We start from the raw sequence: 60,948 nt of genomic DNA on the forward strand, positions 1-60,948 counted from the left end.
CTAGACAGGTAGCCTTGGGACTTCTACTACTTTCTCTAGGAGTCCTGTTCCGGATTCTCTCTGGAACCCACATCTGCCACTCCTGGGTGGGCTGGGGTGGGGGAGCTGACACAGAGATCAAGCACCTGCTTCTAGGGCATCTGGGGAGTTGGGCAGCAAGTGCGTACCTGCCCCTGATGGAGCCTCCCAACCCCCAGAAGCAGCCGCCTGTGCCCTGGTGAAACTTCATGGCCACAGCCCCAGGCCCTGCTGGCATTGCCATGGGCAGCGTGGGCAGCCTGTTGGAACGGCAGGACTTTTCCCCTGAAGAGCTACGGGCAGCACTCGCAGGATCTCGGGGCTCCCGCCAGCCTGATGGGCTCCTCCGGAAAGGCTTGGGCCAGCGCGAACTCCTCAGCTACCTGCACCTTCCCAAGAAGGATGGCAAGACCACCAAGCGGGCCCCTCGGAATGAGCCTGCCGACTATGCCACCCTCTACTACCAGGAACACCCTCGGGCTGGTGACTTCAGCAAGACCTCGCTGCCTGAACGGGGGCGTTTTGACAAGGTGTGCCTCGGCTCCTCCCCTCCCTACTGTGGCAGGGCGGGGAGGGGGGCCCTCCTTGAAGACCCCGAGGCTGGGATAGGACATGGAAGTCTTGCTGTGGGCTGGCCTGGTGACATGTACCCTTGTTCTCAAAGGGGATTCCCAGGGGCTTCGGGAGGGAGCACCAGAGAGCAGTCAGCCCAGAGCCTCATCCCTGGCCTCTCTTTCTGGCAGTGTCGCATTCGCCCATCAGTATTCAAGCCGGCCTCGGGCACCGGGAAAGGCTTCCTGTCCATGCAGAGCCTGGCGGCCCACAAGGGCCAGAAGCTGTGGCGCAGCAATGGCAGCCTGCACACGCTGGCCTGCCACCCGCCCCTGAGCCCCGGGCCCCGGGCCAGCCAGGCCCAGGCCCGTGCCCAGCTGCTGCACGCCCTCAGTCTGGATGAGGGCGGCCCTGAGCCCGAGCCCAGTCTGTCTGATTCCTCCAGCGGGGGCAGCTTTGGCCGCAGTCCCAGCACTGGTCCCGGCCCCTTCAGCTCCTCCCTGGGCCACATTAACCATCTTGGGGGCTCCCTGGACCGGGCCTCACGGGGTTCCAAGGAGGTTGGGCCACTGGCTCTGCTGAACTGCCTGCCTGAACCACCGCCCCCCTACGAATTCTCCTGCCCCGCCGCCGAGGACATGGGGACTGTGGTGCCGGACACCTGTGAGGAGCTCAAGAGGGGCCTGGGTGAGGAGGATGGCGCCAATCCCTTCACACAGGTGAGAGCAGCTGTTGCCTGGGCCACCTGTTCTGTCCCCTGGCATTAGCGTACAGGGCAGACAGAGGGTCGCCCGCCATCTCTCCTGCAGGGCTCCGGGTATACGAGGGTAAGGAAGAGAGAGATGAGTTTGCTTCTTTCCCCAAGCCCCACATGACATGGGGATGTCATGTCATTGGTGGCCCTTGCAGGAAGTTGTGAGGGAGGGAGACTCCCTGGGAGGGCCGCGTGCTGGGGACACTTCACCACCAGAGGGTACATCCTGGGTTGGGGCACATGTGTGCCCAAAGCATTGCACCCTGGACCCTGTGGTGTTGAGACAGAGGATATCAGAAGCAGCTGGAGGGTTGGAGTAGCGGGCCAGCCATGGGAGTGCAGGCAGTTGGTATCCAGGGGGGCAGGGCGGTGTGTGGATCTTGGGCCATGGCAAGTGCTCTTTCCCCTGGGCAGGTGCTGGAAGAGCGCCAGCGGCTGTGGCTGGCTGAGCTGAAGCGCCTCTACCTGGAGCGACTGCACGAGGTGACCCAGAAGGCCGAGCGTAGTGAGCGCAACCTCCAGCTGCAGCTGTTCATGGCCCAGCAGGAGCAGCGGCGCCTACGCAAGGAGCTGCGAGCACAGCAGGGCCTGGGCCCGGAGCCCCGGCCACCAGGCAGCCTCCCAGAGACCGATCCTAGCGCGCGAGCAGAGGAGGAAGCCCGCTGGGAGGTGAGAGACCATACATTCAGAGACTCCTGCCCCCACTGCTGTCGTGCCATCCTCTGCCTGCCCTCCGACTGGTCCCCCCCTTACCCTGCTTTCCTTGGCTCTTGCCCGTCCCTGTCCCCCTTCAGGTGTGCCAGAAAACAGCAGAGATCAGCCTCCTGAAGCAGCAGCTGCGGGAAGCCCAGGCGGAACTGGCTCAGAAGCTAGCTGAGATCTTCAGCCTGAAGACACAACTTCGGGGCAGCCGGGCACAAGCCCAGGCCCAGGATGCAGAGCTGGCCCGGCTGCGAGAGGCCGTGCGGAGCCTGCAGGAGCAGGCCCCTCGGGAGGAGGCCCCAGGCAGCTGTGAGACCGATGACTGCAAGAGCAGGGGGCTGCTAGGGGAGGCGGGAGGCGGTGAGGCCAGAGATGGGGCTGAGCAGCTGCGGGCCGAGCTCCTGCAGGAGCGGCTCCGAGGCCAGGAGCAGGCGCTGCGCTTTGAGCAGGAGCGGCGGACGTGGCAGGAGGAAAAGGAGCGGGTGCTGCGCTACCAGCGGGAGATCCAGGGCGGCTACATGGACATGTATCGCCGCAACCAGGTGTTGGAACAGGAGCTGCGGGCGCTGCAGGAGCCCCCCACGCCCTGGAGCCCTCGGCTTGAGTCCTCCAAGATCTGAGGCCCTCGGAGCAAGCTGACAGCAGAAGCACTGTCAGAAGATGGCTTGGACAAGCCCACCCTGAGATGGCCAGCCCTTTCCGTACATTGGTCTGGGGTGGAAGCTGCTGAGACCAGCCAGGGATGGAGAGGCTGGCCGAGAGGAGGGACCCAGTGGGGCTGTGGGCTGGATGGGGTACCAGTAGCAGGAGGAGCCAGGGCAAGGTCCCCCCTGGCTGAGGAGTCTCCAGGCAGAGCCCAGCCCTGGAGTAGGTGTGACCCAGGAAAGGAGGTTTGGAAGTGAAGAGCCCTGTGAAGCAAAAAGGGCCAGTGTGAGGAGGGGAGGCTGGGATGGGAACTTTGGCCTCCGCAGAATAAAATCACATTTTCTATGAGGAATTACCAGGTGATAATGTCAGGCCTGTCCCTGGCCTGAGTGCAGAGGACTGTGGAGGGTCCGGGTTGGGGGTATTGGCCTGGACTGTAGCTCCACCATGTCCATGATCGGCAGGCAGGGTGTACCCTGCACCTCTGTGTGCAGCTGCTGGACAGGCACGTTGGGGAGTGGAGGAATCCTTGCTCTGGCACCACAAAGTTTCTTAGCTGCCATGTGAGCTGAAATTCCTTTCTTTAGCATCAGTGAGATTTTAATAGGGAACAATGCCAGGGAACCCAAGAAAACAAAGGGGCAAGACAATCAAGGCATTGCTAGAATATGAAATGTCCTCTTGGTAAAAAGTCTGGGATCCTGGGTCCCAGGCCAGGCTGGATGTGGGGCCAGCCTAAAACAGCTTCTGCTGGAGAGCCTTAAGCATCCAGTAGTCTGCCCCTCCCAGAACTTGCCTCCCACCTTTCTCTCTGGCTTGTGTACCCCTCCCTCCATTGGGATGAGGGCCTGGAAAGATGCAGGAAATGAAGCAGAGAAAGCTCGATGAAGGGCTAGAACTGCAGCAGAGAATGTGGACATTTCCCTGTAGGCATGGGGGGCTATGGGGTATTCTTGGGCAGGAGTGTGATCTGATTTGTATTCTGGAAAGTTCTGTCCTGGGAGGAAGCACCCCTGTGCCTGGCCCTGCATTGCCTGATCCTTGCTCTTAGCCAAGGCTTGCTGGTCCTTGGCCCCTAAAACCCACTCCCATCCTCTCTGGACCCTTGCTCCCTCCTGGTGGGTTACCTAGAGCACAGAACCAGTCGGGCTGTGCAAGTGGCATCTCCCTAGCCCTTGCTGTGAAGCTGGGAGTCCTTACGGATGCGTTCATGTATCTGCTGCCACACATGGAGCACTTCCTGTCTGCCTGGTGCTGCATTAGGCTGTCAGGGTCTGGGGGCTCAGGGTTGGATGAGATGTGCTTCCTGCTGCAGGGAAATCAATACACAGACGTCTCCCTCCCAGGCTGCCTGGTGGGGCAGGGGCCACCTCAGATCTCCGCAGACACCCCCAGTTTGCTCCCTTTGGCTGTGCTCTTCTCCTTCCCTGGCCACACCTGGCAGCCCCCTCAGGTGGGCCCTGATGGTGGAGTGGTGTGCAGGGGATGGACGCAGCTGTGGAGTGTAAGCCAGTGGGCCCCGCCCTTTTAGGGAGGAGGGTGGGGTGTGTATGTTGTCTGCTGTGGGGATAATGTGTTTATGTCTGTGTGAGTGGCAGGTGTGAACAGTAGAGATGTGCTGTGGGTGGTGGGTGTGTCTAAGGGGGTGTGTTTGGGCCTCCTGGGTTGGAGGCTGGGTTGGGGCTCCTCTCTCTGTTCCATTCTTTCCCACCCTTCTCAGCCCCTTTTAGTCCTGGCCAGGCTTGACTAGAGCTTGTGGCCAGATCAGATCCCTGGGCCTTGCTGAGAGCTATCTGGGCTCAGCCCTGAGCCAGGTCCTCTGCCTGGGAAGGGAAAGTAGGGACACCTGGGTTAGGCAGGTCTATTCTTCACAGGCCTTGATACTCATTTCACACACCCCACCCAATCAAGCTTTCTGGGTCAATGGTTCCTCCAAGGGCCTCCAGAGCTCAGTGCTAGCCTGAAGCCTGGCTCACCCCATGGGCTGGAGCTGGTCAGGCTGGATACCCACGTGGTCCACAGTGGCTGGGGTCTACTTTTTGGTGTCCCAGCTCTGCAGAAGAGCTCCCCACCCAGCAATTAGGGAGCTGGGCGGGCCAGTACAGCCAGCAGGGAGTGGGTGGGCGGTACCAAAACTTGGCAGCTGTGCCAGAAACCAAGGCCAGGCCCAAATGTAGGGGGAGGGCGCAAGAGAGCTGAAGCTGGGGCGTCTCACAGGGAACCAGATCCTGTTAGCTCATCGATGCCAGGAAAACCAGTTCCCTGTCCCCAAGCCGGCTGGGCAGCTCTGGGGCCAGCTGATCACAGGTGCCACTGTAGTGGTTACACCTTGGGGCAGCCCCTCCATCCTGCCCCCAGGGGATCTCTCAGTGCCCCAGCTGTCCTCTGACCCCCTCCCCCAGCAGACTAGGCCCAAGAGCTGATTCTTTCCAGAACTGAGACTAGCTCCCTGCACTTGTCTCCCTGCCTTTGGTCCCTCTTGTTCTCAACTCGATAATGTGTGTCCTCCAGTGGCTCCTTGGGTCCCTTAGCCTATCACTTGAGGCTTCTGACAGTCTTGCCTCCAGGGTCACTGATGGTGGTACCCCTCCTAATCCCAACAGCCCTCTGGGCCCTTGTTCTCCAGGCAGACTTCCCCCGACCATGATGCTCAGATTTTCCCTCCTTAGGGAAGCCTTCCCGGAACTCACACCCTGTCCAGGCAATTCCTTGCTCCCTGTGCCCGCAGCCCGTTTCCCTCCACCAGCTCTGTCTGTTCCTTTGGAATGGTCAGTTCGCCTCTGTTTTCCACTGGGCTGTGGACGTGGCTGGAGCAGGGCCACATCTTCGGTTTTCATCCCCAGAGCCTGCTGTGGTTCCAGCCCAGAAAGCAATGGGGGGGCTTTGGAGTCAAGAGAGACCAGACCCCTTCCCTGACTGGCATGGGTTCAAGCTAGAGGTGGTAGGGGGAGGTGGCAAAGGCTCAAATGCCAAGCGTTCATTCACCTTTCGTGCCACCTGGTCCAACCAGGTCTGTGCCAAGCACCACCATTCACTGCACAGTGAAGCACTGAGTGCCTCCTTCGGGGAGAAAGCTGAGGTGGTCAAGGCCTTTGCCCCTGTGGTCCTTTCCAGAGAGTGAGGGAAGGAGACAACACATACGGGTCCATAGTAGTGATTGGGCCAGAAGAGTGCCAACATTTCAGAGGTGGGGACAGCAAAGGCACCTGCAAAGTGGTGAGCAAGCCAGTAGAGCACGCAGAAGGCAGAGGGAGTCCATCTGGGGGATTGAGAGTAGATTTCTTTGAGACTGGTTGGCTGTGGGTGTTAGGGAGACATTTCCCAAAGAGGGTATAGGCCCCACAGTGACTATTCAGATTGCAATAATCCACCATTCTAGTAGGTGGGGGCTTAGCCATCTATATTGGATTCAGAAAAAAATAACGTGCTATTTCTTGTAGAAAAAAAATATGAAATAATGCAGCAAAAACAAAAAGTGAAATATGTTATGAGAGGTGAAGTTTGAATGCCATGGGAGTTCAGAGGAGAACTGGCTCACTTACCACTCCAGGTGGTGGGGTGGGGCGAGGGGACAAAGGTTGACCAGACTTTGGGCAGGCACTTCCAGGCTTTCTGACTGCACCTTCTGACTGGGTGCTTCCTTGTGCAGCCAGTTCTAGCAAGAATCCTGCTAAGTTAGGTTAGCCAGAGTCTCCCATCTTCTATGTCTGAACACCCTCCGTATTCTAATCCGGTTCCTCCACCTGCAGCATCTCCCACATTATGTCTGGTCACTCTGGCCTGCCTTCATTGAGAATTCTCTGCAGTCATTTAGCCAGTTCCCCCTGCCCCCTGAGGTTTCCTCTTAGTAATTTTTCATCTACTTACCTCCACCCTGCACCTTGGCCATGAAATATACTTTTCCTTGTATTTGGAATTGAGGCCACTCTCTGACGCTTACATAAAATCCCATTCCAGTAGCCTCCACTGAATAAAGTCTTCCTTACCCCTCTAACACACGTCATGGCAATTTTTTTTTCTTTTTGCTTTAACAGAGGCAAGCTTCCCTGAGGAGAAGTTGCTGCGGGTGGGGTAGGATATTTCCTGTGGAGTAGGGTGGGATGAGGGCATTCCAGGGTGGGCCTGGATTTCGGCATGGGGAAGTGTGGGGCAGGTCTGCAGAGGGTCTTGTCTGGAAAGGGATGAGAGGAGGCAAGACAGATACTGGGCAGCCCGGCAAGCTGGCACAGAACTTCACATCCTGTGACTGTGGGTGGATCCCTCAGGCAGCCAAGGGACAGGGCCAGAATTGGGACCAACTTTGTGTGTGTAGGACCCGTGCAGTCACCAAGGCCTCACACTCAGAAGGGCCCGAGGCTTGGCACAGTGCTCTACTGTTACAACCTGGAACTTAATGATGTTTGAACAAGGGGCGTCACATTTTCATTTTGTTCTGGGGCCTGCAAATGACACAGCTGCTTCTGGCCTGAACCAAAGCTTGGCAAGGAAGGGCAGGGACAGGGAGAAACAGGAGACTGGTTGGGAGCCACCTGAAGGGTGGAAGGAAGAACAGGGCCTGAGCAGGCAACTTGAGCTCCATAGGCTGAGCCCTGATGCTCCCAGGTTCTGCAGAGAGCAGGCAGTGGCGATCCCACCTGCTGCTGCCCCCTATCCCATCAGCTATCAGGGGAGGGTTCACCTTTTTCTAGCCTGGCCTTCCTGGACACACTCTGGGAGGCATGGAAGACTGTGTTTTCAGGACAGAATTCCAAGGCTTGTTCTGTCAAGGACCAACCTTTCTTTCTTCCTAAAGATTTATCTGGTGTGCTTTTTGTGTAGTGGTCTCCCTGCTCCCTGCCATTTTAAAAGTATAATTTATATAGAGAAAAATTCAATGTTTTGACAATACAGAGAATTGTACAACCAGCCCTAAGCCAAGATACAATATGGTTTCATCATCCTCCCAAATTCCACCGCCCCCTTCCCCATCCCTCTATCCTTCTGCTCCACCCTCAGGCAACCAGTGATCCGCTTTCTCAATAACATTGTGTTTTTGTGTGTGTGTATGAGCAGTGGTGATCCGCTTTCTCAATAACATTGTGTTTTTGTGTGTGTGTATGAGCAGTGTTTAATCCTGATTTCAAAGTAGTGAGTAAAACAATATGCAAGGGTGAGTGCATGCTGAGTCTCTTCAAATTCTTTATGACCCCGCCAGGCTCCTCTGTCCATGGGATTCTCCAGGCAAGAATACTGGAGTGGGTTGCCATGTCCTCGTCCAGGGGATCTTCCTGACCAGGGATCAAACCCGCATTTCCTGTGTCTCTTGCATTATAGGTGGATTCTTTACCCACTGAGCCACCTGGGAAGCCCAAAACAATATGACATTGGTGTAAAAATAAAACTATACCTCAGTGGAAAGAATGAAGAACTAGAAATTGACTTCATTTTGAAGAAAAATCTTGGTATTATGGTAATGGGCTTCCAAAATGAGAAGGGAAGGCAGGATTATTTTATAAGCAGTTCTGGGATAACTAGACAGAACTGTGGGGAAAAATAAGTCATACTTTGCACCATCCCCTGCAAAATAAAATAGAATTACATTTAAAAAATAAAATCCTAGGAAACTAGCAAAAGGTGAAACAGACTGTTAATTGAGTTAGTGGAGAACAAAGTTTTTCTGCTTTGAAGCAGCCACACTCCAATAAAACGAAATGAAATAAAATCACACAGTCCCAATGAGGAAAGGCTGACAAAATTAGCTAGGTAAGAAAACATGTTGCGCCCTGAAAAGTGACAAAACCATCATGACAGACAGGTGAAGGAGCCTGACAGTGAGCTGGGCATTCTAAGTTTTGCTCACACCCCAGTGTGGCTGAGAAGCAGGCTCCTCCAAAGTGGGGAAGCCTGGGGCATGTGTTTGCGAAAGCATGTGAGGTCCTGCTGGAGTGAACTCAGCTTCAGATCAGTGGCCCCAGGCAAGGTTCACTCAACCCTCCGACCCCCACAACTCCCACCTGGGCCAGGACCACCCAGGCTCCCAGTGCAGACAAGCTTCTCTGGGATGCTCGGACAACTCTGTAGGTTCCTGGAGGGGCTGTTGACCGCCCTCTTCCCTGCAAGTTTCATCAGGTTTGAAGCCGAGGTTTCCTCATTCATAAACAGAGGATATTGGCTACTTGAGACTATTTCTGAGCACCTCCAGTGTTCCAAGCACAGGGTGTTGGGGATACAACAGCGATGAGTACCAAGTGCAGGCCCCAATGGAGCTTTTATTCTGAAAGGAAGGGTGGGGCGAGTTAGGGGCAGGAAACCAGAATAAACAAATAAACGCTCAAGACAATTTAAAAGTCAAAGATTATAAAGAAAACAGGACTGGATTGTGCAAGTGCTATACAGAAAACAAACCAAGATTGTGCAAGGTGTTCTGTTGGGATGGGGAAGAGGTACGGAAGGTTGGAAGGCAAGAGGCCTTCCAATGAATGAGACTTAGAATGAGACTGGCCCTAAAAGGAAGCAGGAAGTCAGGGAAAAAGAGACCTTTTCGGGATGTTTCTATTCCAAGTCCCCGAAGCCTTTGGAGGGGGTGGGGCGGGAGGGGCTTCTCTACCCCTTCCCTACAAAGCAAGTGTGCCTGGGAGGGTTGTGAATTCAGTCCTTAGGGTCACCGCCTACTCTCTCCTCCTTCGTCTTACCCTTCCGCCTCAGGGCGGTTGTGCAACCCCTGTCTCTTTTCCATTCTGCAAAGAGGGCGACCAATGGAGGGCAGCAGAGCAGGGCTGAGTACTTCACAGCTGAATATAATTGCCCAGTGTCAGGCGCCGTCGCGGGAAAGCCTAACTGTTGGACCTTACGTGCACTGTATTGTGTGCTACTGTATTTACTTTGAATGAGAGTGGAGGGCGAGGAGCTGGGGCGGCACAGTCGTTTCTGGTCTAGAGCTTCTTACTGCTGAGCCGCCCCGCGTACCCTTGCTGGCCAGCGAGTGGGTTGCTCCGACTCCTTCCCGCACACGTGGAAAGTCGGGGCCCAGCCGGCGGCGTCGGCGGCTGGGGCCCCTTCCCATCGGGCTGCCCAGGGGAGCCCCGTCACAGCCGCAGCAAACATCTAAGGGGCAATTTCTAGCCGCCGCCCGGATCCTGTGGCCGACTTCACTCTTAGTGCGCGGAAGGGGGAGGCTCGGCCACCCCTCCGTGAAGCCGTGAGTGGGCGAGTCCGGAGCGGCTGAGCAACTGCCGTGGCTTCCGGTTCCGTTGACAGCTGCACCGAAAACCAGAGACCCGGCTGCAGGAGCAGGTGAGAGCCCGCTGGCCTCCCGGCTGGGAGGTGCTGCTCAAGGGCGTGGCGCGGTGGGCGGTTTCTCCGGCAGGCTCCCAGTCCCCGGCTCTCCTTCCAAGCTTCGGGACTAAGCGCCCTTCTCCAGTCCTCCCTCGGGTTTGTTTTCTCCGCAGATCTCGGCCCGGGCAGGGAGTTGGACCCTTGCATTCTCAGAGAAATTTGAGAAGCCGCCCTACTGGGGAAGTCGCTCGAACCGACACGTCCCATCCAATCGCGACCCGGCCGAGTTGGAGGTAACGTCATAGGGAGATGATCTGGGAGAAGTGTTCTAGGCAGTGGGAAAAACCCGGAGGTGGAAATAAGCTGATGTTCGAGAAACAGAAAACTAGTGTGATTGGAATATGGCCATTGAGAGGGACAGTGGTAGGAGATGAGGTTGGAGAGGTGGTTTGGAGTCACAGAGAACCTTGTAGACCATAAAAACAAGGGTGGTTTTTAAGTACGTGTAAATCTATTTTTTTTTTTTTTTAATTCTTTATCTTTTTGTTGTGCTGGGCTTTTGTTGCTGTTCATGGGCTTCCTCTAGTTGGAGCAAGCAGGGGCTACTTTTCATTGTGGTGCACAGGTTTCTCATTGCAAAGGCTTCTCTTGTAGAGCCTGAGCTCTAGGCATGCAGGCTTCATTAGTTGGGGCACATAGGCTCAGTTGTGGCACATGGGCTTTAGTTGCTCCACAGCATGTGGAATCTTCCCAGACCAGGGAACCCTGCATTGGCAGGCGGATTCTTATCCACTGTACCCCCAGGAAAGCACACTCTATTGGGTTTTAAGCAGAGGAGTGATGTATAAGGTGAAGAATGGATAGAGGTGGGGGGTGTAAAAGGTTAAGTGTTGGGCCAGCAGAGGCTGTTCAGTTCTGTGTCAAGCAAAGGGGACTTTCTGTCATTTGCACAAACTTCTCTCCTTACTTGCTCACCCCAGAAGGTGCCCCTCTTGTGTTAGGATACTGAAGACTGAGGACAAGAGCCCTGTGCACACGCCTTGGTGGGGATTTCATTATTTCACTCATGTCTCTTCCTGCCCAACCAGGACAAGTTTGAGTTCCGGTCCCCTGATTAGGAAGTGCATGTACCCACTGTGGACCAGGCCATAAGCCTGGGGAGAGAAGATGAGATTGGACTCCATCCCTGAGCAGCTCACAGTCTAGTGTGGGGAGACAGACATGTGAATGGGCAGTTACTGTGCTGAAGTGCTGAGAACTCAGATGTTTGTGGTATGGGGCACCCTTGATAGAGGTTTGGTTTGTGAAGCAGGGGAGGAGGCAGGGAGATTTCATTGAGGGCTTCATGGGGGAGCTGATGATTAAATGTCATCTTGTGTTCTTGCAGAGAACACTCTAGACATAGGAAGAGTGGCACTCTAGACGTAGGAACAGCTCATGCAGAAGAAGTGAGTGAATGTACAATTGCAAAGGGCTTCTGTGTCAAACCATGGCAGTGAGGAGTAAAGGGTGACAGGATCTGATGTGTTGTTTTGGGGTGATCACCCTGGTAGATAATTTCTGTCCATGTGAGACCTTGGGGAGGAGGGCTTAGGACAATGGAAGTGACATTCCCTGGATTAATCCTGAAGACAGACTCCCACTCATCCATCCTTGTGCCTGGTGAAGATGATCAACTGTGACTAAGACAAAGTGGCTCACCCTGGACATGCTGAACTGGCCTCTTGGGCTTTTCAGATGGAATACCTGCAGGCAGTTCTATTTTCCCATCTCGTTCATTAAAAAAAATTTTCTTGAGGTGATCACACTTGTCAGTTCATGGTACGTTTAACTGGTCCACACAAGCCATTTTTCTCCTTGGCATTTGTTTACATATTTCCCTTTTATCCCTATTCCTCCCACCATTCCCTTCACCTCCGCCCTGACTGCAGAAAGCCACTCTCTTATGTGTTTGGTATATATACCCTTTTATTTGCGTGTGTCCTTGGTTGTATACCTATATTTTAAAAGTGCATAAATGGTATTCTGCCTGGACTTAATTTTGTTTCTTTTTTTCCTTCAGTACCATGTTTTGGGATCTTACTGATGTTGCTGTCGTTTCTCAGTGCTACCCCAGGTTCCGCAGATGCATCTCCCAGATTTTACTTCCTTGACTTACAACTTCCACTAGGCTCCTGAGTTGTCTCAAGCTCCCTACCACAACACGCAGCACTGGGATAAAAATTCCATCTCCTTCCTCAGCTTTTTAATTCACTTTCAAGTTGCTGACTTGGGCTTTCCTTTAATAATCCTGGAGAAGGAAATGGCAACCCACTCCAGTATTCTTGCCTGGAGAATCCCATGGAGGGAGGAGCCTGGTAGGCTACAATCCACGGGTCGCAAAGAGTCGGGCACGACTGAGCTACTTAACTAACTTTAATAATCCTGGTATTAGTTGATGTCTGACAGGCTCATACTCTTTGACGTTGGTGAGGTCCTAACCTTTCTTGAGCTATGTTTGTTTTTGGTAAATTGTGATTCTGGTTCCCAGACACTTTTGGCAAATACTCTTTTGTACTGCCATCTTTCCTAGTTGATCATCTTATAGGCTGTGAGGTTACTTTCCTGTTTCTTGTCATCATGAATCGTTGCTGTATACTCATTCCAACCACAAATATTGGCTGTGTTCCTTTCCTGGTGAGATGGTGGCCTGTTAAGCTGGTCCAGAGAGGACTGTGATGCAGAGTGCTTCAGAGAGGGGCTCTGGAGCCAGACTGCCCAGCTTTAGTTCGAGACCCTCTACTTTGCAGCACTGTGACCTTGAGCAGTTTATTTAATCTGAATTTCATTTTGTGTTCTGTAAAGTGAGTCTCATAATTGTACCTGCCTCATAGTGCAATTGTAAGAATTAAGTAAATTAGTTAATTCATGCCAAGTCATTAGAGTAGTTCCTATCACATAATAAGCCCCTATGAAATATTAACTATTAATAGTAATAATTATAGTATATTATTTCCAACAGGTATCCCTGTTATATTTTGCTTGTAATGGTTCATATCCAGTTATAGGGTATTTTCTTCAGGGAGCATGAAAAGGGGGGCATGTTTTCTAGACACGGTGATGAACAAATTCTAGTGTGATAGTGTCAGCCATAAGGAGGGAGGACATGAATACCTCTCAAGGCCCTGCGTACCACTTCTCCATCACTCATCACCTGTTTGATAAGGAGACACTGGCTGCAGGTTCGGCTGAGGTGATGGGGCCAGAACTAACAGTGCTGGTGGGAATGGGAAGAGGGTCTGGTAAAACTGGAAGAATCCCAATGGTCACTTTGGACACAGAACTCTCTTTGTGGTGTTACTCTGTACCCTTCTTTGAGAGAGAGAACAACTGGCTAGATCTGATCATTTGAGAGGTGCATTTGATAGAACCCTCTCACTGCCTTGGTGGCCCAGACAGTAAAGAATCTGCCTGCAATGTGGGAGACCTGGGTTCAATCCCTGGGTTGGGAAGATCCCCTGGAAAAGGGAACGGCTACCCACTCCAGTATTCTGGCCTGGAGAATTCCATGGACAGAGGGGCCTGGCAGGCTGCAGTCCATGGGGTCGCAAAGAGTTGAACACAACTGAATGACTTTCACTTTAAATCCTGTAGATGGAGGGATGAGGAGTGAAATCAACTCTGTCACTAACATTTTAAGGATTGTCTGTGTGTTCAGTGTCACAGGCTGCTCTGAAAGGGAAGGGAGCGGTGGCCCAGTGTTGAAGGGATTTAGCAGTGGGACCTCAGTGGTAGGAAAGGTAGAACAAGAAAAGTCAACTCTCTTTCAGTGGTATAATGAGAAGGAAAGTTGTGTTACAACAAGAGATTTTCTAGTCTAGTGGGGGAGGCAGGCCCTCAAACAGATCATTACCCAGTGATCAAAACTGAAATAGAAGGATGCCAAGTGGGAGTGGAGAGAGCCAGGTGGGAGCAGGGTAGGGATAGCTGCAGAAGATGACCTCTGATGGCCCATTTTCTCCAGTAGTTGAGGAGGTGAAGGGTGATAGAGAGCATACCAAGGCGTGGCGCTGTGATGGAGTATAGATAGTATTGCCTACTGAGGGCTCTGCAGGGCCTGCTCTCCATTTTAATTAAAAAAAGAGATGAAGGGAATCCCCTGGTGGTACAATGGTTAAGACTTCATGATTCCACTACAGGGGTCACGGGTTTGATCCCTGGTCGGGGAACTAAGATCCCTTCATGCTGGGATCAGCCAAAAAAAAACGAAGAGAGATGGATGAAGATTCTGATGAAGAGTTGAACACAATGAACACAGGAGTAATTTTCTTAACATGATTCAGAAAACCCCTTTCCTGTCTCCTTTCACCCTCCAGTGGCACCCTGGCTGAGAGTTATGGAAGCTGTGTACATATATGTTAGGCTGGGAATTTCTAAGCATTGAAATATGATATGGAAATAAGGTGGGATCTGGAAGCCCTCTTCACTGCCCCTCTGACCCAGGTGGGGGCCTGACACAGTGGCTGCTATGGAGCAGTGTGCAAGTGTGGAGAGAGAGGTGGACAAGGTCCTGCAGAAGTTCCTGACCTATGGGCAGCACTGTGAACAGAGCCTGGAGGAGCTGCTGCACTACGTGGCCCAGCTGCGGGCTGAGCTGGCCAGCACAGGTGGGTGTCCCCTCATGAGTCCCACATCTGCCTTCCTAGGGGCCTAGGAGACCCCAAGGCTGCTTGATGACAGAGTTCTGGAAGGATGGTGGTTAGGGCATTGATAACATGGGTCCTTAGGACTCTTCAATAGGGGACAATGGAAGTCTCTGAACTATTTCAGAAAATCCAACAGAAATTGTTAATTTACCTGAGATCATTTACGTTTTCAATTTATTTTTCTATTTTGAATGTTTAAGACATTTTAAGATGTTTTCAAATTTACAGAAAAGTTCTAAGAACAGTATAAAGAGTTCATATATACCCCTTTACCTAGATTCACCAACTGCTAATATGTTGCCATATTTGTTTTATCAGTTTTCTCACATATTCTTATTACTTTTAAAACCACTACAAAGTAAGCTGCAGATATTATACAGCTAAGTATGACCTAAGGTCAAGGGCATTCTCTTACATAAGTTCAGTGTAATTATTAAAATCAAGAAGTTAAACAAGCCACTGACTAGTTTCTGGGAGGCAGGAGTAGAAGTTCTGCCAGTTGATGGTAATGGCAGGTGAGGAAATGAATGAGGACTATCCAGTAGAAATTCATGAATATTTATCAACCTTTGAGAATTCCATTGGTGTTGTGGATGAGATGCTGAAGACCAAGATGTCTGTTTCTAGAAATGAGATGTTGCAGAAGTTGGACCCACTTGAACAGGTAAAAGTGGATTTAGTTTCTGGCTTACACGTTAAATTCAGTGTTTGGGGTTTATTTGGCAACTCATGGAGTCAGTCCTAAGGAACATCCAGTAAAGCAGGAATTGGAGAGAATCAGAGTGTACATGAACAGAGTCAAAGAAATAACAGGCAGGAAAAAGGCTAGCAAGTTGGATAGCGGTGCAGCTTCAAGATTTGTAAAAAAATACCCTCTGGGATCCAAAACCTAATAATGCATCCAAAGTTGCCAATGAAGGAAAAAGTAAAAATTAACCTTTCGGTTTTGACGTACACATATTAAAAAGTACATAATTTTTATTGTTTTCCACAAAATAGATGATGATTATGTGGTATTGTAAGGTTTAAATGTATCCTTTATTGAATTCATGTATAAAACTTTGCATTTTAAATTTGTAATGCTGAATACTTTTTTCCTCAGTAAGATTGTTACCTTTATTGATTTTCTTATAGAACACTATGAGGTTTTTAACATTGTGGTATATATATATTTTTGAACTTTTTATTTTGTGTTGGGGTATAGCCGATTAACAGTGTTGCGACGGTTTCTGTGCGCACTGAAGGGACGCAGCCATACATGTGCAGTATCCATTCTCCCCAGGGCTCCCCTCCCGTCCAGGCTGCCACGTGGTACTGAGCAGAGTTCCATGTGCTATACCGTAGGTCCTTGCTGGTTATGCTTTTTAAATACAGCAATGTATACATGTGTACCCCAAACAACATTGTGGTATATTTTGTATTTATAGTTCACTGTCTCTTGATCAGACTTATTTGGTCACTCTTTCAAGTGTCATTTTATAAGCAATTATGAAATTTAAGTTAAATGTTCTTTGTAAACATTTGTCTGTTTTTGATGAATAATGATTTTATGAAGTATGCTTAAGTTATAAATACATCTGTTTTCACTATATAGTTTTCACTATCTAGTATTAAGAAAGAATGAAATGAAATGTCCATTTTTCTCTGTGCAGTTATTTCATTGTGCCTTCATGATTTGAGGAAGTAGTGCTTTTTGTGATATTTGAAGTATGAAAAGCAGGAATTGGAGAGAATCAGAGTGTACATGAACTTGAAGGTTATTCTTCAAGTCATGGCAGTTTGCACTTGTTTAGTCACTCAGTCGTGTTCGACCCTTTGCGACAACATGGACTGTGGCCCACCAGCCTCCTCTGTCCATGGAATTTTCCAGGCAAGGTTACTGGAGTGGGTTGCCATTTCCTTCTCCAACTTGGCCGCTGTGTCCCATTTAAAATAAAATATATTCTTGATAAATTTAAATGGGAAATGAGGTTGTACATCGATGGCTGAATTTGACATAATGGCTATACCCTATCAGTAAAGCTGTAAATGTGTGGGACGTGCTCTTTAGTTTTCTCTTTTGAGTAAATTTTCCCTTGAAATCAGGAAGGTAGGTTTTAGAAATCCTTAGAAATGGAGGGATTCATGAGTTTTTGGTCCTTATACATAGTGCCCATAATTCTTTTGGCCTCACTTTTTCAGACTTCTTTTTGTTTCTGAGGCTACAGCAAGTATGTACAATTATTTTGGAACAACTTTGTATGTTATATAATGCCACCACTTAAGCAGAGGAGAACTCCAAAGGAGAGTGCATTGTGTTTATATTCTGATTTATTGTTCTGCAATATTTGTTACAGAGGATTCTAAATATTAAAACTTTTAATATCTAACTAAGCCCATGAATTTTAATTATATACCATTAATGCTTTCAGTCTTTTTTCTTTTTTTTTAACTTATTTATTTGGCTGCACTGAGTCTTAGTTTCAGCTTGTAGGACCTTTTTAGTTGTGGCATGTGGAATCTGGTTCCCGGACCAGGGATCAAACCCACACCCCCTGCATTAGGAGCTCAGTCTTAGCCACTGGACCACTAGGAAAGTCCCAATGCTTTCAGTCTTTGAGTTCACATCATTATGTATAGGAATGCCAAGTACAGTGAAGTACTTTAATTTTTGAAAAAGAAGTGTTAAATTTTCCCATGTGATTAATTCTCCATAAGTAACCTGGAATAAATGGATTTCTTGGTTTATTGTAGCAGATATGGGAAATGGTCTTCAATGTAATGAATTTTGTAAAGTCTATCGAACTGTTTCTGTGGCACATGAAAAGGAAGACGCAGAAAGACAGATGCAGATAGATGCATCTGATAGATGCAGAAAGTCTTCTGATGCAGATGTCAGACCGTTTTTGAAGTAGAACATTCATAGTTATTACACTCCTTTTTTCACCTTCATCCCCTCTAAATTGTAGTTTTTAAAAAAGTAACTTCTTTATGAGAGAAGTAAATGTTAAGATAAAAAATTAAGTGAATATAGCTAATGAATATAGCTCATATTTCAATTTGCCATTACCCAGTAATTTTCATAAAGCATTTTATTCCCCAGTCCAGGCTCTGATCTAAGATCAAGCACTGCACGTAGTTTCTTGTGTCTAATTTTTAGGTTTTTTTAGTCTGGGACATTTCTACCACGTGCTTTTGTCTTTCAGGACATTGACATTTTGGGAACATTAAGGTCAGTGATTTTGCAGAATGTCTCTTGATTTGAATTTGTTTGCTCTTTCCTCATCTTTATTTTTTTTTTTTTTTTTGCATTTTGGGCAGGATTACTTCAGAACTGATGTGTTTCTCAGTGCATCACATCAGGAGGTACAAGGTATCAGCTTGTTCCATTATGGTTGATGTTAACTTTGATCACTTGGTTAAGATGGTGTCTGCCAGGTTCCTACACCCTAATAATGTTAATATTTCTGTCTTTAGAGTTAATAAGTAATTTGTGGGGAGATACTTTGAGACTATATACATTTGCTGTGCTTCTTCAGACTCTGCCTCATTGGTTTTCTCATCCCTTGACAATTCTTGCCTGAACAAATCATTACAGAGTTAGCTTCAACATAAGTGGTTTTTCCTGCTCTATCATTTCCTATACACTTGTTAGTAGGCATTTAACATAAGAAAGAAGCTTGCCCATCTTCCTTACTTAAGTTCATGCTCATAAATTCTTATTTTATTCAATGGGTTACAATCCATTACTGTTACTATCAAGTTGTATAAGATTTGACCAGAGGTAACCCCTATTTCCTATGTCCTTTTTTTTTGGATTGAGCTATAACTCACATTAAAATTTACCTTTTTAAAGTATACAATCTAGTGGATTTTAGTATATTTCCAGAATTGTACATTCATTACCACTAATTATAGAACATTTTCATCTCTCTCAAAAGAATCCCCCACCCATTAATAATCACTCTGTCAGGTTGGTTTATCTCTCTTCCTCAGTTCTTGTCTGTCACAATAAAAATTTGGAACAATGAACTAAAGGGTTTAAAACAACAAACAAGTTAAGAGCTCAGTTCAGCTCAAGCAGATAGATCTTTTATAAAACACTCACAAGACATGGGAGCAGGCCGACCCCAAAGGAGTTGTCCTCCCCTTGCCTCTTGGCTTCCTGTCGCCTCCTATTGGTTATGCCCTGTGCAGAATAGGGCTTACATCCACCAATAATCAATGAAAGGGAATGCAAATGGGTGTATGCTCAAGGCCGATTGACAATTGGAAGTTCTATAACAGCAGGCCCTGGTGTTTATGACTTCCCATAATTCAGTCTGTTATAATCATATATATATATATACACATATATATATACATGTTATAATATATATATAGGGCTTCCCTGATAGCTCAGTTGGTAAAGAATCCGCCTGTGATGCAGGAGACCCCAGTTCAATTCCTGGGTCAGGAAAATCTGCTGGAGAAGGGATAGGCTACCCACTCCAGTATTCTTGGGCTTCCCTTGTGGCTCAGCTGGTAAAGAATCCGCCTGCAATGAGGGAGACCTGGGTTCAATCCCTGGGTTGGGAAGATCCTTCAGCATACGCTCAAGGCCGGTTGACAATTGCAAGTTACATAAAAGCAGGCTCTGTTGTTTATGTCTTCCCATAACTCACTCTGATAATAATCATATATACATACATATATATATGTTATAATTATATATATATATATATATATATATATATATATATATATAGACAGACTGTTTATGAACCCTAAACAGGCTCCTAGCTACCTAAGGTTACTTGGAGAAGCCCCTGTGGTTAGTTTATATCTGCTGTGTGCCTGGGATGCATGCGCAGGAGTTGGAAACATCTCTGTGGTTATTTTTGTAGCACATCTGTGAGCTCTCCTGGGTGTATCTGGGATGGAGTTTAGAGATCAGCTTGCATCCCTTTCAGCCAGGCCTCCCCTGGTTGCTTATGTTTAACTTCCTACCTTATAATTCCATTTCTGCTTCTCCAGCCCCTGGCAACCACTAACCTACTTTCTGTGGACTGTTCTGGATACTTCATATAAATGGAATCATGTAATATATGACCTTTTATATTCTTTCACTTAGTGTGTTTTCAGGGTTCATCCCTATTGTGCCATGAATCATTGCTTCATTCTTTTTTATGTGCTGGCTCATATGGTAACTCTCTGTGCAACTTTTTGAAGAGCTGGCACACTGTTTTCCAAAGTAACTGCAACTTTTTGTATTCCCACCAACAATGTATGAGAGTTCCAGTTTTCCCACATCCTCACCCACACTTGTTTTTACCTGTTTTGTTTTTGGTTATAGCCATCCTAGTAGGAGTAGGCCCAGCCGCCACCTTCTGTTTGTATTTGTCAGGCCTCATTCAGGTAAATGTGACAGAAACCTAGCTCAGACTAGCTTAAACAAACAGAACAAACACAAAGTGGGGGGTTGGGCTGCTGGGTTTATAGTCTCAAGTAACTGAAAGGTCCAGCCCAGTTGGATCTGGGTGCTCACGTGATGCCTTCAATCTACACTGACTTCATTTTCAGAGCAGTGCTCTCTGGAGGTGGCCCTGGTGCTCCAGCAATTCCAGGAGTTCGCATTTTGTTTGTTTAGCAAGCTGGCAGAATGCATTTCTCTTCCAGGGCTTCTGGTCTCGGAGCTGAGACACTCCCTGGTCCTCGTGGGTCATGTTATCTTCCCTGGGTCATATTTTCCTCCCTGAACCCAGATGCTACCATCTAAAGAAGGGGCAGAGATGCTGGCTGGAAGAAGGGGCCTGTCTGCTCTTCTCTATTCCAAGCCCCACACGCTTTTGGTAGTTCATGTGGTTCACCCAGCCATGGGGGTGGAAAGCACTGTATTGTGAGACAGAAATGTCCTTGTGCTTCCCTGATGGACCCTGCCTGCCTGGTGTCCTCTGGGTTAGAGGCATTAATGTGGGGATAATACTTTATGATTCAAAGCCTTCCCACACAGTGTCTCCCTTAAGATGTTAAGGAACCTTCTGGCGTGGTGGTGAGGAGCCAGGGCTTCAGATCTGTCACTGCTGTGAGCTCTGGCAAGTTACTGCCTCAGCTTCCTCAGCTGGAGTATAGGCTACTAACAGTGCCATTGCACACAATGGTAGTGAGGATTAAATGAGCTAAAACCAAGTACTTACCACAGTAAGTGCCAGAACAGCTTCATTTCACAGCAGCCTCCAAGGCCAGCGCTATCACCTGATTTATAGATGAGGAAATGAAGACTCCAGGCAATGAACTGGCTTGTCCCACTTGGCTAATCCCAAGTCATACAGTTAAAGAGTGGTGGGACCCAGAATAGGAGCTGAGTCTTTCACTCTGGAGTTTAGGGCTACTTCCCAGGCCTCCCTGCTGGCATTTAGAATAGGGAGGCCGAGACAAGGTCTGCTCCTCTGTGTCCGAGTCCTGACTCATTACTATTGTTTCTCTGCAGCCATCCAGGGAAGCCCTCTCTCAGCTACCCTCTCCCTGGTTATGTCACAGTGCTGCCGGAAGATAAAAGACACCGTGCAGAAACTGGCTTCAGACCACAAGGACATTCACAGCAGTGTTTCCCGAGTAGGCAAAGCCATTGACAGGGTGAGCGTGTGGGCAGCTCCAGACCGGGGGCGGGAAGACCTGTGGCCGGTGTGTGTGTAGCAGGACTCCTCAGGAAGCCAGTGTGAGAAGTGCAGGCCTGAGTCACAGGGCGCTGTCTCTCGTCCTCGTCAGAACTTTGACTCTGAGATTTGCGGTGTGGTCTCCGACGCGGTGTGGGACTCGAGGGAGAAGCAGCAGCAGACCCTGCAGATGGCCATCTTGGAGCATTTGTATCAGCAGGGCATGCTCAGTGTCGCTGAGGAGCTGTGTCAGGTAACGGGCTCACTGGGGAGGTGCTGGGACCTGCCTGTTCTGCTTTCTGCTTGCTAACGTTCTTTACATTAGGACCCCATTATTATATTTTTTTTTTATATCCAGACAGGTCAGTTTATTTACATGACTCGGACATGTGTGTCATGGGAACACCTGTTCCCAGAGACCCGTCTCCAGCGGACAGTTGGCCTTGCAGGGCATCCTTGCCTCTGGACTGCACATGGGGAGTCCAAGATTTCTGTCAAGACTGTGTGCCTTTACCTTGTTTCCACTGATGCAGTGTTTCCTTAAATGAGTTCATCTCTATTTTGAAAATTGCATCTAGTTTATTAAAACGAAAAACAACAAAAATAGTTCATCCATTGCTCCCACCCACTACCCGCCACTTCTTTTAAGCACCAATCTGTTCTTTGTATTTATGAGCTTGGTGTTCTCAAAAACATTTTAGATTCCACATGTAAGTGAGATCATACAGTAGCTGTCTTTGTCTAGCACATTTCATTTAGCATAATGCTCCCATCCATGTTATCACAAATGACAGGATTTCCCCACTTTTTTTAATGGCTGAATGCGTGCGTGCTCAGTTGCCCAGTCGTGTCTGACTCTTTGCAGCCCCGTGGACTGTAGCCCACCAGGCTTCTCTGTGCGTGGGATTTTCCAGGCAAGAATACTGGAGTGGGTTGCCATTTCTTACTCTAGGGGATTTTCTGACCCAGGGATTGAACCCAAGTGTCGTGTGTCTCCTGCATTGGCAGGCGGGTTCTTTACCACCAGTGCCATCTGAGGAGCAATATTTCATTATATATATACATTTATATATTTAGATCGTAGAGAAGCTGCCTGCAATGCAGGAGACCCGGGTTTGATGCCTGGGAAGGGAATGGCTACCCACTCCAGTATTCTCTTCTGGAGAATTCCATGGACAGAGGAGCCATGGACACAAGGACAGTGGGATACAGTTGATTGGGTTGCAGAGTCGGACATGACTGAGCGACTATGTATGTATTTATATATATATACACACACCACATTTTCTTTATCTATTCATCCATAAATGGACACTTAGGTTGCTTCCTTATCTTGGCTATTGTAAATAATGCTGCAGTGAATATGGGGGTAGCGGTGCAGATTATCTTTTCAAGTTAGTGCTTTCATTTTCTTTGTGAAAATACCCAGAAGTGGGATTGCTAGATCATATGGTAGCTATATTCTAATTTTCTGAGGAACTTCCATACTGTTATCTGTAGTGGCTGCCCCAGTTTACATGCCCACCAAAGGTGCATGAGGGTTCCCCTTTCTCCACATGCTTGCCAGCACTTATTTCTTGTCTTTTCAATAACAACCATCCTGACAGGAGCGAGGTGAGGGCTCCCTGTGGTGTTGATCTGCGTTGCCCTGATGATTAATGACGTAGGGCATCTTTTCATGTGCCTGTTGGCCATTTTGATGTCTTCTTTGAAAAAAATGTCTCTTCAGATATTCTTTCCATTTTTTATAAGAATTTTTTTTTTTTTTTGCTATTGAGTTTTTATATATTTTGGATATTAGTCCCTTAGGTAACACGACCTGCAGATATTTTTTCCTATCCTGTTGCCTTTTCATTTTGTTGATGGTTTCCTTTACTGTTTGATGTAGTCCTGCTTGTTTGTTTTGCTTTTGTTACTTCTTAAAAGAAATTTATTTTAGAAATTAGTGCCCCTGCCATAAATGGAAGGTAGCTACAAAATATATACAATAAAAAGTGAAATTATTAATTTCTAGCTGGATTTGGGTGTCCGCCAGAGTTCTCAGTGCCTGATAATCCTTTTCTTAAAAGGGGAGACTAGTAAAGTGACAAAGTTGTACTTGTTAGGTGTTAAACGACACCCTGGCAGTGAACGTAAAGGATGCTTTCCCTTAATGTAATTAGGGGGATTGAAAAAGAGTAATTTTCTCTCCATGCTACTCAGTGTGGGTCTCCAGTACCACAGCAGATGGGGTGAGGTTTGCAGTCTGTCCTCTGGGAGGCCAGCATGTGGCACTCAGCCTCCCAGAACTTGAACTGGGAAAAAGAGGAGTCCAAGGGACTGGCAAGAGACCATGGCCCCTCTCTGGCTTGTCTTTGGTGGATGAGGTTTTACTAGGTGTGGAGCAGAGACGTTTGGAAACACAGTCCTCCAGTGGTAGATGGCTCTCTCTCCCTCTAGGAATCAACACTGAATGTGGACTTGGATTTCAAGCAGCCTTTCCTGGAGTTGAATCGTATCCTGGAAGCTCTGCATGAACAAGACCTGGGGCCGGCACTGGAGTACGTTGGCCTTTGGGTGGTCCCACAGGGGACAGGGCTTGTCTGCTCCTCACGTCACCCAGCATACTTGACACACCTCCAGCCCTGTCTCTCGGGCCTCACATAAGATTTTGGAGGCCCTGCCAAGCCCCCTTCTCTTGCCTTTCTAGCTCCCACTCAGCTGGCCTCTTTCTTCCCAGGTGGGCTGTCTCCCACAGGCAGCGCCTGCTGGAGCTCAATAGCTCCCTGGAGTTCAAGCTGCACCGACTGCAGTTCATCCGTCTCCTGGCAGGTGGCCCTGAGAAGCAGCTGGAGGCCCTCAGCTACGCCCGGCACTTCCAGCCCTTTGCTCACGTGCACCAGCGGGGTACGTGCCTGGGTGCTGGGGTGGCCCCTACAACATGCATTCCATTATGCTGCCCTGCCTCACATGTATATGGCATGCCCCCCTCCCCCCAAAAAAAGACCCGCTCCTTGACGCAGCTGGAACGATGGGGAAGAAACTGAAACCCCTCCCTACGTCATGTTGTGCCATCATGCTTGCCACAGAAGCAGCCCTGAAACCTTACTTCCTCACTGGATTTTAGGGGAAACTGGCTTTGCCAGAGGGCATTTTAATCCTCTATTGGCCAGGTCATGGGCCTGGGAGCCATGGGGCACAGCCTGCTCCCCATACTGCCTCAGCAGCCCTGCCACCTGAGGGCTGGAGGCAGAGCCGGGAGAAAGGCTGCCTCCTTGCACCCTGATTCCCCTTTGCCTTGTAGAGATCCAGGTGATGATGGGCAGTCTGGTGTACCTGCAGCTGGGTTTGGAGAAGTCACCCTACTGCCATCTCCTGGACAACAGCCATTGGGCCGAGATCTGTGAGACCTTTACCCGTGACGCTTGTTCCCTGTTGGGCCTTTCTGTGGAGTCACCCCTCAGTGTCAGGTATCGTCAGCCCTGTGGGGGCAGTACAAGTGGGCGGGCTGAGGGAAACCCAACTTGTCAAGGCCCTGCCCTGTCCAGGGATGGTGTTCGGTGCCTTCACAGACCTAAACTGGCTGCTCAGTCACTCTTCTAGGTAGGAACTACCTTTCTTTCTAGTACCCCTCCCAGGTGGTGCTCGTGGTAAAAACCTGCCTGCTTTGCAGGAAACATAAGGGGCGTGGGTTCAGTCCCCGGGCAGGCAAGATCCCTTGGAGGAGGAAATGGCAACCCGCTCCAGTATTCTTGCCTGGAGATTCTCATGAACAAAGGAGCCTGGTGGGCTACAGTCCACGGGGTCACAAAGAGTCGGACATGGCTGAAGTGACTCAACACACACTACAGCTGGAGAGCAGATTTAGAGTTGTGGCCTGGGGTCACCACAAGGTCAGTGGCAGAGTCAGGGTTCCCATTTTGTAAGGTCTCTTGAATGAAGTCCGTGCCTCCTGCACCTCACCTCTGGGTAATCACAGGACCCTCTGACAGCCTGGCCTTCTGGCCACCTCATGTCTCAAACACCACCTCCCTCAGGGAGACTGAGTAGCTGAGTCACAGGTGCCGAGAGCTTTCACTTGGAAGGCTCCTTTACAGTCATATTCTCCTCATGGCTTCAAACCAACTGAAGAGTTACAGGTACTGTTACCCTCATTTTACAGGAAGAAACAGAGGCTCCTAAGGCCTCATAGGGAATGAAGGTCACCTGGACCTGACCCCACCACATGTACACGTGTGGTGTATGTACATACAGTGGTGTATTTTATTTAGGCTGGCTGTGGAACCGCATGGGGCACATGTGTCTGCCCGGTCGCGATAGGCTCCATCCTCCAGTTTCTTCCCATGGACTCTGGTTACAGAACAGTCTTCCCCAGCACGAACAGGGGCACCTTAGGCCGGTTCTGTTTGCACACCTGCTCTGCGTATTGCAGGGGTTTGGCACCCCAGGCTCCAGTCAGTTGGTGTCCCATCCCCACCCCAATCCTAGTGAAAACTGAATCTACTTTTTCCCATTTCTAAGTGCCCTGGTTGATGACCAGTTATAGAGGTGCACTGTGATGACGGAATGGGGTACACAGGCAGGATGAGGCCCTTCCAAACATTAGTGTCCCTGTCACACCAAGGACGTATCAGTGGATGAACAGGTATCTGTCCCCTGGATATTCCTTTTGTCCAAATTTTGGGGTGCACTAGAATGACTTTCTAGAGTTAAGACATAGAACCACATATGTGGCTTTACGCGTAACCTGAGAGATTTTTAAGGACTGGTTTGATCAAGTCCTTAAAGAGATTTTTAAGGACTGGTTTGATCAAGCCACTTTGAAACCCTGTGCTGAGTCACATACTGACAGTGTGCTGGGCCTTTTGTCTGTCTGCTGGGCTCTTGGTCAGGCTGGTCCCTCCAGCCCCTGCTCTCTGTTCTGCAGCTTTGCCTCTGGCTGTGTGGCGCTGCCTGTGCTGATGAATATCAAAGCTGTGATGGAGCAGAGGCAGTGCTCTGGGGTCTGGAGTCACAAGGACGAGCTACCGGTGAGGCCCAGCAGGGGGAGGCACGGCATGAAGCGCTGGGGAGGACAGCGCCACAGGAAGGGGGACTCACCCCACTGTTGGCCTCCCCAGATTGAGATTGAACTCGGCATGAAGTGCTGGTACCACTCAGTGTTCGCGTGCCCCATCCTCCGCCAGCAGACGTCAGATTCCAACCCTCCCATCAAGCTCATCTGTGGCCATGTCATCTCCCGAGATGCACTCAACAAGCTCATTAATGGAGGAAAGTAAGTTCCTGGGGTTCTTTTCCACCTTAGGTTGATTCTTCTCCTGGCTGGCCACCTGAGACATTCTTGGTTCTTCTCCCTTTGTAGGCTGAAGTGTCCCTACTGTCCCATGGAGCAGAACCCAGCAGATGGGAAACGCATCATATTCTGATTCCTGCTGGGGAGGAACTTTGTTGCAATAGGTCTTTCACCCACAAGCCTTGGTCTGTCCCGGTGGGGGTGGCTGGCTTCCGTGAACTGTGGTTCATTTCAGAGCAACTGGCTGAGGAGTGCCACTACCAACAGGGCCGGCCCTCTGGCAGAGGCCAAGGAGGGAGATGAGACAGCCTACAGCAGGCAGCTGGCTTCCTGACGGATGGCAGGGACTCTGGCGTCTTGTACTCCTGCTCTGCCTCCTGCTCTTTATATTTGCTGTTGACTGGTGGCAACTGACAGAATAGCAAAGGACTTGGTGGGCACAGCAGATGTCTTCCATCCCTGCCCTCAGCCAGATCTCTTCCTGCTACACCAAGGCTTGTGTCCCCTCCTCCCACTGTACAGCCTCACAGCTCTATGTGTCAGTTCCCCACAGTAGTCCGGGATAGAACTGAATGCCGTTGTTTTATAACTTTGAACAAATATATTCACAGGCCTTCTCCTTACTTTGCCTGCCTTTAGCTTCACTGGCAAAGAATTACCAAGATGTAATTACCTGTGCCCACCGTGCACAGGTGCTGGGCATGCGGGATGGGAGCATGCCAGCCACAGAGTGCAGTTGGAAAGAACCCAACCTGCATGTGATTGGGAGAAAACACTAGGAGATGGCAAACTCTGGGCAAGACGCTTTTACATATACATAATTGTATTACCTACTCATTAGAAACGAGTGTGAAGGGATATAGAAAGATGAAATGACTTGCCCAGAAAGGCTCACAGCTTATCAAGAAGACAGCCTGGAGTTTAAACCAGTTCCAACCCTCAAGCCCAAGGTCCTTCCAGTTTATTGCAGGGTGCCTGAAGCTTGGCTGCTGTGTGTACTGAGTCTGCGCTGGGCCTCTGAGAGCAGGAAGGCACTATAAGTCTAAAATGTTTGAAGAGATGAGGTTACTGGGGCCATAATGGCAAAGTAGGAGAGATGGCCTGGGATTCTGCATTAGCTTCAAATACCTACTTAAAATTTACTGTGTGGGCAGGTAAATTGCGTCCGTCAGCTTCCCAGTGGCATTTAAGGCTCTTGGGGGAAAAAGCAAAGAGGAATGGGGGTGTCCCCAACATAGGAACTACAGGCTCTATGAAGTGGGTTCTGGGCTCAGCTGGCTTGCCCTGCAGCTCCCAGCTACTCTAGAAGTAGAGTGGAAAGCTTAGGGTGGGAGCAGGGTCCGTTCTCAGCTTGAGCCCAGCACTGACCCTGGTGGGCAAGCATTCACACCGAGCATTATATGGAGGTTACTTCTGCTCTTTCCTCCCCACCAACAACTTGGCCCCACCAGTAGTTGCTGCTTAAAAAAAACAACACCCGCAGACTCACCACATTTTAGTTTTAGGATTTACTTCCCCCACATCACATTCTTGGAACTGTCTTCACTGAAGCTCAACAGGAAACAGCGCTGTCAGAGAAGATGCTGCCTCTGCTGTTGTGAAGCAGCTGTTGGAGCTGCTTGGGAAGAATACTGCCTCGGGACCACAGAGATGTCTGAATGTGGGGAGCAGGAGGCCAGCCAACTGGCCCGCCACCAAGCCACTGTTTTTAGAGCAGGTGCCCAGGTTGTGCTTAAGTCCTTCACATGGGCGGGGGCAGGGCTTGCACCTCCTCCAGGCACTCGTCATAGGCCTCCTGGTATTCCTCGTGGGGCTTGACCATTATCACGCAGGTGGGGCGCTTAGAGCCAGCGGCTGCACCCAGGTCCTGCAGAGAAGGAAAAAAGGCTGTTTGGAACAAAGGCCACACAACCTGTGCACCAAGAAGTCACAAACTGATGATCCACCAGCCTAATCCAGCCCACAGACGTGCTAGTCAGTCAGTGTTAACATTTTGAATTGGTTGCCACCATCTAAACTCAGCAGACTTTCAAGCTGTGGTCCAGCGACACTGGGCCTACAGTTCTATATGGCAATTGTGAAAGGGCTCCAGCTCAGTAGGGGCTGTCCCCTTAAGCAGGGCCTATGCTTTCCAGGGCCCTGCTATTCCCCACCCCTTGGCGCCCAGACCTGGCCTCTGCTATGTAAGGGTAAGGACAGCTGCAGGTCCCTAGAACATCCCTTCTGAACACTGCACCCACCTAACAGGACTGACACATTCAAGTTCACCTTCTGTTTCATTCCCACAGTCCCATTTTACAAGGAAGTAGAAGTACAGAGAGGTGACTTATCAATCAGCATTCCCTCATCTGGGAAGCAGCAGAGCCAAGAATCCATCCAGGCCTGTCTTTAGCTCCAAAGGTCATGCTGTTTGCCACTATGGCCTGCTGCCACCAACCGGATCCCAGACCCTCTTCTGTGCTGACCAAGATCAGGGGCTCAGGGGCTCCTTACCGTCTTAGAGGGGATATAGACATACGGCAAATTCCGGTCTTCACACATAACTGGGAGATGGCAGTATACCTCAATGGGTAACGTGTCTCCTGCCAAAACCATAATCCTGAAATAAGAGAAACCACTGTCATTCCCAGCTTGCTGGTTCCCTTTTCAGTCATAAGGGAGGTCTCTGAGCTGGGCCTTGGGGGCTACAGAGATGAGTAAACTGGCCCCTGCCCTCAAGCAGCCGCATCATGTATGTCTCCCAAACTCAAGAAATGCATTCAGATTTGTTTGGTTAGTGCATTCCTCTGGGGAGGTGATCTCTGTTGCCTGGCAACAAGTAAATGCCACCAAGTGTGACAAAAGGTACTGTACCAGGACAGATAAAGTATGAGAGATGCCAAGGAGTAAGAGCTCAGCTCTCTTTGGACAATCAAGAAAGGAATCAGGAAGCAACACTTGAGAGAAAAGCTGAATGATGAACATCTGTCAGGCAGCCCATGGAGGGGCTTTGTTGCTGCCAGTCACTAAGTCATGTCCTACTCTTTGTCATCCCATGGACTGTAGCCGCCAGGCTCCTCTGTCCATGGGGTTTTTCCAGGCAAGAATACTGGAGTGGGTTGCCATTTCCTTCTCCAGGGGAATCTTCTCAGATCAGGGATCAAACCTGCATCTCCTGCCTTGGCAGGCAGATTCTTTACCACTGAACTACCAGGGAAGCCCATAGAGGGGCTGGGAGCAGGGAAAGCATTTAAGGTTGAGAGAATCAGAAAGATACCAGATACACAGGGGATGGCTGTTGTTGGGAGCCAGGGATGGCTTTGGAATCCAGGATGGGGAGATGAGGCTGACAAGAAAGCTAGAAAAACTAGTCACATGTAAGGGTCTTGAGTGTTTCAAGGCTCATTCCTAAGAGTGATAGGGAACCAAGGAAAGCGTGCCAGAGAATCTATAACTGTTCTAGCTGGCAAGGTGATGGGGTTCTGTGACAAGGGCCTCAGGAGCCCTGATGACAGAAGGAAGAGTCTGTTCTAGGGGAGAGGAAAACACAAGGAAAGCTCTTGGGTTCAAAGCACTATGTCCACACCCCCTAGTTTTCCTTTGGCTCATAAACTCTCCTCCTCTGCAGGCTCTGCTTCCTTTGAGTAGCCTTTATTGTTTTTGGCTGTGCTGTGCAGCTTGTGGGATGTTAGTTCCCCAACCAAGGGTGGAACCCTGGCCCGCCTGCAGTGGAAGCATGGAGTCCTAACAACCGGACTGCCAAGAAATTCCTGAGAAGCCTTTTAATGCTGGTATTCCCACAGCCTGGTCTTTCTGCTCTGTCAGTACGTTCTCTCAGCTGACCCCATCTGTAACCAAGGCTTCAAGGGCCAACTCTATATTGACAACTCCCAAATCTATTCTCTCCAACCCAACCCTCTCCCAAACTGAACACCCATATAGCCACCTGCCTATCTGACAGTTCTGCTAGGGAGAGGGTTCCCATGTTTAAAAGGCACCTTGAAAACTTGTCTAAAACCAGACTCGTGATCTTCTCATACAAATCTGGCTCCCTCACTGTTCACTGTCTCAGTGAACGGGCCCTCTGTCCATCTGCCTGGAGCCCACACCTCCTCACTCTGTATGCAAAAGTCCTCTCAACCATCCACTTTAATTCTCTCCATCTCTGCCATCAATAACCCAATCAAAATTGCTCTCATCTCTTCTGCACCAGAGTAGCCACCTATCTCAATTTCTCCATCTATTCTTCCACCTCTGATCTTTTCCAAAGTTTCCAGAAAAACCTTCTAAAGGTGTAAACATAATTATGTCACCCCTCACTTTAGCACTCATTGGCTTCCAAAACTCCTGAGTACAAAAACTAAACTTACAATGGCTTATAGAGTCCCATGAGAAGATAGCACTTCTATCCACTACTACCCTCTCCTGCCCTGGAATCTACTTTCTCCTGGCAGAATGCCCCCCAAACCCGGAAGCCACAAACTAATCCTATATCTTCAGACCTCAGCTACCCCACCTAGGTCAGACTCCATAGAGCACCAAATCCTCCCAGCATTATTTAGCTCTTGAGCACCTACAATGTACCAGGCACTTCTGAAAATAAAGCAGTGAGAGGCTTTATTCTGTTCTCAAAGAGCTTACTTTCTGGCCTGAGTGAGAGAGACAAGGAATACAAATGCAAATAATTTTCAGATCCTAAAAAATGCCAAAAAAGAAAGCTGTAGGATAATGAAGTCATTCTCACTGCACCCTGTACTTTTCCTTCATGCTTACCCATGACAACTTGTAATTTTGTGTGTATTTGATTACTGCCATTGTCTCCCCATAGCACAGTGCCTGAAAAACAGTAGACACTTGGTAAATAGTCGCTAAGTGAATGAAGCTGGGATCAATCCTAAGTAAGTTGGCTTATACAATTTGGTTCCCCTGGAATTCACCTTCCCCAAGATGTCCCTTTGAGCTCTTGTAAGTGGTATCGACATCTGTACGGAAGGGAATGTATCTTCTGCATACGACCCAAGTCAGAGCACTTTTACCAACTACCTGTTAAGTAGCAGGACACCATCCCCGAAATCCGGCGGAGGGTAGGGGGGATTCTTACCCTTTCTCGCCTTTGTTGATAAATTTCTGAACCTCCTTCACCCCCCGCCGAATCTGCTTCTGCTTCACGGCTGCAACGACAGAACAATCAGTCGGGGGGGCCTCGGCCTGCCACCCGCGTCCCACCCCGGCTCGGCGTCCACCGCACCTTTCTTGATGCATTTGTAGAGCTTCCGCGTGAGGCGGCGAGAAGCCAGAGGCTGCGCGATGGGGTTCAGATTCACCAGCAGTTCATGGTAAGTGCGCTCCCCGCAGCACGCGTCCGCCTGAGCCTCCGGCCCGTCTGGATCTGCCTTTATTTTGGTCATGGCAGCGACTGGGGCAACCTAGCACTCAAGGAACAAGTCCACGCGGCCGGCACTTCAAAAATCACTTCCGGGTCATGCTACTCTGAGGGAAGAGGCAGTAAGACATAGCCAATTAGGAAACAGGGAGCTCCGAGGGGTGGAGTCTTGGCCGTAGGGGCGGGGCCACCCCCACAATGCAGGCGGGGCGGAAGCGGTTTAGGGCACGAGTTGACAGGCAATCTGTGAATTTGGGCAAACTCCGGGAGATAGTGAAAGGCAGAGAAGCCTAGCGTGCTACAGTCCATTGAGTCGCAAAGAATAGAACACAACTTCGCGACTAAACAACGGAGGGCCTATGAGGCGAGGGGCGAAGGCCGGAGGGAGGCGGGCCCTGGAGGAGGCGAAGAGGGACTAGGATCCGGGCTTGGGTTTGTGTGAGAGTTCAGCGTCACAGGTGTAGGCGGTGCGAGGAGGAAGCAGTACCTGTATGGGCGTGACCGCATCTAAGTGGACGGGAGCCTTGCCCAAAGGGCGGGGTCTGTAACCAGGGTTGTGGAATGGGAAGTCTTAGGTGTGATTCCAAACCTCCTTAGAATCTGATCCCTCACTTGGGCAGTTCCGATCCCCATCTGGTGCCAGGTCCTGAGTTGGTCCTGGGTGCTGTACCGTAGGTGCCAAGGTTAAGGTAAAGCCTGGCACCGCTTGCGATTTCTTCGTTATAGCATGGTTCTCATACACTGCTTTCCGTTTATTGGCGAGGGATGGAGCCATTCACTCACTAAGCGCCTCGGTCTAGACCGCTTTTCTTCGGAGAACTCGGTACGACCCTTCCCGCAGATATCTGCTCAGCTGTTAATCACGGGAGAGATTCTCCTGACCAACGTACCTAAAATTAAAGTTCTCTGCTTACCTCCCGCCGGCATCCTCTAACCCTCTTGTTTTCTTCGTAGTTCCCGCCGCCGCCTGGCATCACACCCACAGAAGGCATGACGGAGACCGCTGGTGGGAGCTGAGAGGGAACACGGGCTGAGACTTGAGGGTGGGGAAGTGCGCTGAGTAGGCGGCGCGTTTGCAGTTAACTCTAGAGGATTAATTGGGCTACCCTGGTGGCTCAGATGGTAAAGAATCTGCAGGCAATGAGAGAGACCCGGGTTAGATCCCTGGGTTGGGAAGATCCCGTGAAGAAGGAAATAGCAACCCACTCCACTCCAATATTCTTGCCTGGAGAATCCCATGGACAAAGGAGCCTGCAGGGCTACAGTCCATGGAGATCGCAAAGAGGAACACAACTGAGCGACTAACACACACATACAGTGCTGGGGAGGTGAGCAGGCCTAGACCGGGGTGGATCTTGTACCTCTGACATTTCTTGTACTCTTTCTTGGAACGTTGGATGAATATTTGTTATTTACTCGCTAAGTCGTGTCGGACTCTTTTGTGACCCCATGGATGTAGCCCACCAGGCTTATCTGTCCATGGGATTTCCCAGGTAAGAATACTGGAGTGAATTGCCATTTCCTTCTCTAGGGAATCTTCCCAACCCAGGGACCAAACAGGCGTCTCCTGTATTGGCAGGCAGATTCTTTACCGCTGAGCCACCAGGGAAGCGAATCATTGCTATACATCAGTTGCCTTTGATTATGTGGTGGTAGGCGGGCCATTTTTGTGGTAGTGGAACAGGCCATAAAGTGGAACTTTGAAAGTCTGCAGGTGGCCTTGACAGCAGGGGACAGTTACGCCAACTGAAAACCTGAACTTTTAACCCTGAAACCAAGTGCAGCCATTACATAAAAAAAACAAGTACTCTTGTTTTCAGACTTTAAACTTTTTATTTTGTATTGGGATACAGCTGGTTAAAAATGCTGTGGTAGTTTCAGGTGAACAGGGAAGGAACTCAGCCATACATATACATGAATCCATTCTCCCCTAAACACCCGCTCCCATGCAGGCTGGCACATAACATTGAACAGAGTTCCTTGTGCTATACAATAGGTCCTTGTTGGTTATCCATTTTAAATATAGCAGTGTGTACCTGACCTTCCCCAAATCCCTAACTATCCCTTCCCTCTGGCAACCATAAGTCGTGTTCTGAGTTTGTGACTGTCTTTCTGTTTTGTAAGTTCATTTGTATAATTTCTTTTTTGAATCCACATATAAGGGATGTCATGTGATATTTCTCCTTCTCTGTCTGACTTATTTCACTCGGTATTACACTCTTTTTGGTCCATCCATGTTGCTACAAATGGCATTATGTCATTCTTTTTAATGGCTGAGTAATATTCCATCATATATATTATCATACCTTCTTTATCCATTCCTCTGTTGATGGACATTTAGGTTGCTTCCATGTCTTGGCTATTATAAACAGTGCTGTAATGAACACTGGAGTGCATGTATCCTTCCAAATCATGTTTTGTTTTCCAGATATATGCCCACGAGTGGGATTGCAGAGTCATAGGATAACTCTGTTTTTAGTTTTTTAAGGAACCTCCATCCTGTTCTCCATAGTGGCTATACCAATTTACATTCCTACCAACAGTGTAGGAGGGTTCCCTTCTCGCCACACCCTTTCCAGCATTTGTTGTTTGTGGATTTTTTGATGATAGCCATTCTGACCAGTATGAGGTGATGTCTCATTGTATTTTTGATTTGCATTTCTCTAATAACTAGCGATGCTGAACATCTTTTCATGTGCCTATTGGCCATCTGTATATCCTCTTTGGAGAAATGTCTATTCAGGTCTTCTGCCCATTTTTTGAATAGGTTGTTTGTTTATGCTGTTAAGTGTCATAAGCTATTTGTAAATTTTGGAGACTAATCCCTTATCAGTCACGTCATTTGCAAATATTTTTCTCCCAGTCTTTGAATTGTCTTTTCATTTATTGTTTCCTTTGCTGTGCAAAAGCTTTTGAGTTTAAGTGGGTTCCATTTGTTTATTTTTGTTTTTATTTCCATTATTCAGAGAGATGAATCAAAAAAGATGTTGCTGTGATTTTTATGAGAGAGTGTTCTGCCTATGTTTTCCTCTAGAAGTTTTATAGTGTCTGGTCTCACATTTAGGTCTTTAATCCATTTTGAGTTTATTTTTGTGAGTAGAGTTAAAGAATGATCTAATTTCATTTTTTTTTTAACAGGTGGCTGTCCAGTTTTCCCAGCACCATTTGTTGAAGAGACTGTCTTTCCAACATTGTGTAGTCTTACCTCATTTGTCATAGATTAATTGACCATAGGTGCTTGGGCTTATTTCTGGGTTTTCTATACTGTTCCATTGATGTATGTTTCTATTTTTGCACCAGTACTGTACTGTTTTGATGACTGTAGCTTTGTAATATAGTCTGAAGTCAGAGAGCCTGATTCCTCCAGCTCAGTTTTTCTTTTTAAAGATTGCTTTGGCTATTTGGAATCTTGAGTCTCCATACATTTTAAATATTGAGATTTTTAATTCTAGTTCTGCAAAAAAATGCCACTGGTAATTTGATAGGTGTTGCATTGAATCTGTAGATTGCCTATCTTTCTAAAACTATTCCAAAAAGTTACAGAGGAAGGAAGCTTCAAAACTCATTTTGAAGGCCACCATCACTCTAATACCAAAACCAGACAAAGATATCACACACAAAAAAAGAAAATTATAGGCTAATATCACTGATGAATATAGATGCAAATAGTCCTCAGCAAAATATTAGCAATCCGTATCCAACAATACATTAAAAAAATCATACAAAGTGTCAGCTTTTTGAGTCATAAGACAATGAAATGCCAAGAATAAATCTGTCATTAGTAAACCTCTCTGATGATCAAGAGGGATTCATCCCAGGGATGCAAGGACTTTTCAACATTTGCAAATCAATGTGATACACCACATCAACATATTGAAGAATAAAAACCATAGGATCATCTCAATAGATGCAGAAAAATCTTTTGACAAAATTCAAAATTCAGCACCTATTTATGATTAAAAAAAAAAACAAAAAACAACTCTCCAGAAAGTGGGCACAGAGGGTACACATCTCAGCATAATAAAGGCCATATATGACAAACCTACAGCTAGCATCATACTCAGTGGTGAAAAGCTGAAAGCATTTCCTCTAAGATCAGGGATAAGACAAGCATGCCCATTCTCACCACTTTATTCAACATAGTTTTGAAAGTCCTAGCTACAGCAATCAGAGAAAAAGAAGAAAGGGAACCCAAATTGGAAAAGAAGAAATTAAACTGTCAATGTTTGCAGATGACATGATACTATACATAGAAGATCCTAAAGATACTACCAGAAAAATACTAGGACTCGGCAATGAATTTGGCAAAGTCACAGGTTACAAAATTAATACATGGAAATCTGTTGCATTTCTATACACTTAACAACAAAACATCAGAAAGAGAAATTCAAGAAGCAACTCCATTTACCATCACATAAAAAAAGAACCTAGGAATGAGCCTACCTAAGTACTGAACACTACAAGCTGCTGAAGAAAGAAATCAAGACATAAACAGATGGAAAGGTGTACCATGTTTGTGGATTGAAAGAATCAATATTTAAAAAATGACTACGCTATCCCAAAACAAGTAGCTTTTTGAAACAGTATTTTAATAGGAAAAGTAGGATGTAATCCATTCTAACCTTAGACCCCCAAAAATTTCACAAATAGAAAAATATATAAATTGAGCAATGAGAATGGTTATATAAGCAACAAAATATAATTTGAAAATAAAGTTTGTATGCACAATGTAACCAAAAATTGATCTTTCAAATGTTTTTACTGTGTAATTTCTTGAGTAAAGATAACCTGTCCTGAGCTTTAGGACTGGTGGCTACTGTCAGATTTGCCTTTCTGTCTACCACTTTGCTACAGCATTTCTCACCCCAAACCCTCCCCTGCCTTCCTCCCCCTAGGTCTTGCAGTAAAAGTTCTGGCCCTCCTTGGGGAGCCCTCCCAAATGGCACATGAGACCAGGAGAGCAGCGCTCCTCTGAGCACACAGCTGGCTGGGCTTCCCAGGTGGTTTTCTATTCCTCTTTCAAGCTTGTTGGTTGGGTGACAATATATCAGGGTTGCAAAGGGGAAAGGTGTTCCCAGATGTGTGCACTGGGCATGATTAACTCTGCAGAGAATTTCATCCCCACGAAACCCAATTCAAGCAAATGTGCTTGACTCACCTCACCAAGGTCTCAGGTATGAAGACCTCTCAGTTTTTATGTGGAAAGAGGAAGGAATTAAAAATGCATGTGCCAAGCACATTACATGCAATAGCTCACAAAGAATACCTTTATTATTCACAATTTCCTTAGGTTTATAATGGTAATAGCTTCATGCAGCTCACACAAAGCTGAGTTTGAATCCTGTCCACTAGTGTCCAAACTCATGCTTTGCTCATCTCCTGTTAGTTCAAAGGTGATGAAACATGGCTGGATAATGAAAGTGTGGGCATCTTGGCTTGACTAGGTCACAAGTGTCAGCTTTTTGAGCTCTAAGACAATGAAATGCCAAGAATGAATCTGTCCTCAGTAAACAACTCTGTATATTTCTAACAGCAGTCTGGAGCTCTGTGCTAGAATTAAGGTGGTTTGTGTGACCTCACTGATTTTTTGTGAATGGCCACTCATGTGCACTTGAAGTAGGGTAAAATGGGTGAGGACATAACTGCTAATGGGTAGTCAGGCCATCAGGATTCTAATGGCAAAAGACTTTGGGCAAGTCATTTTAACCTCTCTGGGCTTCAGTGCCTCTTCTAGAAAATGAGAAAGTTAGACCTTGATGGACTAAAGGTCCATTCTTTAAAAAAAAACTCGGGAGGATGATTTTTTTCAGCTGGAGACGTGGGACTTCCCTGGTGGTCCAGTGGCTAAAATGCTGTGTTCCCAATGCAGAGGGCCTGCATTCGGGGCCCTGGGTTCGATTCCTGGTTGGGGAAGTAAGATCCTACCTGCTGCAGCTAAAACAAATGAAAAAACATCCTGCATGCTGCAACTACAACCTGGTGCAGCCAGATAAATAAATATTTTTTTTAATAAATTGAGACATAATTCCTGTATCATACAATTCACCCATTTACAGTGTACGATTCAGTGGCTTTCAAAGCAGAGACATTACTTTGCCAACAAAGGTCCATATAGTCAAGTCTATGGTTTTTCCAGTGGTCATGTATGGATGTGAGAGTTGGACTGTGAAGAAAGCTGAACGCCGAAGAATTGATGCTTTTGAACTGTGGTGTTGGAGAAGACTCTTGAGAGTCCGTTGGACTGCAAGGAGATCCAACGAGTCCATTCTAAAGGAGATCAATCCTGGGTGTTCTTTGGAAGGACTGATGCTGAAGCTGCAACTCCAATACTTTGGCCACCTCATGCGAAGAGTTGACTCATTGGAAAAGACTCTGATGCTGGGAGGGATTGGGGGCGGGAGGAGAAGGGGACAACAGAAGATGAGATGGCTGGATGGCATCACCAACTCGATGGACATGAGTCTGGGTGAACTCCGGGAGTTGGTGATGGACAGGGAGGCCTGGCGTGCTGCGATTCATGGGGTCGCAAAGAGTCAGACACGACTGAGAGACTGAACTGAACTGAACTGAGTGTATTCACTGAGTTATGCAGCTATCATCAAAATTAATTAGGACATTTTCATTAACTTCAAAGAGAGCCCCTGCACACTTTAGCTATCACATCTCACCCCCTTATCCTCCCTGGACCTAAGTAACCACTAATCTATGCTTTGTCTCTATACATGTCCCTGTTCTAGACATTACACAGACATGGAATCATAAAATATGTGGCCTCTTGTGTCTGGCTCCTTTCACTTAGCATGTTTGCAAGGTTTGTCTATGTTGTAGCATGTGTCAGTGTCCCATTATTAAATATTAAATATAACATTCCATTGGATGGATATACTGCATTTTATCCATTTATAAGTTGATGGACAGGGTTGTTACCACCTTTTGGCTGTTGTGCTCCTGTGGACATATATGTACAAGTTTTCATGTGGGCATATGTTTTTGATTTTTCTCTTGGGTATGCACCTAGAAATAGAATTGCTGTGTCAGTGATAACTCTAACTTTGGGGGGAACTGCCTGGCTGTTTTCCAAAGTGGCTATACCGTTTCACATTTCTATCAGCAGTGTGTAAGAGTTCCAATTTCTCCTCATTCTCCTCAATACTTGCCGTTATCTGACTTTTTCATTATAGTGATCCAAGTGTGTATGAAGCAATATCTCATTGTGGTTTTGATTTGTGTTTTCCTGATGACTAATGATGCTGAACAATTTTTCATGTGCTTAGTGGCTGTTTGCATACCTTTGGAAAAATGTTGACTCTTATTCCATATTTCAGCCTGGAAATTTGGGGCACAATTAGTGCACAATTAGTAATTGTGCCCAAAGGCACAGCTTCTGGCCTAAAATCTGAACTTCATATTTCAGCACAGAAACTTGGGGCACAGATAAAAATATGGGAAACACATCTTCAGAATTCACACCTTTTGAATAGTTTTTGAAAAAAATCATCAGAACTTTTATGTATCAGTTGATGGTACTTATTATAAATGGCAACCCATTCTCCAGCCTGGAGAATCCCAGGGACAGGGGAGCCTGGTGGGCTGCCGTCTATGGGGTCGCACAGAGTTGGACACGACTGAAGCGACTTAGCAGCAGCAGCAACATTATCAGAACATGGGCCTGGTAAAATGTGACTTTTGCATGGCTTTCTTGTCCGTATTTATCTTGCTCGTAGGTTCATTGGCCTCCTTTGACTAATCAGTTGTTTTTGAAGCAAAGATTGAAATGGTAAATCTAGTTTGTGTGATTTTTAATAATCTCATCCAAAGTAATTTCTCAATTGGTTTTTCTATTGTATAAAATTTTCCATTTTCATTTTCTTCCTTTTTTCTTGTTTTCTTTTGTGTTTGTAGCTATATATCCCATTTTTTTTGTAATTGAAGTACATTTGATTAACATATTTGTGTTGCGATACAACATAGTAATGCAATATTTTTATGGAATCGACTTTATTTAAATATTACCAAACTGTGAGCTGTTTGTAAGTTTTGGAGATGAATTGCTTGTGGGTATCTTGGTTTGCAAATATTTCTTTGCATTCTGGGTTGCCTTCTTCATTCATTAAGATTTCCTTTTTTGGGCACCTGCTTTGAAATTGAAGTAGATCACATTTTCCTGGTTTTGGTTTATTTCTCATTTCTCTAGGAGATGGATTCCAAAAGACCTTGCAATGATGTCATCCAAATCCAAAAATATGTTGTAGTTTTTATCATCACGTCTCCTTCCTATGTTTTCCTTAAGACTTTCATAGAATCACTCCTGACCTTTAGATATTAATGACTTGGAGTTAATTTCATGTGTGGGGTTAGAGAGTGTTCTAACCTCATTTTCATTTTCTTTGTTTTAATAAGCCTCGCACGATCCGTCAGTGTCTCTTACCAGTGTGTATTCCCAGCATCAGGGGAGGATTATTCCCTTTTCTCCATGCCTCCATCAGTTAGTGTTTGTCAAGTTTCTGACAATGGCCATTCTGAATACTGAGGTGATTCCTTCCTGTGGTTTTGATTTGCATTTCTAATATTTAGTGAAATTGACCTCTTTTCATGTGATTTCTTTTCAAAGATGAATTCATTGTTACCTCTCGATTTAGCTTCCTATAACTCGGCCCTGTTTTAAATTCTTTCCTGATGACCACCCCTAGGACGTTTGTTGAGATCAGCTGTTTTTGACTTAGAGACCCTTTGGCCTTAAGAATGCTCAATGCCCATCAACACAGATTTTCAAGCTGTTGTTACAGAAAATGGCCACAAGACAGCAGCATTATTCAGCCCCATACATTCCCTACCCCCACCGCCTCCATCGTTTCTGTGTGATTTTATATTGGGACTGAGCGACTTCACTTTCACTTTTCCCTTTCATGCATTGGAGAAGGAAATGGCAACCCACTCCAGTGTTCTTGCCTGGAGAATCCCAGGGACGGGGGAGTCTGGTAGGCCGCCGTCAATGGGGTCGCACAGAGTCGGACACGACTGAAGTGACTTAGCAGCAGCAGCAGAGGTGATTTCTGATTTTATGTGTGTTTCAGGTGTACAGGAGCTTGATTCATTAATGTATGACCATTTATCTATTTCCTTTCAGGTTCTTGTTCTCATCTAAGTGATTACGGTGTGATCAGTAAACTTCCACCTCTATTCAGTAGGTTGTTTTAGATCATCTATTGGATACATATATGTGTGTCTACATTGATTCAAATCTCTTAACTTACTTCACCTGTACCTAGAGATTGAGGGCTCCTGCAGAGGGCAAGAGGCATTCCAGGAACATCGTGGGATCACACTGCCTGTCACATCCTCCCAGGACCCTGAGCCCCAAAAACAACCCAGCCTTGGGACCCTATCCTGCCCAGTCTCCAGAGATGTGATACCAGCCAAGGTAACCATGGGATGAAGGGAATAGAGTCAGGATATGTTTCTATATTTATTGTGTTAATTCACTTGTTTGAACTTTGAATTACAAGGCAGTGGGTTTTTTTTTATTCAGTCACTTAATTTACTCACACATAGATGTGTATATGTTATATTTCAGGGACTGTCCCTGTGTAGATTATTACAGAAAGTGGAGTATCATTCCTAGTGTCACTCAGGAGGTCCTTGCAGCTTATTTTCTAAATAGTGTGTGCACACGTTAGTCAAGTAGCTCATTTCTATGTGTGCAACACCTTTCTTCTCTGCTAATAGTGAGAAGAGTTTCTTCTAAGTCTGTGAACTGTTTATCTTGGCTCAAAGAGCTCCTCTGTATCCATTTTTAGATTCCACCTAGAAGTGACATCATATTCTATCACTTGCTACGATCATCTCTACCTTCTTGCCTGTGCCTGAACATGGCATTTTTCATTCTTTCTTATGGCTGATTCATATACCGTTGTGTATATAGAATCCATTTCCTTTATTCATTTCTGTGTCCTTGTACACTTAGGTTGCAGCTGTGTCTTTCCTTTGGAAACTGGTCCGGCAGGGATGGCATGGGTACCCTTGTCTTAGAAAATGTTTCTTTTCCCTGACTGTGTGCCCAGGCACGTGATTGCTGTTTCTTCAGGCACCTCCGTGTTTCGTTTTCTAAAGATCCTCCATACTCTTCTCTCTAGTGGATGAACCAATGGAGATTTTTAGTAATCCCATCCAAATTAATTTCTTGATGGGAGTTTCTATTCCTAAACTTTTCCCACTTTTATTTTGCTAACCGTCACTATTGATTATTTCTTGTGTTTGTAGCTATCTATCCACTCTTTCTTTTTCAATTGAGGTACGGTTGATTCACATTACTCTATTTGCTTTGGGATACAACATAGTGATTCAATATTTTAATGGAATATATACCATTTAAAGATATTTCAAAATCATGGTTATATTTCTCTCTGTTGCATACTAATCCTATTATTTTTCTTACATTATACATAGTGATTTTTATCTCTTAATTTCTACTTCAATCTGGCAACACCCACAACAGAATCCCCACAGGCATCCATTAGTTTCTGGATTTGTGAGTCTCTTTCTGCTTCACAGGTAGGTGCATTTCAGTCTTACTTTAGATGGAAATTAAATGTGATTTCCTATGGCTGTTTTATCTGTGTTTCTGACAACCTTGCTTTATGAGAATATGTAAATACATTTTCCTGAAAAAGAGTATAACTTTCAGGAATAGTATAATGTCAAATGGATTTTTTCCCAGCTTTCAGCCCAGAGTTTCTGGCCCGAAATATGAACTTGTCCATATAGCAGCCTGGAAACATGGGGCACAGAGCTTCCCAATGAGCACATCTTGTCCTCCATCTTTCAGCCCTGAAACTTGGGGTGCACAGCTTCTGGCCTGAAATATGAACTCTTTTCCGTTTAATATGAAATATGAACTCTTTTTCCATTTAAAATTAAGGATGAGTTTTTAATTGACTTTTTATTTGTCAAGCTAGAGGCTTACTCTAGGAGCTGAAGTTCAATTAGATGTTCAGTTGCCTTAATGGCAATTAGTGTCTCCCCAGAAGTGAAGCCTGAGATTTTGGAACAGAGGCTAAGGAGAGAGGGACTATCAAGTTGGATTCCAGAGGATGGAGGCTTCCTCATACACAACTGCTTAGGACACACCTGACTCAGTGTAAAGCTGAGAGCTTAGAAAAATCAGGTTGACACTTCAGAATGCTACGTTTCTTTAAGGTCAGGATTTTGGCTTTGGAATTTAAAATGTAGCATTGTGATGATATTTATGTTAAAAACATTTTCAGATAGTACAGAAGCGTATAAAGCAAAAGTTAAACATCCTTCTCCCCTAACACCTATCCCCTTATTTAAATGTTCTCCAGAGATATTCACTATTAAATTTGTGTATGTATATATGCAAATATATACCATGTATTTGTTTACATACATTAAATAATATAATACATTGTTCTGACAATTTGTTTCCACTTCTCAATATATCTTGGGAAATTTTTCTATTTTCATCATAGATAAAGTCTTTATTCTTTTAATACATTGCCATACCACATTGTATATTTAACCAACAGTTACTGAAAGACTTTAGTTTGTTGTTAGTGTTTTTACAATTTTGAATAAGTTTGCAAGGAATCTTCTGCTCTATCTTTGGAACTTTTTTAAGTCTCTTCAAGGATAAATCCATAACTTTTATGTTTTGATGGATGCAGTGTGGTTCAATTGTCTTCTAAAGAGGTGTGGCTTAAAGTTGTCTTAACAGTGTCTCTTTTGGAAGACTGGGTTTTTGCAAACATTTTTTTTTTCCCAGAGGGATGAGCACTGGTGATGATTTAATAGGGAAAAATAGTGTCTATTTTCATTTACATTTCTTTAGTTCAGAAAGAGACTGATATCTTATATTTTTATAGGTCATTTATGTTTCTATTCTGTGAACTTTCTGTTCTTTTCTGGTCCAGTTTTTCTATAGAATTGTCTCTTAGTGCTTTAGAAAAGCTTTTTGTATCTTAAGGAAATTTTCTAGTGCTTTTGTGGTTTTACTGTTTACAGGAAAATTTTTGATCATGGGTTTTAATGTGTGAGGAACAAGGCAGGACTCCAGCTTTGCTTTCTTCCAGATGGCTTGCCATTGTCCTGATGCCATTTATTGAATTCTTTCTCTTTCTATCCATTCATTTAAAATGCCTTTGTGATATACCAGATTCTAATATGTGTTCCGGTCTATTTCCAGCCTCTCTAATCTTCTCTAGTATTAAGTTACTTTGATGGCTATACTGCTTGTTTTTTAGAAATCTGTTTGTTATTACGAAGAAGGCAATGGCACCCAACTCCAGTACTCTTGCCTGGAAAATCCCATGGATGGAGGAGCCTGGAAGGCTATAATCCATGGGGTCGCGAAGAGTCGGACACGACTGAGCGACTTCACTTTCACTTTTCACTTTCATGCATTGGAGAAGGAAATGGCAACCCACTCCAGTGTTCTTGCCTATTAATCTATTTTATACAGTTTTGGCAGTTTACCAATTAAGTCAGGTTTAGGGCAGGGAAAAGCAGGTTATATGAAGAAAAATAAGTGGGAGTCAAACAGATCATGATTTGATCCCAGAAATGTACTTTGTCAGCTGTTTAGCCAATGAACAAATTCTTCAACTTTACTATGCTTCAGTTATGTTCACCTTTAAAATAGAATGAGGGTTGAGATGAGATGCTGCCAGGAAAGTACCTCCTGGTGCTCTTTGGCACGTGCTGGATATCAGGCTGTTGCCTTCTGGGCCACCAGGCACTGCCAGGGCCTGAGCAGGGGTGAGACATGTGCAAGATCAAGGGGATGTGTGTCCCCCACCCCCAGTCCTCCGAGTGCGGTTATTCCCTACCCAGTTGGCCCTGAGTCCGTTACTACAGACTGCCCAGCCCTCTCCCTTGATCTGTTCTTCAGAGAGATAACTGTCCCTGAAGGGTGGCCAAGATGTGTGTGGGTGGCGTGTGGATAGAGCATGGGCGTTTGCCTTGGGGTGTCCTCATATGTGCATATGGGTCCCTCACTATACAGAACAGAATGGGACGGGTGGAAATAGCAAAGGAGGGACTGGAACTCCATCTATACTCTTGCCCTGAATCCTTCCCATATGAAGGTTGGGCCTGCTTCCTCTCCTTTTCCTCATGATGATAGACTGGGGTGGGGTGGGGTGGGGAGGAGATGTATTCACATGCTCAGTAAGCAGATCCTGGGGACTGGCTGGGTGTATTAGTTTCCAAGGGGTGCACTAATAAAGTACTGCAAACTGGGGAGGAGGGCTTAAAACAACACAAATTTATTGTCTTACAATCCTGGAGGCTGGAAGTCCAAAATCAAGACATCCACAGGGCTGTGCTTTTTCTGCAGGTTCTGGGGAGAATCTCTTCTCTGCCTTTCTCTAAGCTTTTGGTGTCGCTGCCTTCCCTGGTGTTCCTCGGCTTGGAGACACAGCGTTCTAATCTCTGCCTCTGTCGTCACATGGCATTTTCCTCTTTTATAATAATACCAGCCCTATTGTATTAGGGCCCACCCTAAAGAGTTCATCTTTACTTGATTACCTCTGTAAAACCCTCTTTCCAAATAAGGTTATGTGCATAGGTAACAGGGCTAGCACTTGAACAGATCGTTTGGGGGACACAGTTTAACCCGTAACACTGGTAACACTGCCTCTTAGTAGGGTTAGGGTTAGGGTTAATGTAAGGCATCAGCACTTCTCTCCCTCTTCTCCTGCTTTTCCAGCCAGTGGCCTGGGGTGGGCAGTAGCATGTGGCTTTGATTTCTGACAGAGATAAAAGTAGTGGGGAGGATGATATTTTTAGAAAATCCAAGGGGCCCTAGGGACCACCTCATCTGGACATTCAACAGATGGGAGCTGAGGCAGTCCAGCAAGATGCTTGGTGTTCTGGTTGGGCTCTTTGTGCCGATGCAGCTGCCATGGGCCATGGACTGTGACTCCAGCTGGTGGTGGAGAGAGGGAGAGCGTGGCTGCTGAGTCCATTGTCAGCTCTGGATCCCCAGTTGCAGCCTGAGCCAAACGCTACTAAGGACCACTAACACCTGCTGAAAGCCCATGCTTTTCCCAGATGAAATTTCTTCTGGGGCTGCCGGGAAGGAGGAGGAGGCGGTGGGTGCCAATGCTACCACTGTTAATGTCTGACTTCCATTCGCACCATCCTGAAGCCTGTGGGTGCCACTTGAGGCAAGTTTCCTCTGCAGTGTCCCTGCCACACCCCTCCACCCCCGAAGACTCCCCTAGGCTGCAGCTCTCACCACCTGCTTCATCTGTGATCCTGTTCCACTGGCTTTGCATGTTTTCAAAAATTAGAGAAATTTCTCCTCTGTTGGAGACTCTGCTGTTTTCTTTGCTGTTTTTATAGAAGCTGGTGGTGTGTTGATGTGTGTGTGTGTGTTTCTGTGTGCAAGTCAGTGCATGTAAAACCTGCCCTGTCTTCACAGTGCCATCCTGCCTCCCACTGCTTAACAAGATCCTTGAGCTTGATGGGCCCAGAAAATCTCATCTTGGCTTCTTTGGAATCAACACTGGCATGCCTGCCAGACTTCATGCCATGGAATGAGCTCTGGTCCTTAAATAGCTGATCCCAACTGGGATTCCAGCTGCAATTTACAGGTAGGACTCAGGATGCCAGCATAGGCACCCATGGACTAGAGCTGAGTGGCTGGAGTTTTTGCTGCCAGCATTTTCTGCGGAGTTAACAAACCGTCAGGAGTAGAGGATGCTGAGGAGGTTTGCATGTCCACCATTTGCCTATCAGACTCTCCATTCATTCCAAAAAATGTACTGAGCATTTGGTATGTGTCGAACGCTGTACCAGGCATTGGAGGAAGTGCTAGTGAGCTGGAGAAAGCCCTTGCCTTCCCAGAGGCTCCATATGAACTCCACTACTGTGTTCCATGATGTGGAAGCATCAGGAACTCTAAGAGTGTTGAACTGGAACCTAGGAAGGGATCTGGGAAAAAGCCCCTTCTTACTGAGATTTGTGGAATGGGTGGGGGTGGTGCTGGCAAAGCCTGGAGGTATGGAAAGGGGAGGGCAGGGATGAAGACAGGCTGGTGGGCCCATTAACTCTTAACACAGCCATATTCATTGTTGGGGGTCCCTCTGTCTCACAGCACTTAAAGCTCCAGGAGGGCAGAGACTGTCTGTGGATCTGGCAAGTGGCAGGGAGTCAGTGCTTAGAAAACATTTGAATGAATGAACTTTACAGAATTTTGTTTAGATCTTGATGCTACTGGGGACTAGAGTTTGAGTGGAGGCTAACCTGGTTAGTTTTATGCTTTTTGGAAGATCATTTAGGCAACTGTGGGAAAACAGGAGAATGGACAGTATGTCTGAGGAGCTTCCTCTGCTCATGACTGAAGGGGAATCAGATTTGAACCTGGTACCTGAAGATGGAGGAGGCCACCTGGAAGGAACAAAGAGCAGCCGCAAGGGGCTGAGAAGGATCCCTGGCCAACAGGAAATGAGGATCCCAGTCCTGCAACCATAAGGAACTGAAACCTGCCAACAGCAGTAACGAACTAGGAAGAGGATCCCAAATGCCAGATCACAGCAGTTGGAAACTTTGATTTCACCCTTGTAAGTACTGCTCAAAGAACCCAATCATGCCATCCTGGACTTCTAACCTGCAGACCTGGGAGAGAATAAAAGGATAAGGCACTAAGTGGTCATGAAGTGAAAGTCACTCAGTCGTGTCTGACTCTTTGTGGGCACGTGGACGATACAGTCCATGGAATTCTGCAGGCCAGAATACTGAAGTGGGTAGCCTTTCCCTTCTCCAGAGTATCTTCTCAAACCGGGGATCAAACCCAGGTCTCCTGCATTGTAGGTGGATTCTTTACCAGGTGAGCCACAAGGGAAACCCAAGTGGTCATATGTTACAACAACAATAGGAAATGAACACACCAACTGCTGGATACATTCACACATGTGAAGGGGCAGGTCAGGACAGGCCAGCAGAGAAAAGAGGCCCAGGAGGACTTGGAGTTGATGATAATCACCCCTACCTCATCAGGTTGTGGAAAGGATCGAATGCACAGAAAGTAAGTGGATAAACGTTGGCCACTAGAGGTGTGGCTGGAACTGGACCTGGGTCCTAGATGTAGGTGGAGATCTGGGAGTTGCAGGAGAAGGGCTGCTGCTTCCAGACACCAAGCCTATCTCAGTCATTGATTCCATGAGATAGGATGGAGAGAGCAGGTGACATTGTCACTGCCCAAGCTCTGCTGCATCCCCTGTACTTGGGGTCTGTCAAGTGGGCTGGTCCCAGTCCTCTCTGCCCGGGCTCACACCTTCTCTCCTTTGAGTTTACACCCACCCTCTAGAGCAGTGAGGAATTACTGAGATTGGTTGTGGCTGTCTCTGGTTTATGAGCTTTTTATTGCTGTGCTCTGCTGACAGCTGGTTTCTTACTTTGCCTTTGGAGGGGGGCATGGAGGTCATGGCCTTATTACTAGAATGTGAAAACTGGAAGCATCTTTGGGACTTATCTATTCCCTCTCCTTCAGTAACAGAGGCTTGATGAGGCTTGAGGAGGAAGGGACTTTCCCCAGACCACAGCGCAAACCAGGGGCCAGGCTTCCCTTCCTCCCTCGGTCAGTCTTTAGCTGGGCTTGGAGAGAGGTGGGATTCAGGGAGCAGCAAGTGGTCCCCTTCCTAGCCCTGTGCTCCTTTTCCTTAGCCCCCAGTGTCACTGAGGCGGAACAGAAACCCGACCATATTCAGTTTCTGTCCAGGCTTTCCTTTTCTATGCATGGGTGGAGAAATCTATTTTTTTCTTTCTTCACAAGAGGAGGGAAGACAGGTTGAAGTGGAGCAGACTGGGGAAGAAACTGGGTTAAGAGTGTTTGGGGCTTGATAGGGAGACCTTTGGAGAAGGAAATGGCAACCCACTCCAGTGTTCTTGCCTGGAGAATCCCAGGGATGGGGGAGCCTCGTGGGCTGACGTCTATGGGGTCGCACAGAGTCGGACGCAACTGAAGTGGCTTAGCAGCAGGGAGACCTTGGGTGTCAGAGTCCTTTTGATTTAGATGAGGAGTCAGCAAATGTTTCTGTTAAAGCTCTGCAGGCTACACAATCTCTGTTGCACGTGTTCAACTCTGCTGTCAGAGGATGAAAGCAGCATGGACAGTATGTAAACAAATGGATGTAGAGTTTAGAATAAAACTTTATTTATGAAAAAAAAGACAGTGGGCTACATTTGGTATATGGGCTGTAGCCACTGTAGTTCCTTGATTTGGATGATGATGGTGGTGGTGGCTTCTCCTGTCCTCACCTCCTCATTACCATCCATAACTCCATGACTTGGAGCCCAATATTGGAAGGTTTTAGATGCCTAAATCACTTGCTGGCAACACAAAGCCATTAAAATATTTTTTTAAAAAATAGAAATATTACTGTTTTCAGTTTTTTAAAAATTTGAATAAGTAATGTATTCACATGGTTCAAAATTTTACCCAAAAGGTATACAGTGAAAAGTGTCCCTCCCAGCCCTATTTCAGTTACCCATTTTACTAACCAAAAGCAACCACTGAGACCCATTTCCTACTTCACCTTCTATAGATAGTCCATACCTTATCTATATGCAAGTGCTTGTCCCCTTTTTATAGAAATGATAGCATGCTATGCATAGCATTTTGCATCTTGCTTTTTTCAGTAGGAGATTGTTCCTATTACATTTTGGTATTTTTTTCAGGATAGCATTAGCAGATTATTTCATCAAATGTTTACAAGAGGTTGACATCTTCCTAATGTTGAATCTTCCTATTTGCTCAGATCTTTTGAGTGCTCAGTATTTCAAATTTTCTTCATCTTTATCTTGTTAAGTGTATTCCTAGGTGTTTTAGATCCTTCTTTTATATCTTTGAGTGTTGTTGGCATATACAAAAGCCACCATATTGACTTCTTTTGTAGTTTGGAATAGTGTCCTGGGTTTTGGGTTTTCTATGTTTTCATATTATCTGCAGATGATGATGGTTTTATCTCTTTTCCTGTTTTCATACCTCTAGTTTCTTACTCTTGTCCAGCTGCTTTTGATGTACCTCCAAAAAGGGTTAAATAATGAACAGAAGAAGACAACTTGTGTCTTCTTACTTTAATGAAAGTGCTTCTGGAAGATGATTGTTTGGGGTGTTTTTTTTAATAAATATTTACCTTATTCTATCAATATTTTTATCAAGAATGTTTACTAAAAATATATGTTGAATTTTATCAATTGCCTTGTTAACATGTATTGATAAGACTTCTTTCTTATTTTATCTATTAACATGGTACTATATATTAACAGAGTTCCTAATATTAAATCATCCTTGTCTTTTGGAGTAAACCTTCCTTGTATATTGTTAATGTGCTGTCAGAGCGTGTTTGCTTATGAAGTGAAATGTGGAAATGAAAGTGTTAGTCATTCAGTCATGTCTGACTCTTTGCGACCCCATGGACTGTAGCCCTCCAGCCTCCCCTGTCCATGGAACTCTCCTGGCAAGAATACTGGAGTGGGTAGATATTCCCTTCTTCAGGGGATTTTCTCGACCCAGGGATCAAACCCAAGTCTCCTGTGTTGCAGGCGAATTCTTTATCGTCTAAGCCTTACTAGCATTCTTCCATCACTACTCATAACTGATCTCAGACTGTGGTTCTCTTGAATTGATTGTGTCAAACCTGATGCTTGAGATGACCAAGCAGAGATATGGAAGAGGCTGTGGGACCTGTGTGTCTGGAACTCATGGAAAAGGGCTGGATAGAGAGATTTGTCAGAGAAGGCAATGGCACCCCACTCCAGTACTCTTGCCTGGAAAATCCCATGGACAGAGGAGCCTGGTAGGCTGCAGTCCATGGGGTTGCGAAAAGTCGGACATGACTGAGCGACTTCACTTTCACGTTTCACTTTCATGCATTGGAGAAGGAAATGGCAACCCACTCCAGTGTTCTTGCCTGGAGAATCCCAGGGACGGCGGAGCCTGGCGGGCTGCCATCTATGGGGTCGCACCCATAGCATCTATGGAGTCCGACACGATTGATGCGACTTAGCAGCAGCAGCAGAGATTTGTGAGTCATTTGCATATAGGTGTTATTTTGTGTCAAAAGATTGAATAAATCTCTGAGATCCAGGAACTGAGTAGAGAGGGACAAAGAGGGGAAGAGGTTGGGGTGCTTCAGCAGTTTGAGATTCAGCCTCTGCCAGGGAACCAGCAAAAGAAGTGGAAAATTATTTGGCAATAAAGAGGAATGAGGTACTGACACACAGTATCATATGGATGAACATTGAAAGGATTATGCTAAATGAAAGAGGCTGGATGCAAAAAGCCACATATTATATGATTCCATTTATATAAAATGTCCAGAATATGCAAATCTATACAGACAGAAAGTAGATTAGTGGTTGTAGAGGCTAGGGGAGAGTGAGGATGGTAAGGGTAAAGGGTTAAAGGGTAAGGGTAAGGGTAAAGGGTGAAGACCAGTAAAGCGTTTCTTTTCTAGGTGATGAAAGCGTGGTAACCTGAGAATATAGTGACCATTGCCCCACTCTGTGAATATGTTAAAACCACTGAATTGTACACCGTAAGTGGGCGGACTTTATGATATGTAATTATATCTCAATAAAAAATGTAGGGAAAAAATGAAACTGAGGTGGCTAGCAGGAAGGAAAATCTGGTGATTGGCATGAGGAAGCTGATCCCATCGTGGGTCAAGGCTCAAAGCTCCACCAGTGGGAGGCTAGTTCTCACCTTTTTGGCCAAATGGAGCAACATTAATTGGGGCCAAGAGTACTAGTTGGCAATAAGTTCAATTCTAGGCCATCGTTCTTCATTGCTAGAAGGAGTTCTGACCTACCAATTAAAGGGAAGGTCAATTTTAGAAGAAACACTTCCCTAGCAGGAAAAGATTTGTTGGCAGGATGTGACAAAGGAAGACTGGTGGGCCCTGAGCTAGAGCCTAGACTAGCCTAAAATAAGCTGGTGACTAGACTGACATTGGCTGGGGAGAGAGCGTGAGTGGAGCTGGTTCTAGAAAAGCAGAAGCCATTAAGACTGGGCAAGATTGGTAAGGGTGTCCCTAGGAGGAGGAGGCTCTGTTGAAACAGGGAGCAGCCAGGATTATCATGTCGGATGTCAGAATTGATGAGATTTTTGTCATGGAGCTAGAGGGGAAAGGAAGGACATGGCCCTGGAAATCTGGTCCATGTCTCACTAGGCCAGTCTAAAGTATTTGTTGAGACCCTTGTGTGTGCCGAGGGCTGGCTTGGATTGGGCCAGGAATTGGTCCTCACCTGGAAGAACCACAGCTGTTCGCAAGCCAGATCACCTCTCAGGCATGGCGGAAGTCAAGTCCGCAGAGGGGCAGAGCTGTGAGCCAAAGGGCACTCCTGGGGCTTCAGGGGTGTTATCTTGGAGGAAACAGAATTTGGTGAGGGAGAAGGAGGCTCTTCTAGGTAGACAGAGGTTTGTGCCACCAGAATGATTCAAAAGCCAGCAAAATGGGGCTTTTGCCAGTGGAGGTAGAGACTGGTGAGGAGCTGGGAGAAGGGACGGGTGCAGCTGTCACCTGGATGAGGTACTGAGTGAGGTGGGGGGGCTTGGTAGACAGGTGTTGTGCCTGGAGATGTGAAGACTGGAAACTGGAAGAGACTGGAGGACCGGAAACAAGTGAATGAGCGACCTGCTCTATGGCTGGCGATGGGTTTGTTTTCACCCACTTTACACCCACTTGAGTGCTGACTTGATTTGCAGATGAAGAAAATGGAGGCCCCCAAAGGGGAAATGACTTGTTCTAAATCCCAGAGTTGGGATGCCGGGGAGCTGGGATTTTAGCTGGGCCTTTTGGTTTCAAAGCCAGATCTGTAGCTCCTGTATTGGAGTCTAGGGAGTAGGAGAATGGCCTAGGATAGAACTGGGCAAGCATTTCCCTGTACAGGATCAGATAGCAAATATGTTCTGCTGTGTGGGCCAAGAGGAAAATTGAGAGGGTATTATGTAGGTAAGTAAAAATGTAAGAAGAGATGAAGCATATTTCCATACATTTTTATTGACCGAATTTAAAACATTACTTATAAATACTAACTTTGGGTTTCATAGAATTTGTGTCATGAAGTATTATTCTTTTGATTTTTTTCATTCATTTAAAAATATTAAAAAATCACTCTGAGAATTCTCTGGTGGTCCAGTGCTTAGAACTCTGTGGTTCCATTGCAGGGGACCTAGGTTCTATCCCTGGTCAGGGAACTAAGATTCCACAAGATTCGAGATGTGCCTCCCACCCACCAAAAATCACTTTTTGTTCAAGAGTCATACAAAATCAGACAGTAAGCCAGCTGGGTCTAGGCTGTGGGCCTTGGCTTGCCAACCCCTGGTCTGGATCTGTGCTGTCTAGTACAGTGGCCCCTGGCCCCGTGTGGCTACTGAACACCTGAAAAGCGTGTAGTCTGGACCAAGATGCACTGTGAGTGTAAATACACACTGGATTTCAGGCAGTCTAAAAAACAAGCAAAATATCTCAATGCTTTTCTATGCTGATTACATATTGAAATTATAATATTTTGTGTAGATTAGTCTACATTAAATCTATTATTAAAAATTAGTTTCACCCCTTTCTTTTTTTACTATTTTACTAATTTTGTAACAGTCTTTTAATGCGGCTAGTAGAAAATGTTAAATTGTCCATGCTTTTGCATTTGTGGTGTACATCATACTTCTGTAGTGTAGTGCTGCTCAAGGAATGAGACTGGGGAGTGGAGGGTGAGATGGCCCCTCCGTCCACTTGTGTTGAGGGAAGTGAGAGGAGGCATTCAGGAGTGGTGTGTGGGGCCGCGTGGGCATATGGTTTTCATTAAGGAGAGGTGGAAGGCCAGGGTGAAATGGATATGCAGACCAAGGAGGCTTCTGCAGGCCTAGGTTGGCAGTGGTTAGGGGGTTGCAGTGGGATTGAGCAGTGGGATTGAGTTGTTCAGGGGGCAGCCATGAGAAGTTGGAGGGCAAGACAGATTCTGAGATGCAAGAGGTTCCTGAGCAGTCAGCCAGGTGAGGTGAGGGAGTGTGGAATGAGGACGGAGCCTTGAGGAGCTTCCATTCCCTCAGATCCCCTGGATCAGGAGAGTATGCACTTATCTTCTGTTCTGAGCCTAGATGGTGCCCCCTGCCTGGAGAAGTGCTTTGGCCAGTTCGCTGGCAGAATGTGGAAACAGAATGTTAAGTGGCAGCATCTATCCCCCAAATCCTTGCTTTTCACATCAGGAGAGTCTCATGGCTAGAGATCATTCCTCTTTCCTCAGCACCCTCTGCCTAGCATTGGCAGTCCTGCCTGTGCTGGCCTTGTGCTGGGAGCAGGCATGACTGTCAGAGCCATGGCTCCATGCACTCGGTGGTCACACCCAGGAGCTAGCTTTGCCATGACCTCTGGGAGGAGAAGAGGGTGGGAGGTGCCAAGGAGATGGTACCCGTGTGTGCATTCCTGTTTCTTAGCTTGTGGGGTTTCTCTGTTCATAGCTGTGGTCTCTTACACTCAGCACTTGAAGTGACAGGATGAAATCCTCAGCACGCCTCTGGTCTCTTGTTTCCCAAGCGCTCGGAGCTTGGGAGGGTGCTAGAGGAGCTGAGAGAACATGGCACACAGAGGCCTGGCTTCTAGGCCTGATGTCACTGGATATACTACTCCCTGCTATAGCCTGAATGTTTGTGCTCCCCACCAAATTCATATCTTGAAATCCTAACACTGCCCCTCTGCCCCTCCCTGAGGTGATGTTGTTAAGAGGTAGGGCCTGGGATGTGATTAGGTCATGAGGGTAGAACTATCTAGAATGGGATTAGTGCCCTTATAAAAGAGACCCCACAGGGCTCTCTTATCCCTTCTGCCAGTTGAGAAAGGACTAAGAGGGAGAAGACAGCCATCTGAGAGCCAGGAAGTGGGTTTTGCCAGACATCCAGTCTGTTGGTGCTTCATCTTGGACTTCTCAGCCTCCAGAACCATGAGAAATAAATTTCTGTTATTTATAGGTCAGGTAGTCTATTGTTCCTCAGTTGCTCAGTTGTGTCCAACTCTTTGCAATCCCATGGACTGCAGCACACCAGGCTTCCCTGTCCTTCTCCATTACCTGGAGCTTGCTCGAACTCATGTCCATTGAGCCGATGATGCCACCCAACCATCTCATCCTCTGTCGTCCCCTTCTCCTGATTCAATCTTTCCCAGCATCAGGGTTTTCCCCAACGAGTCAGCTCTTTGCATTAGGTGGCCCAAGTATTGGAGCTTCAGCTTCAGCATCAGTCCTTCCAGTGAATATTTAGGGTTGATTTCATTTTGACTGGTTTGATCTCCTTGTAGTCCAAGGGACTCTCAAGAATCTTCTCCAACACCACAGTTCAAAAGCATCAGCTCTTTGGTGCTCAGCCTTCTTTATGGTCTAATTCTCACATCCATACATGACTACTGGAAAAACCATAGCTTTGACTATATGGACTTCCGTTGGCAAAGTGCCATCTCCACTTTTTAATACATTGTCTAGGTTTGTCATAGATTTTCTTTCAAGGAGCAAGTGCCTTTTAATTGCATGGCTGTAGTCACCATCCACAGTGATTTTGGAAACAAAGAAAATAAACTCTCTCCCTGTTTCCATTGTTTCCCCATCTGTTGGCCATGAAGTGATGGGACCGGATGCCATGATTTTCATTTTTTGAATGTTGAGTTTAAGCCAGCTTTTTCACTTTCCTCTTTCACCTTCATCAAGAGGCTCTTTAGTTCCTCTTCACTTTCTGCCATTAGGGTAGTGTCATCTGCATGTCTGAGATTATTGCTATTTCTCTCGGCAATCTTGATTCCAGCTTGTGCTTCTTCCAGCCTAGCATTTCACATGATATACTCTGCATATAAGTTAAATAAGCAGGGTGACAATATACAGCCTTGATGTACTCTTTTCTCAATTTTGAACCAGTTTGCTATAGCAGCTTGAATGGACTAAGAGACTCTCCCTTCCCTGACCTTTGGTTTTCTTCCCTGGTAATGAATGGACTTCATCTTTGAAATGGGTCATCTCTTGATCCTTTCCTGGCCATTAGGGACTAATGTACTAGAAGAAATGGACAAATAGACTATGCTGCTGGAGGCAGGCATAGGAAGGAAGCGAGGGGGTCATCACCTGTGGTGGGATGGTTTTCTCCTTGAGAGGGGCAGACAGTGCTCGCCCTCTGCCTTTCTTGTCAGGCCTGGCATTCAAGGCCCTCCACCTGGTGGTTCTGGTCCAACTTTCCATCCTTATTTCCCATCTCACCCCTATGCATGGAGTCAGGATTATAGCCACATACCCTCCTTAATGTCTCTCATCACCCCCTCCTTTCATGGACCATTGCCATCACAGAACTCACTGACTTCCTGTTTCCTGTAGATAAACGAAACACTTTGTCATGGCTTGTAAAACTGCCCAATCTCAACTCCTCTCTGTCACGTAGGGCTACTTGCAGCTCTCTAAAGAGTCTGCTTTCTCGGATGCTGAGCCTTTGCTCAGTTGGTCTCCTCTGCCTTGCACCCCTTCTCCCCGATCCCTGTCTGAAGAACCCCCATTCAGTCTCCATGGCACAGCCCAGCATCTGCTCCTGTGAAAATCCTCGTCCTTCCTGCCCACTTCCCGGGCTTGGTTCATGTCTCTCCTGTGTGTCCCTGTCCTCCTGTGCTTCCCTGATTCGGTGTTCATCTTACCACGTAGAAAGTAGACTTGCTCCCAGGACAAGGGCAGGGGTGGCCTCTGATAGTTGTAGCACTTGGTGACGGTCCCTGAAAGGCTGGCTGACTGAGGGAAAGCTTTCCTCTGGTCTCCGTTCCCTGTCACTAACATGCAGTTGTTGAAGCCTCGTGTGAAAAACTGGGCACCCATTCTGTCCTTGCCTTCCCTGTGCGAGTACCTCGGCTTATTTCTCAGTGCCCTTTGCAGTAACGCAAGGCCACAAGCAGAGTTCCAGCCAATGGAGAGTGAGTGAGAGCCACGTGTGCCACTTCCAGGCCTGGGCCATCAAGCTTCACACCTGTTCCTCTCTGTGTGTTTCCTTCTGCCGGCTGCTTGCGATGACAAGGCCTGAGGGGCTGGTGGAGCCATAACATGGAAGGGGCATGGGTCCCTAAATGACTCTGTGGAAGAGAGCCGCTTCTCTAGTTTGAATACCACCTGGGACTGTTATCTGTAAGAAAATCTTTCATGGCTTTTAGATATATTTGGTACACAGGATATCCTGCCCTGACTGATATTCCCATAGTGCAAACCTTTGTGAAGGTGACAGTCAAAAAGGCACATTGGGGTCTCGGTGATGGACTGGATAGGGGAGGAGTGGAGAAAGGGGCATCAAGGCTGGTCCAGCCAGGTTCCTGGCCTGCACAGGTGGGTGGCAGAGGCATTCTTTGCAACCAAGAGCAGGGGCAGAGGATCTGAGCTCAGGGGAACAGACATGCTGAAATGGAGGGGTCTTGGGGACATTTCAGGAGAGATGTTGAGAGATAGTGACTCACTCGGGTTTACAGTTCAAAAAACAGATCTGTCCTGAGGGGCACGTTGATGGCAGTTGAAGTCCGAGCTGTTAGTAAATGAATGAATATATGAATTGTTATGTAATCAGATACTACAGTTCAAATGAGAGACCCCTGTGGCCACCCTGACTAGTGGCAGGGATAAACCACACACACACAAAAGCCTCCAAGGGTGGCAGGGATAAACCACACACACACAAAAGCCTCTAAGGCTGCTCTGATGAGTAGCTGTTGCTGCCTTTCAGAGGGGAGATGGGTGTTTCCTGGTTTCATAGGTTTTCCCTGACCTGGTCAGCAGCACTGTGTCCTGAATCCATCCCTGTCGAATGGTCTGTGCCCAGAATACTGTAAAAAGTGAGACTCTAGCCATGGGGGCCTCGATTTAGGGCCACAAGATGGAAGGGATTGTGGGTCCTTTTCTTACAGGTAACAGTCCCAGGTGGTATTCAGGCTAGAGAAGCGGTGTTCTTCCATAGGGTCATTTAGTGACCCACGTCCCTTCCACCTTATGGCTCTAAATAGTAGTAGTCTTAGAAGCTACACAGGAGATCTGTGACATGAAGCCAGGCTGGGCCCCTCTGCATGCTGTAGCCACTGATTGCAGCCTTGTGAGCTCAGCGAAGATTGGGAGGGTTAGGTCTGTACGTGAACCACATATTCCATTAAGGTCTGATTCCAGAAGGGTGTCCTAGGTGATTCTGATTGGTCTCTGCTGGGCAGAGGCTGCCTCTGAGACTCAAACTAGGCACAGGTGGCTGTTGCAAGAATGTGATCTTAGCAGGTGGGGGACACTGGCTAGAAGAGCTTCTCCAGGTCTTCCACTTCTGTTTTGAGGGTTCGATTGTGATGGGGAGCTCCTCAAGTGAAGGAGTTGTCCCTGAGAGCTAATATTATTATTGTCAGCAGTCCTAGCACTAACAATGACAGTTATACCTACTGGCACTATACGAAACTCTTGGCGGACAGTTCCTGATCCCTGCAGGAGTGCTGAGAGGCAGGTGTTGTCATCCCTGTTTTACAGATGAAGAAGCTGAGTTTCATGGAGGCCTAGCTAGGGATTGGCACCCCTAATGGTTTCAGTTGATGAGATGAGTGTAGACGGCCCAGGAGCAAGACACTGGGCCCTTGTAGGGGCTGGAATGAGCTGGACAGCACCTGCTCCACCTGCTGAGGGGCAGTATGACTCAGCTCCAACTGAGTGTGAACATGTGAGACTGTGGCCCAGTGTGACTTCATCTAAAAAATTTCCAAAGTACCTGGAAATGTAACATTTTGTACAAATATGCTTTATAAATGTTGGCAAATATATATATTTTTTACAATGTTCAAGACATTATATAGGCAAGCAAACACATCTGACAGATTCAGCCCATTAGGAATCCATGTGTCAGTTTGGGTTAGGAGATTCTTTTATTCATTCTGCAAGTATTGTAGTGCCCACTGCAGGTGTTCAGGTGAAGGAGACAGCCCTGGTGTAGGATCTCATTGAGCTCATGGTCAGTGTCAATAGCGTGTGGTCTGTGTTCTGAGAGGCTCCCTTCCTTGGGGCCTGACGGAGAACTTTCTGGAGGAAGCTGAATTCTGATGTATGTTGGATTAATCAGTTAGGGCTGCTATAACAAAGCGGTACCAGCTGAGGGGTGTATCAACAATAGAAATTTATTGTCTCACAGTTCTGGAGTCTAGAAGATCAAAATCAAGGTGTTGGCAGAGCCACACTTGCTCTGAAGGCTCTAGGGGGGAATCTGCTCCATGCCTCTCTCCTAGCTTCTGGTGCTGCTAGTAATTCTTGGTATCCCTTTGTGTTATGGACTGAATGTTTGTGTTCCTCCAAATTCATATGCTGAGATCCTAATTCCTATTGTGATTATATTTGGAAGTGGGGCCTTTGGGAGGCAATTAGGTTTAGATGAGGTCACGAGGGTGGGGTCCTCATGATGTAACTAGTGCCCTTTTAAGAAGAGGTATGAGAGAGCTTGCTTCTCCCTGTGCTTTCTGCTATGTGAAGACACAGGAAGAAGATAGCCATTTGCAAACTAGGAAGCAGGTCCTCATCAGACATCTTGATCTTGGACTTCTCAGCTTCTAGAACCGTGAGAAATTAGTTTGTTGTTTAAGGCACCCAGACCATAGTATTTTGTTACAGCAGCCTAAATTGACCGAGGCACTTAGTTTGCAGACTTCTCACTCCAGTCTCTGCCTCCGCTGCCACACAGTGTTTTCCTTGTGTCTGTCTTGTGTCTTCTCATAAGGCACCAGTCTTATTGAATTAAGGGGCCACCTACTTCAGTCTGACCTCATCTTAACTGGATTACATCTCCAAAACCCTAGTCCCAAATAAGGTCACAGGCACAGGTACCACAGGTTGGGAATTGAACAGATCTTTCGTGGTGATACAATTCAACCCAAAACAGATATGCAGGGTAGGCAGGTGAAATCTGTGGAAGAGTATTTCAGGTAGAGGGAACAGCATGTGGAAAGACATGAATGCAGGTGAGTTCCAGGAAATAAAAGAAATCAGCACGGCTAGCATGAAGAGCTGAGCATGAGATGTGACTGGGGTGGCTCCAGCCATGTGGAATGGTCAGGTGTGACCAGGCTGCAATTAGAGATCTCACTGGCTTGACCCAGTACAGGTTCATTTCTTACATCAAGTCTGACGTGGGTGAAACAGCTCTTCTCCAAAATGTAGCTCTGCCATGCAGAACACATGGTGTCCAGGAAAAAGGAGATCTGGGGGAGGTGCCCAACTGACAGGAGGTGTCTCAACTGACTCCTCTACTCAAGATGAAGAGAGGTTGGAGGGAGGAGGGCAAGGATTTCTGTGAGCCTCAGCTGTCTCTCTTACCCTTATGCAGGGTTAAGACTTCATCCTTAGAGTACTGGGGAGTCAGCCAGAGTTTTCATGCAGAGTGTGACAAGATCTGACTTGTGTTTTAGGAAGTCTTCTCCAGCTGGAGCCAGAGTCAGCCCAGAAGCAAAGGAGCTGAAGCCCATGGAGCTGTGGTGAAGGAAGTGGCCCATATGGGAGTCAGCCACAACAGTCAACATATTTGCAATTAACTTTTGCAGTTTCCACCTTGTAGGCCCAGACCCAATAAATAAATAGAAAAATTCATGTAATTTAAACAACTTTCAAAATTCATTTTGTGTCTATCCTCTCTATTCTACGCTGTTGTTACTGGGCTCCTTGCTAATTTGAGAACCTCATTGATTTAGAAGATGCCCTCAAGTCTGTAATTCAGACCAAATAACAAGAGTTCCTTGTGTCAAAGGGACTTCCTGCTGGTTCCAAACAGCTTGGTGACCTGCCTTTGTCAGAAGCACTCTTGAGTACAAATTGTGTATTGAGACTGACCCCCATTTGTCTGCAGTTCTTTATAAAGTATGTTTCCTTTGAGCCTCAAAATCACTTAATCTGAGATCTAATTTAGACCAAAGAACTCGGAAGCTCAGAGCCCCCGTGTCCTACAGTAGTCAGGAGCACTGGAAACAATGTGGAGTTGGAAGTGTTGACTTGTGGCTAAGATTTTAGCTGTGTGTTTTTGTGTCTAAACTATGGATAATTGCATACAAAGTTATTTTGAA

At 46.9% G+C, this 60,948-nt stretch overlaps 3 protein-coding genes, 1 long non-coding RNA gene and 1 pseudogene across 11 annotated transcripts in view; 4 read left to right on the forward strand and 1 right to left on the reverse strand.

Annotated features, from left to right (window-relative positions):
- The window catches only part of N4BP3 (NEDD4 binding protein 3), an 8,445-nt gene extending 5,422 nt beyond the window's left edge, over window positions 1-3,023 (forward strand). Inside the window, exons 2-5 of one of the 2 annotated variants that reach the window (XM_055551542.1) lie at window positions 198-548; window positions 762-1,289; window positions 1,739-1,993; window positions 2,119-3,023. In XM_055551542.1, coding sequence (XP_055407517.1) covers window positions 228-548; window positions 762-1,289; window positions 1,739-1,993; window positions 2,119-2,646 — 1,632 coding nt within the window. In that variant the 5' untranslated portion in view covers window positions 198-227 and the 3' untranslated portion in view covers window positions 2,647-3,023. The remainder of the gene's footprint in view (window positions 1-197; window positions 549-761; window positions 1,290-1,738; window positions 1,994-2,118) is intronic. The other variant, XM_055551552.1, reaches the window with a different exon arrangement.
- Window positions 3,024-8,909: 5,886 nt separating this feature from the next.
- RMND5B (required for meiotic nuclear division 5 homolog B) lies at window positions 8,910-27,123 on the forward strand. Of its 7 annotated transcripts, XM_055551590.1 has the most exons (12): window positions 9,956-10,218; window positions 14,408-14,571; window positions 17,796-17,821; window positions 17,911-17,962; window positions 21,109-21,204; window positions 21,337-21,477; window positions 23,664-23,764; window positions 23,944-24,110; window positions 24,508-24,673; window positions 26,131-26,233; window positions 26,324-26,478; window positions 26,566-27,123. In XM_055551590.1, the coding sequence occupies exons 2-12, from the start codon at window positions 14,494-14,496 to the stop codon at window positions 26,627-26,629; spliced, it is 1,149 nt and encodes a 382-aa protein (XP_055407565.1). In that variant the 5' UTR covers window positions 9,956-10,218; window positions 14,408-14,493; the 3' UTR covers window positions 26,630-27,123. The 7 variants fall into 7 exon arrangements, with proteins under 7 accessions (XP_055407547.1, XP_055407584.1, XP_055407565.1 ...); XM_055551572.1 differs by lacking the exons at window positions 17,796-17,821; window positions 17,911-17,962 and adding an exon at window positions 8,910-9,943 and having other exon boundaries at window positions 10,099-10,218; window positions 21,059-21,204; XM_055551581.1 differs by lacking the exon at window positions 17,796-17,821 and having other exon boundaries at window positions 21,059-21,204.
- On the forward strand, window positions 14,589-17,771 carry LOC129630972 (nuclear nucleic acid-binding protein C1D-like; annotated as a pseudogene).
- An 866-nt stretch (window positions 27,124-27,989) lies between the features above and the next one.
- NHP2 (NHP2 ribonucleoprotein) lies at window positions 27,990-31,955 on the reverse strand. Its single transcript, XM_055551621.1, has 4 exons — window positions 31,724-31,955; window positions 31,577-31,646; window positions 28,990-29,095; window positions 27,990-28,363 (listed from the first exon to the last, which is right to left on the reverse strand). Exons 1-4 carry the CDS (start codon window positions 31,881-31,883, stop codon window positions 28,238-28,240), a joined length of 462 nt encoding a protein of 153 aa, XP_055407596.1. The 5' UTR covers window positions 31,884-31,955; the 3' UTR covers window positions 27,990-28,237.
- On the forward strand, window positions 31,054-60,461 carry LOC129630978 (uncharacterized). The gene is made up of 8 exons (XR_008703842.1): window positions 31,054-31,373; window positions 31,659-32,681; window positions 32,813-33,186; window positions 40,986-41,042; window positions 41,128-41,279; window positions 46,302-46,473; window positions 47,152-47,442; window positions 60,301-60,461. It is a non-coding gene; the product is annotated as an uncharacterized LOC129630978 (long non-coding RNA).
- Window positions 60,462-60,948: the final 487 nt, after the last annotated feature.

The sequence above is a fragment of the Bubalus kerabau genome, chromosome 1 (assembly GCF_029407905.1).
Source record: "Bubalus kerabau isolate K-KA32 ecotype Philippines breed swamp buffalo chromosome 1, PCC_UOA_SB_1v2, whole genome shotgun sequence".
Taxonomy (NCBI): Eukaryota; Metazoa; Chordata; class Mammalia; order Artiodactyla; family Bovidae; genus Bubalus; species Bubalus kerabau.

Coding starts and splice junctions, on each gene's coding strand:
- RMND5B (XM_055551572.1), top strand. CDS start 14,433: ATGGAGCAGTGTGCAAGTGTGGAGAGAGAGGTGGACAAGGTCCTGCAG. Junction 14,572..21,058: donor GGCTGAGCTGGCCAGCACAG/GTGGGTGTCCCC, acceptor GTTTCTCTGCAG/CCATCCAGGGAAGCCCTCTC. Junction 26,234..26,323: donor GTCACAAGGACGAGCTACCG/GTGAGGCCCAGC, acceptor TGGCCTCCCCAG/ATTGAGATTGAACTCGGCAT.
- NHP2 (XM_055551621.1), bottom strand. CDS start 31,883: ATGACCAAAATAAAGGCAGATCCAGACGGGCCGGAGGCTCAGGCGGAC. Junction 31,647..31,723: donor CTACAAATGCATCAAGAAAG/GTGCGGTGGACG, acceptor CTGTCGTTGCAG/CCGTGAAGCAGAAGCAGATT. Junction 28,364..28,989: donor TCTATATCCCCTCTAAGACG/GTAAGGAGCCCC, acceptor CCTTCTCTGCAG/GACCTGGGTGCAGCCGCTGG.